The sequence below is a fragment of the Dipodomys merriami genome, unplaced genomic scaffold, assembly GCF_024711535.1.
Source record: "Dipodomys merriami isolate MVZ:Mamm:240054 unplaced genomic scaffold, mDipMer1.0.p SCAF_2220, whole genome shotgun sequence".
Lineage (NCBI taxonomy): Eukaryota > Metazoa > Chordata > Mammalia > Rodentia > Heteromyidae > Dipodomys > Dipodomys merriami.
In genome coordinates, this window is record NW_027203628.1 from 3,181 (window position 1) to 64,789 (window position 61,609).

Sequence of the window (61,609 nt, forward strand, 5' to 3'; positions counted from 1 at the left end):
CCACTTACATTCCCTACACTTGGGAGGTTGAGGCAGGGGATTGTGAGTTTCAAGTTAGTGTGGGTTACCCAGGGAGGCCCAGCTTCAAAAATAACAATGGAATGAAAACAGTCACCATGGCCAAGGTATTAGTACAGATTTGCCATGGCAGCTTGACTGCCTGATATGAAGCACCTTCCCCAATAAGTGGTCCCGTGTGGGAGCAAAGGCAGATTTGAAATGACAGGATGAAAAGGCAAGTCAAAAGGCATTTCTACACTCACGTTCTCTGCTGCCCTCCTTCAACGATGCTTGGTCAATGGGGGTCCTGCATCCCTGCTTCTTTTCTTGGGAATTTCGGATGGTGATTCAGGGCTAGTGGATGGGGCAGCACACATTACCAGGTGCCTCCACTGGTCAGGTCAAAGATGGCAGGGGTAGTATCTTAGTCCCTTACTTTAGGGACAGAGTGCAACTCTATAGAGTTAAAAGACTGCTTTAAATTCAGTCCTGTGGCCAGTGATGTAATTCCTAGAGACATTTTATTAGGCGGATTAAATTACCATACAGGAAATGGTATTTCACATTTCATTGTGGAGGAAAGTCAAGTCTTGTGAAGGTCTTTACTGGAACCGGAGGCTGCTGCATGGCTTCTTGGACTTCATTTTCTCATCATCGCAGGCTCCAGAGTTCTTTGCTTCCAGAGTTCTTTGCTTCCAGAGCGCTAGCCTCGAGCTGAAGAGCTGAGGGACAGCGCCCAGGCCCAGAGTTCAGGCCCCACGACCGGACCAAAAAAAAAAAAAAAGATTCTCTGCGTTTTTCTGCCCAGACTGTCTTCCAACCTGATCCTCAGATCTCAGCTTCCTGCATACCTATGATTATAGACATGAGCCACCAATTACAGGCATGAGCCACCAGTGCCCACCAGCACTTTTTCTTTTAATTATGTGAGGGGGACAGTGGCTAAAGATCAAACTCAGTGCCTTGTGCATGATAGGCATGCATTCTACAGCTAATCTATGTGGAGGACTCTGCCTTATCAAGTGTGAGGTAATTATATGCGTACTTAGAACCTGCTTGGTTAGCTTTGATGTCAAACTGAAGATAACCATTTCCTTCTCTGTATCTTTCCACTAAATGGGTAGGCATTAAGTAGTTGACTTGAGTTCTGTATTGTTAATCATGTTTCTACCTACTTACTACAAGCCAGCCTTTGGCTCTAATTCCCATCAAAGCTAATATTACCTCACAGCATAGCTTCTCCTTTTGTATCAGTCTGATTTGAAATGCTTCCTCTTCTTTGGTTCACTGATGAAGTTTCCCCAAGGATGGGGAGAATAATATCATCAGCTGGTTTTGATGGTGTAGCGTTTTGTATGGAGTTCAGGGAAGGAAGTGAATTGTGAAATGTTTTTCAGAGAATATTTCCTTTCATCCCCTTCTCTCCCCTCCGCTTCTCCTCTTCTTGTGTGTGTGTGTGTGTGTGTGTGTTTGTGTGTGTGTGTGTGTGTGTCTGTGTGTGTGTCTGTGTCTGTGTGTCTGTGTCTGTGTGTCTGTGTCTGTGTCTGTGTGTTTCTGTGTCTGTGTCTATGTGTGTCAGTCCTGGGTCTTGATCTCAGGGCCTGGGGTTTATCCCTGAGATTTTTCACTCAAGGTTTCACTCAAGGAGTCATAGCTCCACTTCCTAGTGGTTAATTGGAGATAGGAGCCTCAGGCACTGAGGCTCAGCCAGCTCTGGCTGGCTCTGAACGGACATCCTCAGATCTTCAGCTCCTTGAGTAGCTATTATTATAGATGTGAGCCACCAGCACCAAGTTTTTCCTTCATCTTTCTTAAGTTAAAAAGAATTATCTAGAGAACATTTCCTAGATATTCCTACTACATTTCTATTCTGAAATGTCTTAAGTAGTTCAGAAGGGGACTTCATTTTGGAGTGAGTTTATTTTTCAAACCAAAGCACAGCCGTCAATCATTACAGACTTTCGTGGAATGGTGAGTTTCAGAGGAGGGTGGGAACAGAGAGGAAGCAGACAAGGTAAGCCAAGTCAATTAAAACTTCCCTAGGGAATTGACTTTCCTGCTGATAATGCCTGCCATCTGAGTCCTAGGAACTTGGCCAGCTGAGATTTTCTTTTTTTTTTTTTTAAAGAATTTATTTCATTGTAAAGATGCTGTACAGAGGGGTGACATTTACATGAGCAAGGTACATTTCTTGTTGAACATGGTTGTTCTCCCACTATCCCTTTCCTCTCCCCTCCCCCCAAAGTTGTAAAGTTCATTTCCAACATAGTGACCTGTGACTATCATTGTTGCAATAGGTCATCTCTTGTATTTCTTTCAGCATTTTGTTATTTCCCTTTCTTTCCCACAATCAGATAAATGCGTGTACAAGATGGAGGGTACCAGAACCAAAGACAGAGATTGCCAGGGACAAACCAATGGAAAAAGATAAATGAAGTAAAATAAGAAGAAAGAGCTAGCTATAGTACATTGTCGACATCAAGGTTGACAACTTATAAAAAAGACCCGTTGTTTCCATGTCATTTCAATAGCATTTTGTATGATCATATGTACATAGCTCTTGAGCTAATATGATTCCCTGTCAGGATTAACCTAGGCACATACTACTTATTACAGATGAGAGAAACCATAGAGCCTATGTTTCTTTGGGTATGGCTTACTTCACTTAATAGGATTTTTTCCCCTAGTCTTTCCATTTCCTTATGAAAGGGGTAATGTCATTCTTTCTGATAGAAGCATAAAATTCCATGTGGTAAATATACCACATTTTCTTGATCCATTAATCTATTGAGGGGCATCTGGGTTGGTTCCATATCTTAGCTAATGTAAATAAGGCTGCAATGGACATAGTTGTTCTGGTAGCTTTAGTGTGGCCTAGTTTGAGATCATTTGGATAAATGCCCAGGAGTGGGATTGCTGGATCACAAGGGAATTCTATGTTTAGTCTTTTGAGGAACCTCCATACTGCCTTCCGGAGTGGCAAACCAACTTATATTCCTACAAACAGTGTAGTAGTGTTCCCTTTTGGCCACATCCCCACCAGCATCTGTTATTATTTGTTTTCTTGATAATGGCTATTCTAACTGGGTTGAGGAGGAATCCCAATGTGGTTTTGATTTGCATGAGAACTTTAAAAACTTAAAAAAGGAAATTACAGATATTTAAAGAAGTGGAAAATCTCCCACATTCCTGGATTGGGAGAATTAACATAGTGAAAATGGCAGTACTGCCCAAAACTATCTACAGATTTAATGCAGTACCTATCAATATCCGAACAACATTCTTTAATGAAATAGAAGAAGCAATCCAAAAACTCATATGGAACAATAAAAGACCCTGAATAGCAAAAATAATCCTTAGCAGGAAGAATAGTGCTGGAGGAATATCATGAGGATCAATGGAATAAAATTGAAGACTCAGACATGATCCCACGGACTTGTGGCCACCTAATCCTTGATAAAATTGTCAGATGGAAGAAAGGTAGTCTCTTCAACAAATGGTGCTGACAGAATTGGCTACACACATGTAGAAAATTTTAGCTAGATCCTTACATATCACCCTGAACCCAAATCAACTCCAAATGGATCAAAGACATTAAGTTTGTAAAAGCAGAGATCCTGAAAATATTACAGGAAGGGATAGGGGATTTGCTAGGGCTTCTTGGCACAGGATGAAACTTCCTAAATAAAAATCCAGAAACACAACAAATCAAAGAAAGTCTGGATAAATGGGATTACATTAAACTGCAGAGTTTCTGCATGGCAAAGAACATAACTAGCAAGATAAATAGAAAGCCCACAAATTGGGAGGAGATCTTCACTAACTATACAAAAGCCAAAGGTCTCATATCAAAAATACACAAAAATTAACTCCCCCCATAACTAATCCCCAAAGAAACAACTACCCTATTAAAAAGAGACTTCTCTGGAGAGGAAATAAGAATAGCCAATAGACATATGAAGAAATGCGCAGCGTCATTGGCCATAAAACAAATGCAAATGGAAACCACATTGAGATTTTCTTATAGGACAGATAGTGAAGGCTAGTTTGCTATTGTTGTCTTTTGCTTTTTATCATCTCCATAGTGAAAATGTATCCACCCAAATGACATATTTTTACTTTACAGGTATGTTTCCTGGTTTTATTTACACATTAGACAGATAATGTTTTGTTCCCAAGGAACAAAACGGTGAAAAGGCTGAGCACAGTAGCTCATGCCTATAATAGCTACTCAGGAGACAGAGATTGGAAGGATCATGGTTTGAGGCCAGCCAAGGCAAAAAAGTTGTTGACTTTCGGTCCTTAATTTGAATCTGCTTGAGTTCAGGAAGCGATGGGGCATAAGTACTTTCATCAAGTACTATGTCTAAAATGTGTTTGAAGAGAAAGTAAGGCTTGGTTATAGGAAGAAACTAATGGATTTTTTTTTATATAGCTGTTAAGTTTACCTAGAAATCGTCCAGGGAAATCTTACTGCTGCATCTACATTGGTATAGCCATAATTTTATTGTTCAAGGCTACTGGTTGGCAGATGTACATTTTATGTATATCAATGAAAGGAAGGGAAGGAGAGAGAGAGGAGGGAAGGAGGAAGAGAAGGAAGGAAGAAAGGAAAGAGGAAGGAAGAAGGGAAGAGACAAAGCAAAGAAAGAAGGGAGTCCAACTAGTTAAGCAATTATCAAAGGCCTCCATTTTTAGGTATTTAACAATAGATTGTAGTATATGCCAGGTGCTGGGGGCTCATGCCTATAATCCTAGCTACTTGAAGGTAGCCTTGGCAGGAAGATCCATGAGACTCTTTTATCTCCAATAAAAACCCACTCATAAAAAGCCAGAGGTGGTGTTGAAGCTCAAGGGTAGACTACTAGCCTTGAGCAAAAGAAACTCAGGGACAGTGTACGGGCCCTGAATTCAAGTTTTTTTTTGGAAAAATATAAAAAAAGATATGTTGAAAGAGTACTACTGGACTTAATGAAATGTAAATACATACACGCTTATGCATGTACACACGCACACATACACATACACACACACAGAAATACAAGGGGAATGCATGTACAAGGGTCATTCCTGAAACATCTACCTATGGAGCCAAGCTATCTTGATAAGCTTCTGACTTGGCCACATATTTTGCCACTTGTGTTGTCGATAGTGTTGGTGACTCAGGTAAAAAGAAGCTAAGAAAGAGGGAAACTTCCCAGTGCTTAAGCTACTGGTCATGTGCTATGTTATTGTTGGGGCTTTGGTGGCTGCTGGCTGGGGGATTCCACTCCTTTATAGCTGTACAGTCATGTCCAGTTTGCGGTTAAAATATGCCCTGGCATCTCCTAAGGCTTTCTCCAGAGCTTGCAACTTATTCTTCTCATTTAATGGTGCCAATGTTAATACTCACACATTCTGCAGTGAAAGTTACTCCATGACAGCCATGCAAAGATATGATCCATTGAAATTCTTCACAGACTTACAACCATTAAAATTTGGAGCCAACAAAAAAATATCTTCCTAGATTGAGTCAATGAAAGATGCTAATGTTAATTCCAAGGCCTGTTAATTAAAAATAGAATTTACAGAACATGAGAATTCCCTAAATTGTCAATTTTCATATAGTCATAAATCAAAGTCCTAAGCCCAGAGCCTTGGGAATTTGGAATTCTTCATTTTCTGTGACACCTCCCTCCTGAAATGTTCATAAATATTAACAATACATTTCTCTTTCAAAACACATCTAAAGTGACTCAATTTGACTATGAATGGCAAGTTACAAATCTTCTTTCCTCATGAATCATCTGCTTTAGTATAAGAAATCTGACTTTAGAAGATAAAAAAAGGATATCCTTCTAATTATAAGAAAAAGCAACCGAAAAGTGCCTGCATTTGCAGCCCAGCATGACACGTCAGAGCTGTCTTTCCCTATCTTTGAAAATGTTTAGCATCATAGCCATAGGTGAAGAAAAATTATTCAGAAATGGAAATAGAGCAGAAATAGTAGGGTGACATATTCTCTCAACGTCATGTGGAGACATTTTTGAAAACAAAGCTGACCAAGGAGTATTGACTTTTCCCAGAAAACATCTTTGTGCTCAACTTCATTGTAAACTATTCCCTGAAGTCAGACAGCTGAGAGTTAGATGCTAAGGTGCAGATTTTTTTTTCTTTTTGTCAGTTGTGGGGCTTGAACTCTGGGCCTGGGTGCTGTCCCTCAGCTCTTCAGCTCAAGATGAGAGGTCTACCACCTGTGCCACAGCACCATTTCCGATTTTCTGGTAGTTAATTGGAGATAAGAGTCTCATGGACTTTTCTGCCCAATCTGGCCTCAAATGTTAGCCTCCTGAATAGGTAGGATTATAGGCGTGAACTAGCTGAGTGCCTAGCTGAGTCTTGTATTTCTTTATTGATATATTTAGTCAATATTTTTATGAGTCCCTTTAGGAAAATATTGCTTTCTTGGAATTTAAACCTCTCAAGTCAAATAGTTATTTCCAGTCCTAATGGTCCATGTTTGTAGGTTGACAGGCATAGTTAGTTGGTGTGTATTCTAATTCAAAGGAACCTGCACCCCCAAGAATGTATGTTCAAAAGTAGAGGCTGAGAGTGAGTTCAACTTCTTTCAGGAATTCCAAATGGTCATCAGCTGGTGATTCTTTGAGGAGTTGGAAAGTATAAGGACTTGATTTGAAATTATAAGACTCCCTTCAGGAAAGCAGCTTGGGGGAGTGGGGTGGGGGATACAGGGCTGGCCCTGGAGCCAGCTATTTGTGTTTGCTTCTTAGTGCCTGCTATGAGTAGAAGTCTGCTCTCTTCACCATGTGTGTAGGGGTATCCTGAAGTTACCACTCATCTGCCAGGAACTTGGAACAATTCCTCAGTTCTCTGAGACTTCAGAAACCCTTAGTCAGAACTACAGAATTGTGTGTGAGAGACATTAACTCTTAGTTAAAAGACTGAATACAGTAGCTCACATCTATAATCCTAGCTACTCAAGTGGCAGAGATTGGGAAGAAATTTGATACTTCATCTCAAACACTAAAGCGAAGTGTGGTGGTTCTTGCCTATCCCACCTAACTGAAATCTTGAGTCAGAGGAACATGGGCTAGGCCAGCACTGGGCAAAAGCATGATAATGTATTTTAAAAAATAACAGTAACTATAGCCCAAAGTGATGGGGACTTGGTTCAAGTGGTAGAATGCCTGCATAGCAAGTACAAGACTCCTGAACTACCACAAAATAAGCCAACTTAGCTAGACTTCCCCATAACCTCCTGCTAACTGTCTTCTTATCCCTCTTTTCCTGTTAATCCCATTACTCTTTCTCCTTTTATTCTCTCTCTCTCTCTCTTTCTCTCTCTCTCTCTCTCTCTCCTTCCTTCCCTCCTACCCTCCCTCCCTCCCTAGTTTGCCATGCTGGGTGTTTAAGTGACACAGTTATTTGATTGCCTGGAGGTTTTCCATAGTGCCTTTATGAAATCTTTTACAGCACGTGTTGAGCAAGGTAACAGAAATCAGTGAAAAGACCTTCTTTCTGCTCTTTTTGCTGTTTTCCTAAGGTGCTGTGGCCTGAGCATCCCTTACCTGAAAAGCTCCTGACTGGAAGTTTCCAGAGCTCAGAGGTTTTTAGACTTGGAGAATAGTTGCATAGACTTGATTATTGAGCATCCTTTGATCTGAAACCCTAACTGCCTCAAAAGGGCTCCAAACGTTCCACATGTTGGAGCATTTTCTGAGTTTGGCTTTTCAAACTGGGAACGTTCAACTTGTAATTCTGCATAGGGTCAAGTGCTGTGTGGTCCCCGAATAACCAAAGCACAGTGATGTCACACCTTATGTAACTCCGCACCTGGAAGTCAGGTACCTGCTGTAGAATGTCTGAGTTCCTCCATTTTGGTAGAAATGCTACCGAATCTCTTTGCCAGAAATCCTTATAAATAGAACAGATGATCATCCTGGTAGCACACTGGAAATGTCCATGCTTGCATGCAGGGAAATAAAGGTTGGATATCCCTACTCTCTTTGGGGACTTTGGATTCTTTAGTTTTGCCTGGTCTGTTGTGCAGAGTGCTGGGGTTGGGGGCCTGGTGGCAGCATTAGGAAGAAGTCTCCTGAGCTCAGTATATGTGAGGTGGGCAGGAAGACTGACTTCCTGCTGACACCTGGAGGTGCAGAGGGCTGTGTGGGTCCCCAGGGCTCTGGCCTAGAACAAGAGGGAGGCTTTTCACAGGAGAGTGCTGTGGAGGCACTGGGGTTGAACCTTCCTTTGTCATGGGCCATTGACAGCTGCCATTGATCCAGGGTCCACCTGGTGCTCAGAGCACTTTCTGGGTAACATCTCCGTGTACCTTCCCGCCAGGCCAGTAAGAGTGGTAATTCCTCCACAGTGGGGCAGGAGGAGCTGTGACTACAAAGGTAAAATTAACGTTGCCAAGAGCAGCATCTCATGTGGAAGATTGTGTTGGAATGGGTTGGAATGTGTCAGGCTGCCTTCTGCACTGCTCCTTTGTTCCTGAATTTATTCCTTCCCACCCTCCACACCAGGCTGCCCAGGAAGGGGGCACCTGTACCCACTTGGAGATAACAACTGCCTTTGGGTGCTGTCCTGACAACGTAGGATCCCCACAGAAGTTTCCACAGTGAGAGCATGGGGTCGGAGTGGGGGGGTGATCCTTGACTAGAAAAAGAGGAAGAGAAGAAAGCATGCTCTTTGCAGATGAGAGGGGATTTTTATATAAATGTGTTAAGAATGGTTTTACAAGGACTGGACACGTATTCCAATCTGCTCAGGAAAGATTTGTGTGTGGAGGATTATGATGTTCATGTTAGTGTTCCTTATCTGAGAGAAACAGAGGCATCTGCTGGAAGCCATGAAATGTAATATGAAAGCTGATCGCCAAGGATCTGGACTGTTTGGCTTCCTCTTGTGCTGTTGAGGATGGATTCCAGCTGTCCCTTACTTAGTGTGGCCTTAGCCACAGGGACCCCTGCAGAGTCAGTAGGAGAGGTGTCAAATGGAAGCAGCCATGTTCCCAGCCCAACAACCACCTCGAATGATCTTAGGTTTAATAATAATCTTACTTATATTATTTGATAATACTTAGAATGTGAAGTCCAGAGGTAATTAAACTTCCTTGCATTTGCTCCTGTCAGATCCTCATTTAATTATGCATTAAGTAAAGTATAGATTTTCTAAATTAAAGATTTCTTTATGAAGTATTTTTACTGCAGAAAGAAATTGGCAATCAAGTCTGTATCACCACTCAGATTTTGTTTTTCTTTTCCCTTTCCTCCTCCTCCAGCTCCCTCCCTCCCTCCCTTCCTTCCTCCCTCCTTCCATCCCTCCCTCCCTCCCTCCCTCCTTCCATCCCTCCCTCCCTTCCTCCCTCCCTCCCTCCCTCCCTCCCTCCCTCCTTCCTTCCTTCCTTCCCTTTTTCTCTGTCTTTCTTTCTTCCTCTTTCTCTTTTTCTCTTTTATATTTTTCCACTAATAATGGTGCTTGAACTCAGGGCCTCATGCTCTCCCTTAGTGAAAAACTCAAGGCTGGTGCTCTATGACTTGAGCTATGCCTCCATTTCCAGCTTTTGCTGGTTAATTGGAGATAAGAGTCTCACAGACTTTTCTGCCCAGGCTAGCTTCAACCACAGTCCTCAGATCTTAGCCTCCTGAATAGCTAGGATTATAGGTGTGAGCTGCTAACACCCAGCCCACCTCTCAAATTTAAGAGAGACTAGCAGTGTGCTGTACTTTCTTCAAATGTAACTGTTCTGTGACAGTTAAAGAAAATGGGCCAGGCAGATACAGGCAACATCTAACCCCTCCTGGTTTGCTTTCTTCTTTTTTAACATTACATTTTTATTTAAGTAGTTGTACAAAGGTGTTACCATTGAACACATCAGTTTATCAGCACAATGCGTCTTGATCATGTCACCTCTTTCATCATCCATCCCTCCACCCCTCCCAACCCCACTCCTTCCCTCAGTTTTCTGAGTTTCACTGTCTCTCCCTGTGTTCATTCCCTTCCCTTCTCTCTCCTGTCATAATGCTGAGTTATATTACTCTCCTGCATCTTTTTTTTTTTACTTTGGAAAGTGATTGTGGAAATATTAAGCTGTGTGCTAGCTAGTTATTATGGTTGAGGTTTAAAAAATATTTAAGAATGATTTGACAAAGAGAGACAGAGACAGAGACAGAAAGAGCCTGGCTCAGCGTGCAACAGTAAATGTGGCATAAAACCTCCAAACCTGCCCCTCAGCTTCCACTAAAAATGTCTCCTGTCCAGCCACCAGGTAGGGTCCACAGGAGCTCAGGGATGAGCATTTGTGATTCTTCAGACCTCCTTTTTCCCCTCTGGCTTGAAGGAGCATGCCCACTAGGTTCTATGCCATCTGAGGTTACCTTAGATTCTTCCTGAAGAAGGAGGACCCCAGATACCACTGTAGCTCAGCTAATAGGTCACCCTTGAGTCTCCCTAAAGGGGAATGCCCACTGTGTACCTCTTCATTACAGACCACCCCTGAGACCGTGCTCATCAGTGGTTTATCAGGACAGCATCTGTCTGTCTGTCTGTCTGTTTATCTATCTATCTGTATACATACATCTATTTGTGTATATATATTCCTTTGTGTGTGTGTTAGGGGCCCTAATCTTATGTTGCTTATGTAACATTACCAGTCCTTTTCATCTTCTGGCATTTTATTGCTTTTTGTTGTTGTTGTTTTTGTTGTTGGTTGTGGGGATTGAACTCTGGGCCTGGGTGGTGTCTTTGAGCTCTTCAGCTCAAAGCTAATGCTCTACCACTTGAGCCACAGTGCCACTTCCTTTATTGCTTTTCTTATTGGTAGTTTTTTCAGAGTCTTATTATCGTGGCTTAGAAAAGCACAAGACACTGTACACAGGGCAAATTGTGTGGGCTAAAATAAAACTAGTGATCTTGAACAGGTAAGGGAAAAAGAGCTAATTTGATACCCATATTTGCCAGTTCTGCAGAGGGGGTGTCACAAGATGCAATTTAAAAAGTTAAAAGTCAAGTTCAGCTCTGAATTTCAGTCCAGCAGTGTAGCAGTCTTGCTGGTCATTTATCCTCAGCTTTGACTGATTGTTTCTACCCTTCCTGCCATTTCTTCAGAAAGCTACTGCCCCTGAGCGTTCAAGACCACATAGAGGGATGGTGGCATGCATTTAGCTAAGCTTAGGTTGAATTGGGAAAAATTCCACTTCTGTAGGTAAAAATTGGCTGCCTATCAGCAGCTTGGTGGTTTAACTCTGTTTATGGAACAGAGTTATTTGTAGGTTGGAGGGTTTTGGAACTGGATCCCATCAGAACCAAATCATCTACTACTTCTTAACAAAGGCAGGAAACTACCCAGGGCTGGGCTGTAATAGCCCTGCTGGTGACAGAGATAGCACCAGGGTGATATCCTGATCTCATGGTCCCTTGACAATCCGTGGAGCTTGTGTGGAGCTTTTTCTCTGGGCTGTGAGTTGAGCTAACACCCTGTCATGTCCCAAGACCAAGAGGCTTCAAATGCTGAGATTTGTAATTCTGAAGATGTGATTCCAACAGATCCTTTTCCTGCCACTGTCTTTGGTACTGTAGGGTGTGGCCCATGGTTCCTCCCTGCAAATGGGCTTACTTACCAGGTGGCTGAGTCTTTATGACAGGCACAGTTGGAAGCTGACCTTCAAGGAAAAGCCCAGTAAATACTGGAGCAGGGTTATGGATTAAAGTCCGGACTGTTTCTCATGTTCTCCTATAAAATGATTTTTTTTCTTGTTTCATGGCTGTGACATACACCTAATCAAATGCAAGTACAGAAAAAAATAACAACAATGTGTCTTCATTAGGAAAATAGAGGCAGAAAAATAATTGCTTATCTTTTCACCTCTACAGATTATTATTATTAATCCTCTGGTTGAATTTCTTTCCAGTTTTAATGCATCTTTGAAGTGCATAATGATGATGAGTCTATGTCTTGATTTATGTAATGAAGAGAATATTTTGTGAAATTATACATAGACTGGAATATATACTAATAAGGAAATTATATACAGTATATAGTTAACATAAATTTTATATTTCTATCTTTTTACACTAGATAACTTCTCTATGTTCATAATTTTAAGATAGTAGGGTATTTCCTTGAGTAGATTGTCTAACGTGTCATTAATTTTTCTTTTAAAGAGGTAGTTTAGAGCACTGATTCTGGACTATTGAGCCTAGTTATAGGAAGAAACTAACAGATTATTTTTACCTAGTAAGGTTACCTAGAAGTCACCCAGGTAAATCTTGCTTTATCTACAGCCATATTTCATTGTTCAAGGACACTGCTTGGTACTGATTGATTGGTACTATTTTTGTGCCAGTTCTGGAGATTGAACTCAGGTCCTATGCACAGTCCCTGAGCTTTTTTGCTCAAAGTTAGTGTTCTACCACTTGAGCCATAGCTCCATTTATGGCTATTGAGTAGTTATTTGGAGCTAGGAGTCTTACAGACTTTCTTGACTGGGCTGGGTTTGAACCATGATCCTCAGATCTCAACCTCTTGTGTAGCTTTGAGCCACTGGTGCCAGCATGATTGGTACATTTTATGTACAACCAATGAAGGAAGGGAAAGGAAGGGAGAGGGAAGGAGGAAGGAAGGGATCAGAGTAAAGGAGGGGGGAAGGAGGGAAAGAAGAAGAGCAAGAGGGAGGGAAGAAAGAAGGAATGAAGGAAAGAAGGCAAGCCAACTGTTAAGCAATTACCAAATGCCTCCATTTTTAGGTATTTAAAATATATTTATTGAAAGAGCTCTACTGGACTTAATGAAACATAGATGTTTATATTTACATAACATTGATGTCAACATAACCTTTTTACACCTCAGTTAATTAATATTTAAGTGTACCCAAGAATGTCACTTACCTTGTTTGAGAAAAGCTATTTTTTGCTGTTGTCTGAGGTCTCTGTGACAGGTGACAGTTGCCATTGGGGAAGGGCCTGGGATCTTGCAGTGATCAGTGCAGATGATGGGAAACAAAGACTAAGATTTGCAGGACTCAGGGTTGGCCCAATAAACCATCTGAGGATCTATGAGATTCTTACAATATCTATTGATTAGAATAAGACCAACCAACATTTACAAAGAGGTCAGGTCATGATGGTGTCCAGGAAGCAAAATACTAGGATTTCTTTGCTAGTTCAGAGTTTTAGCATTTGCTTACCATGGACTTGCTTTCTAACCAGCTTGTAGGATGGGAAGGGAGGGGAAGGAGAAAGAAAGGAGGAGGCAGCAATGCTTGATAAGAAATGTACTCATCACCTTGCCCATGTAATTGTATCCCTCTGTATGGTATTTTCACAATAAAAAACAAAAGTGATAAAGAGGTGGGAAGGAAGGAGTCCTAAAAGGGCAGAGCAAATGGGCTGGGAAGGAAGGAGAGAGGAAGGATGCTGCAGCCGGGGGCATCTCACCATCTTTGCGCTGTTCAGAATCCCATATGTGCTGGGCTGAGGAAGAAAATCACAGGAACCTTTATAAATGCCGACAGCACTATTTCATTATTCATAAAGACGGGTTCCAAAACCATAACTAGCTTTTGTTTTCAAGGAAGTTTATCCTCCAAGACATTTTTTGTTAATTGAGTTTTTATGATAATTCTATGTATTATAGACAATTGAGCCAAACAAATTGCTCACATTTATCCTTTTGCTCAGTGAGTTTTAACTCTACTTTTCCCACCTAATGAAGTCATAATCAACCTAGATTTCCAGAAAGATTGTGGGGTAGGGCATGACCTTTCCCGACTTCTCAAGAATAAATTGTAAGGGGAAAAAAAACCCTCAGAATATTCTTTTGTACCTAAGAAAGTTTAGTTTAAATCTGAAATTTGGGGTGTGAGAGTTTTTTTTATTTCTGTAGAACGTAGCTCTATTAAATATGTTATTTATTGTGAAAATACTGTACAGTACATTTCTTATCAAGCATTGTTGCGTCCTCCTTTGTTATTCCCCTACATCCCTTCCCTCCCTCCTCCATAACTACACTCCCCCTTTCCCCCGTCCACCCCCAGGCCTCCCCCCCCCCGCCTAAATTGTAAAGTTTATTTTTCGACATAGCATTTTGTACATCTCTTGTTGCAGTTGGTCAACCTGTATCCCTATTTAAACAATTTGTTTTTCCCCTTCCCCTCCCCAGATTATACCAATATCAAATACAGTGCAAACAGGGGTTATACTGTGGGGGAGGGACATTTAAAAAATCATGTGGTATCTTATAAATCCATTAGAAACAATAGCAATCTTGGGGTTCATTTCACTTAACATAAACTTATCTGACCTTTTCTGCTTGTATCAGACATATACATATAAGGGAAGCCTTGGGACCTATGTTTCTTTGGGTCTGGCTTACTTCACTTAATATAATTTTTTCCAAGTCTTTCCATTTCCTAACAAATGGGGCAATGCCATGCTCTTGTGAGGTTATCTGAGTGTGTGTGCATGGGTCTGTGCATATGCATGTATGTACGTGTGTGCATGTGTGTATCCTGGTACACAAACATTAAGGTTTTCGTAACTCACTTCTGACGCTTGAAGGCAGGTGGTCTGTTCTTTACTATCTGGCTCAAAATTTCCAAAGTTACAGAGCAAGAGGAATGAAACGGGCTGGGGCCTAAGTATCATTGGCTGTACCTGCAGCCCCTCTTTCCATGCTGAGCCTGCTAGCTGCAGGATCACAGAATTAGCTCAGCTTTCCTTCATATGTCTAGAGTTAGTAGATGGTCTACCCACACTCACCATACCCACCCCGACTACCTCATGTCTTTCCTCTGTCCAGCTTTCCTGGACAGCTTCTCTGTTCTGACTTTTCTATGTACTGGCTGTGACTCTCCCAGTGGCCTTTATAAAAACTCTGTGTTGTGTCCTGAGAAGGCCTGCACCAGGCCAGGCACTGTGGATGTTGTGCACCAGCCTTGGCACAATGGACCTTCCTTAGTCCTCATCACTGTGCTCCTATTCATGCAGCCGGACATCTCAAGCCCTCTGGATGCCATATGATGGTGACTTCTCTGGGCTTCCTGAACTTCTTAACTTTTAGCCATGTTGATGGTTCCACAGTGTGCTTGGCTGTGGACTGTTTCCAGGGAAAGCCCCCCTCAGCAACTTGGAAACCCAGAGCTTTGTGCAGTGGGGGGCTATTGTCTGACAGCATGGGCTTGACATGACCATGTCGGGAAATGTAGGGCCAGGCTACAAGGTTGGGGGGTGGCAGGTGGGGAGAGGGAATGAGAGAGAGAAGGCCAGTCAGTCCACTGGTTTGGAATCTTACCAGCTGGCGTGTTTCTTTCATGAGTCTCCTTTGTGCTTTTTACCTGAAAGAATCAAATTTTAATGATGGGCTGTTGGGTTCTCATGAATTATTTGTAATCCAGATTTCCCTCAGTCTGTAGATGTGGGCTTACGTTTCTAAAACCTTCATGTGTGTGTGTGTGTGTGTGTGTGTGTGTGTGTGTGTGTGTGTGTGTACACTAATGAGGCCTATATTGTGAGCGAGTCTCTGAAGACTTTTTGCACCTAAGGAAAAAGAGCTGTGTCAGTGTAGAGGCGCCCCTGCACCCAAGAGCTGTGACCTTGTTGTTAATGCTGGCTGTCACCTGGCTAGGAATGGAGTTCAACCCCACCGGGGAGCCAGGCGCTTGGCCTTCCTGTATGATGGTATCACTGTCAAGGCCTGGCCCCAGTAGGCTCTTGCTCCCCACCACTTCCCACCTCCCTGTCTTAGGTTGGATTTGATCATCCATCTTGTCTGTTTTCATCTAGACTATAGAGATTTTTATTGAGTCGAATGGAGAGACCAGGGCTGGAACCAGAAGACACCTTAAGGTTACTTGGTGGGATCTTTGGGGTCCGGGTCTGTGTGGGGTCACAGTCAGAAGCATTCAGAGCCTCACGGTATAAATGTGAGAGGCAGCTGGGGTTAGAGAGGCCTGAGTTGGGTCCACTGAGAGAACACAGGAGCTCCATAAAACCTGGCTCCCAGCCCAGGTCTTCAATGGACACAGGTTCTTAACATCACTTGTACTGGGCTGCTATAGGTTCAAAGCTGTGGCTTCCCTCATGCAGCACTGGGGACCCTGTGCCAAACCCCAAATGCTATGGAAGAAATTACTCTCTCCAATAGTTGTTCAAGCTGGAGAACCACCGGTGTAGGAAAGCAGAGATCCACTGCAGCTGAGCTTAGACAATCATCTCTGGGAAGGTTTTTCAGAATTTTCCCCTTTGAAGTTGCTTAGCTCCCAGCTGCAGAGTTTCACATGGGACTTCTTTGGGGTCCAGCCTGCAATTGAGGATTTGGAAGAGCTCACCAGAGATTGTTCAGTGTGGAAAGCATGTGCAAGCACCAGCATGCTCCTGGGGTGTGTGTGTGTGTGTGTGTGTGTGTGTGTGTGTGTGTGTGTGTGTGTGTGTGTGTGTGTGTGTGTGTGTGTGTGTGTGTGTGTGTGTGTGTGTGTGTGTGTGTGTGTGTGTGTGTTTCTGTGTCGGTGTTTTGGACCTCATATGTAACTCTCCTGCCTCTTGGAGATGGTGGCTTCAAACTGCCAGACTCTAGAGATAAAGGCTTTTTCCTAGTCAAAATGTGTATTCACTCTGCGATTTGTACTAAAGATTGCTTTAATACCCTATTTGTTGAGCCAAATGTAGGCACTCACATAGCACAAATACGAACTCCTAAATCCTAGAAGGCTTTCCTGCCATATGCCACCTGGCAGGCATTATCGTAATCATCTCTTTGTTACCCACATGAACGAAGGACTAGTGTGGCCTTGGTAATTGAGCACCAGCCCCTTAAACATCCTGTGAGCTACTGCCAGCTCTGCTTCCCCAACCAAGAACCAAGAAGCCCTCTAAAGCACCAAGTACCAGCAGATTTCAGCTTCCTGTGGAGGTGCTACTGTGGATAACCATAGCTAGAAATGTGAACCACAGAGCAAGGGAGAGGATGCTGAATTGTATTTCCCATTTCTGAACGAAGAAGTCGGTTTCATCCATGAGAGGTCTGAACCCAAAGCAGATGAAGGACAAGGGATTCAGTTGTTGAACCTGAGAGTCAGTTATGTTGTAACGGACACTATATGAGATCCAGGAAGTGGTAAATCCAGGTTCTAGAGGATCTTCTGTCATGACCTGCGTTAATGGACATGAGTCAGGCTTTCTCCCTTCCAGTGAGTCTCAACCTGTGGCCCCACCATTACCATTTACTCCACCTGAAAAATGGTTAGACATTCAGATTCTCTTTGCTTTTCTCTTCCCTTCTTTTTCTTTCTTTTCTTTTCTTCTCCCCATCCCCCGTTCTTCGCTCCCTCCTTCTGTCCCTTCCTCCCTCCTTCCCTCCCTCTTCTTTCGTTGGCAATACTTAAGTTTGAATTCAGGGCCTTAAACTTGCTAGGCAGGTGCTCTATCATTTGAGCCCTTTTTGCTTTTAATCATGTTTCAAATAAGTTTTTGCCTGGGCCTTCTATACCACTCTTGTAGCTGTGATGACAAGTGCATACCATGGTACCCGACTTGTTAGTTGAGATCGATTCTTCTAACTTTTTGCCCTGGCTGTTCCTGAACCATGCGTGACCCTCTCATCATTCTGTGCAGAGTATCTGGGGTTAGAGACATATACCACCACTCCCATCCAGAGCAGCTAAGATGACAGGCGCCATTCATGGCCTTTAAAGATACAAATTCTTGATCTCACTTCAGGCTTAAATAAACTAGACATTCTGGAAGCAGTTATAACTTTCCCTTGGATGGATGGTTGGAGTAAGTCAGTCTTGGATGATGGTTGGAATAAGTCAGCCAGAAAACTGGCATGTAGGTGACAGAAGAGATCCCGATGCATAGGACTCACACACCAAACGACTTCAGATGCTGGCTGGAACACAATCCATGGCCTCCCATCTTCCACTCCCACAGCCTCCCTCCGGTGCCCTGGAATGGGACATAGCTATTCCCCTTCCCCAGTGAGCTGTCCATTCTGATTCACAGAGCCTGACATCCACAGGACCCAAGAATGGTGTCTTAGAAGGATGTACACAGGCTTTGCAGTAAAAGTAGGGGGACATTTTAAGCCATTTATCTAAGCTCTTGCAACTTCCATTCCAAGACAGGTGGAAAAAATAGCATGGATACAGAAAGGAAAATAAATCTGTACCCAAAGCAGCTCATAAATAAGGAAGGAGTGGCAGAGCCTTGGCTGGGTCTCAGAGTATTTTTGTCACTGTACAGAAGCTTCCAGATATTTCAGCCTGTAATCCTTTTTTCTTAACTACAATTGTAAATAACGACAAAAGACCCACAAACAACAACAACAACAACAGCCAAGAAAAGTAACCAAAACACTCATTTGAAGGAGAGAGGAGGGGCTGGAAGAATGAGAGCCAGAATCAGAAAGAGATGAAACATAGCTCATTCCCAACTAGAAAAGGTTAGTTTAGTTTTATATAAAAATGCACTGATGTTTCATAATCTACATCAAAAGCAATTTTCAAATTGGCTTTTGTGTGGCAAGAGCCTGTTTGCTGGAGACAGTTAGGACATGGTTCATTGCAAATATGAAGGACTTTGGTCTGGTGTCTGGTGTTTGTGGCGGGGGGGGGGGGAGGGTTGGGAGGGCAGCAGAGAAATTACAGCTTTGATTAGAAAGGACAGATCTAGGCTTACTCTGCATGACACAATGCTGTTGACTGAGCAGCTCAAACTGAGCTAGAACTTGAGTCTGATGTTTGTTTGAAATTTGCTGGGAATTCCAACTGGTCAATCAGATGCTACAAAATTCTGCTTCAAAATCTGCACTCTGAGTTTACCCTCTGATTATGATTCCTGCTGGTTTTATATACATTAAGCAGCTTTGAAATTTTGAATGAGCTACAGGAACTCCAAAATGGCTCAGTTTTCTATCTTTCTTCTTTCTTTCTTCTTTTCTTTTCTTTCTTTCTTTCTTTCTTTCTTTCTTTCTTTCTTTCTTTCTTTCTTTCTTTCTCTTTCTTTCTTCCTTCCTTCCTTTCTTTCTTCCTTTCTTCCTTTCTTTCCTTTTTTGGTCAGTCGTGGGACTTGAACTCTGGGCTTGGGCGCTGTCCCTCAGCTCTTCAGCTCAAGGCGAGCACTCTATCACTTGAGCCACAGCACAACTTCCGGTTTTCTAGTGGTTTTATGGAGATAAGAGTCTCATGGACTTTCATGCCTGGGCTGGCTTTGTCAGATCTCAGCCTCCTCAGTAGCTAGGATTATAGGCGTGAGCCACCGGTGCCTGGCTGGCTCAGTTTTCTTGTTGGGAAAGGAAGAGAAAGTTCATGTTGACCCTGGAAGCATTTGATGAGGCCTAAGGGTTCGAATATGCAAGACACTTTACATAATACCTGCCACATCATAGACACAATTTTAGTAGCTCCACTTACTAACTTGAGGATGAGGACCTTACACATCAATTAAAGGGGGCCTTCTGCATCTGTGGGTTTCTCACCCACAGATTCAACCAGCTAGGGATTGAAAAGTATTTGAAAGGAATTCCATCTGGACTGAAGGTGTACAGGTTCTTTGCTTGCCATCATTCATTCCTTCAACTGTACAGTATAACAGCTACCTACACAGCACTCATGTTATATTGGACATCCATTGGGAATCTAGCAAAGGTGTAGAGAACATGGTGGAATTGAAACCCCTTGCTACAACTTCTTAAAGATAATTAAGAATAAAAAGTAAAGTATGTGGAGGATGTGTGCAGATGCTTTGCTATTATAGAGAAGGCACTTGAGCATCATGAGATTTTGATAATGGATGCAGGATCCTGGATCCATTTCTCCACAGATCCTAGGGCACTGCACTATGGTTTTCTTTTTCCTCCTTTTCGAAATTGTTACCACAAAGGTGATAGACAGATGAGTTACGGTTACATGGGTCAAGTGATAAGTACATTTCTTTTGGGACATTGTCACCCCTTCCTTTGCTCTTTCCCGTTTTTCCCTTCCATCCCCATCCACAGGTTGGAAGAATGAGAGCCAGAATCAGAAAGAGACGGAACATAGCTCATTCCCAACTAGAAAAGGTTAGTTTAGTTTTATATAAAAATGCACTGATGTTTCATAATCCACATCAAAAGCAATTTTCAAATTGGCTTTTGTGTGGCAAGAGCCTATTTGCTGGAGACAGTTAGGACATGGTTCGTTGCAAATGTGAAGGACTTTGGTCTGGTGTCTGGTGTTTGTGGCGGGGGGGGAGGTTTGGGGGGGCATAGTGTCTAGTGAGTACCACTGCCCCATTTGTTCACCTTTTGTCCCTCTATTTCTGTGCTCTCCACTTACCCTCCCAAATAAAGAAACAAGACAAAAAGGAAAGAAAACAAAAAAGCAACAAAATACCTCTTGTTTCCATTTTCTAGGGGTCACATCGATAAATATGATTTTATATGATCAGATATACATAGGCATTGTGCCTTTGAGTTCCTCTCCCCTAAGAATATCCTCCTTTGGTCTTGCTGTATTTTAATGTTTACAGTCCTGTAGCTATGTTGGTTTTTAACTGGAAGGATCTTTGGAGAACAGTTGTAACTTCTTTGATCACCCAGGTGCCCAAGGATGGGTGTGATTGATGCAAAGTGTCTTCACTGGGGATTGTAGATGCTAAACTCAAACAAGTTTGATGATGGCTGAGCCATGGGGATTTTACATGGTCATCTTCATCTACCTAGTGTTTTAGAGAGTTGTTGGAATTAGATTCAGAGAAATGTATTTTTCTCCCCTCATTTCCATGTGTATTTATTTTGGGATTACATTGATAAATCTGAAATAAATGTCACGGTTTTCTCTTTTATGTCTGACGCCCTTTCCTTTACTGGCTGGCCTGTGCTTCGGGATGGCTCGTATTGATTAGCTGATGTCAAATAAACTTTTGTCCGTCTATGAAAGTCCAATGTTGGCAGTGCCAAAATAAAATAAATGCATCTGGCTTGTCATACTGGTAGGAAGGGGAAAAGTAGGGACAGGAGATGGATGGTTGAAATGCATTGTCTACAGAAGTCCTGTGTACTTGTTCACAGACAAGTAGGGAGGGCCGGGAGCTGGTGAACTTGGTTTCCTCGTCAGTCATGTGGATACCACAAGAGGACCAGGTGGCTGCGTTATTCTGAGTCTTCACACATGTCAGGTTCTCTGCAGTGGAAGCCCTCAGAAAGGCAACTTTTCTATGTCACTTAGGTTCATGAAAATCTCATGCCTCCAAGTACCAGTGTGTATACAATGGGAGAAATTCCACTAAACTCTACTAAATCACTCTGCCTAGGAGATCATTTAAGTACAAATGGCTCTTGTGGTGAATTCTCTGGTTGTCCATTTCCAATAATGGATATTGTTTCCCCTGTTACCGCTATAGTATAGGAGTTGGTCCTTCACCACAGTGAATGAGGCATGTCAAACCCAGCTGAACCACAGTGTGACACACTGTATGAGACACACCGTATGATTTATGCCTCTCTCTCTCTCTCTCTCTCTCTCTCTCTCTCTCTCTCTCTCTCTCTCTCTCTCTCTCTCTCTCTCTCTCTCGTCATGGTATTTGAGTATTCTAAAAACTTTCCAACATTTTAATAAATGAATGAGGAGGAAATGTTAAAATGTAACACATTGTACTCAGTACTTTGGTACTGTTTGGATGTGGTGAACTTGTGTGGTTTTGAAGCAGGAGCTGTAGCCTGGAGCTGTCATTTATCAGCTCATAAGCAAGTTTTCAAATCAGCTTTAGGAAAATAGTTTAGGTGTACACTTTAATAATATAGCAAAGTGTGGGTGGTTTGAACCTTACATAAGAAGGCCTTCCTGTACACAAATAAGAAAAAAAAATGCTGTTAGACTAGAATTTATCCCAGCATAAAAGAAAAGGAGGTGGGGAGGGAGGAAAGGAGGGAAAAGAACTCAAAGTGATTATTAAAAATGTAACCAAGAGTCAAAATGAAAATATGCAAGTTTTCCAGATTGTGAGGTGAAAGCAGTTGTCATTAATAATCGTTGAACAGTTTAAAAATATTTTTACACTGACAAATGTCATGTGTGATTTTCTCATGTATAGTATATGTTGAAATAAATAAACATTGTGGAATAGTTAAATCTACTTAATTAACACATGCTTAATCTCACATGGCTGTTATTTTTGTAGTGAAATTCGATACCTCCCCACCCCCAGCTCCTATTCAGCATAGAGCTAGAATTACAAGTCAGAGCAATTAGACAAAAGAAAGAAATGACAGTCATGTATACAGGAAAGAAGGAAATCAAGTTATTTGTAGATGATGCACTTTTATGTACAGAAAAATCCTAATGATGTCACCAAATACATGGTGAGAACTACTAGATAAATTCAGCAAACTTAGATACAAGTCCAATATGATAAAACACTGAAACAAGGACACAGGATGACCCATTGCAACCTTGATAACCACAATACAGTATATTGGAAATGAACTTTACAACTTTGGGGGGAGGAGAGGAGTGAGGGAGTTGGGAGAGGGAAGGGATAGTGGGAGAACAACAAGGGAGGGGGTAACAATGCTCAACAAGAAATGTACTCATTACCTTACTCATATAACTGTAACCCCTCTGTACAACATCTGTACAAGAAAATAAAATTGAAAAACATGTGTAGCATTTCTACCTACAGTCCTCAACAACAAATTGCCTTTGACTCTGTGCAACACTGAGAATTGAACCAGTGCCTTGGGCATGCTAGGCACACTGTTCTACCACTAAGCTACATCCTCAGCCTTTGTTCTGCTGGCACAGGTTGTCATGATATGGAGCTCCCCATCCGTCTGCCTCAGTCTCCCACACGCTGGGCTTACAGGAATATACCACAGCACCCCACTTGGATGTTCTTTTCATGTGTTCAACAGGAAAAAAAATGGAAAACATCACTTCCTCTCAATCATTCACTGTTCAGATCTGCTTTTTAGTGCAGTGTTTGGTGTGACTGAGCTGTTTGTTGCCCGAAGAGCTGTCATAGTGTTCATTGATCAATTAATGTCATGCATACACAAATATTTGTCTGAGCCAGGCCTGCTCTTTGGTTAGGCACATTGGTAACATTGGGCCATATGTGGAGTCCATCATGCCAGACACAATCCTCAGAAACATGCTAGTGTCAGCAGACTACACAGGTCAGACATGAGCGCAGTGCCTGTAGAGGCCTGGGGACTGTGTCTCCAAGACAGTTTACAAAGCCGATGGATAGGCGTGGCCAGACCGGCCTTCATGCATAAGCTTGAGGATGGGTCAGATCCGGGAGTAATGGCTCCCTTCAGTCAGCTCCTGAAATGGATGCAGAGTCACTCCAGCCCAGATATTTCTCGCCCTGTGCCACTGGCTTCACTTCAATGCAGCTGCCAGAGATTGAACTTGCGTGTTATTTTCTTTTCCTTGAAATGTGACGTGACTAAGGATGATCCTGTGTTTCGATCTTTAACTGGGTTTCCAGCCCTGGGTTATAAAAAGTGATTTAGCTGAGCCCACAGAGCTTGAAGAAGTTCCTCTGCCAATCCCAATAGGTTGACATAGTTGGTCATTGGGAACTTAACCTTCAGTCTTGAGGTGGGCAAGGTGCACCTCCACTGTCTTCCCCCCTGCTGTGATTGGCAAAGACTGCTGAAGAATTAACTTCACTTAGTACTTGATTTTTTATTGCAGAATCATGTCAACCCTGCCATGGACTTCACCCAGACTCCTCCTGGGATGCTGGCTCTTGACAACATGCTGTACTTCGCCAAACATCACCAAGATGCGTATATTCGGGTAAGCAAGCCCTGCTTCCTGCTAGAGTTCTAATCTCACACCTACAGGTACAGAGGTATTTGCTTTAGATGTGCAACTCCAGAGTTTTTGTCCCCATCCAACTAAAAAAAAATTTAAATTTACCATAGTTGATCTGGTAGTATATAACAGGGATTTTTTTAAGCTTTTGGATTTCTCCCTTCAGTGATGTTTAGAAAATTTTGTTGATATCAGGAAAATCTTTTAGATAGATTGCTATTGAGTTATGAAGAAAAAAAGACATTTTAAATAACCAGGAAAAGAAACGAAGTGTTTACCAAAAATGTGCACAACCTTGGATTTCATGGAGAGCTCTTTAGACATATTAAAGTTAGAAAGAAGGCTCCAGTTCTTTCTAGCATGAGGTATTCTTCTATGTCTCGTGCTAAAAATGCAACCAAGTAAATAAAAAGCAAGAGGAAAATGGGAGAGGTGGGACGAGAGAAACTTCCCATATTTCCTAGCAGAGTAGTCACACTCCACTGACCAAGTTGTCTTACTGGTGTGGGGCAGGAGAAAGGGGAGGCCATTGCTGCTCCTGTGAAATAGCAGATCCTTCCTATGGACTGGGTGGCCCCCTGCGGGGAGGGCAAAGCGTGAGTGTGGAGCCTCGGGTGCCAGTGACATAGAAGGCTTGTCCAGCAGGTGGCACAGCTGGGAGCCTGAGATTCATGATGCTGCCTCTTCTCTGCCTTCTGGGAGAAGAGCCAGGATGCAGAATGGATCCGAGTGAGATCCGGAAGGAGGAGACACAGATGGAACAAGGGCACTGCCTCATGGACGAGCTACCCTCATAATTCTGTAGAAATGTAGGAAGCATTTGATGAATGCATTGCCCCCAAATTAGAATCTGAGCTCAAAATCAGATTTGCTCATTCCAGCATGAACTCTGACATTGTCTCCTGCTCGGTTCTTTGTGGTACTGGCTTCCTAGAGATCAAAGTTTAAGACTTGAACTGTCCCTGACTCATTGCCTCAACCTGGGCAATTCCTCTTGTCTGGAATATTGGGAGACTTGAAGGCTTGAAGCTAGGACCACATTTCCCCAGTGGCATGTTTGAAACTTGGTGGGCATTATTTTTTGGGGGGGGGGCTACCATATCTAGCAGGGAATTAATGGTTACAATCTGTAATACAGGGGATCACCATGCAATGTCTGTGTGTGTGTGTGTGTGTGTGTGTGTGTGTGTGTATCTACCTAAGTAGACAGGTAAACTGACTATATTTTCTCTCTCCCTCCCAGCTTATCCCATTCTACAAGTTATCATTGTGTGTAGCTGAATTGTGTGCTATTGCCAGTAGCATGTCTAATTTTACTAGCAAAATTGAAGTTCAAACCTACAAGGGACTTGCTGTTGTGAGGCTACAGTTAGCCGCATGGTAAGGCAAGGTCCCCCTGTCCATGTGTTCTCCCATGCACCTGGGTCCTGCCTGTTCTCAGATATTCTCTTCATCCTAGTCCTCACAGCACCTGTGATTGCCCACAGCTGGCCCAATGGAAGAAGGGCAGTTTGGCTTTCCTGCATTTAGTGGCATCTCTCGCCTGACCTGGCTGGTATCCCTGTTGGGTGAGCTTTCTCTGGTGTCTGCCACTTTGGAAGAGCAAGAAGAGGAGCAGTATATGCAAATGACTGTGCACCTAGAGACCAAGGACAGATGGTAACTCCTGAGAAACCTGACGAAAAGGAGACTTCGGGCTGTGTCCATTGTATGCAAGGGTGACAACAGAGAAAACCCCAAGGGACACAGCCAGTTGTCCCACCACAGCAGAGCTGACAGCTTGCAAAGACTAGAAATTAGTCCCACTTGTGTTGGCTCCATTGTCCAGTAAGTGAATAGGTGCTTACAGAATTGAAGCATGTTGATGAAGTCAAGTACTAGAATTTTTACTGTATACTTCTTTATTTGCATACTCAATTTAGAGATTGGCCTCTCACTGCATTTCCCAGGAGGATCCTGATGTAGTTGGCTCAAGTGATCCTCATGCCTCAGCCTCCCCAGTAACTGGGACTCGGGGCCTGCACCCCTGCTCCCAGCTCCCTTCATGTAGCTTTACGGATGAGGAAATGGAGGTGTGAGAAACATCTTGCCATTCTGCAATGCCTCATATCTGAAGACATGATAAACATTCTGAGATAGATCAGACTGTTTATATTACCTAAAGTTTATTTACATCCAATGACTCTTAGCTATCCTAGCCTGTGAATGCAGTCCTGGCTTCTGATGGTGCCGTGGAAGTGAGTGTTATGCCTAGGTTGCAGGACCCCCACCAAGAAGACCACCGAGAGTCAACTTTACAGCTGTTTTGAGGTTGTATTTAGGCGGGCTGCAGCTCGGACCTCATCCTACACTCTGACACAGCGGAGCCTAGGAGAGCCCCAAGTTAAGGATTTGCAGGTCTTATAAAGGCATACAACCAGGTGGTTTAGCACCACGTGTTGCTCTGCTCTGAAACGAGCAACAAATGGTCACTGCCTCAAGGACTTTAACCCTTCAGTGAGCATTCGCATGTTTCCAGTTATTTTCTCCCTCCCTCCCAGCTTATCCCATTCTACAAGTTAGAATGAGACACTTCAGCTCAAACATGGCATCTGTCTGGAGCTTATCATCATACAATTAGAGGTACCGATAACTGTTGTCTTAGGACAGAATTCCTTAAGGTACCTTCAGACAGTGTAGTTGAGTGAATGAGAACACAGGGTGATCATGAAAGTTGCCCATCAAATGCCTAGAAAAGCTGGGGTCATCCTCCAATCCCTGCTGTACAAATGCAGTAGAAGGCAATGTCACAGGAGCACCATGGCCTGACCTTTAAAAAACAAGTAATTGATTTTATTGTATTGTACAGATGCTGTACAGAGGGGTTACAGTTACATGAGTAAGGTAATGAGTACATTTCTTGTTGAGCATTGTTACCCCCTCCCTTGTTGTTCTCCCACTATCCTTTTCCTCCTCCACCTCCCTCACTCCTCCTCCCACCCTGAAGTTTTAACATTCATTTCCAATATACTGTCTTGTGGGGATCATTGTTGCAATGGGTCCTCTGATGTCCTTGCTTCAATGTTTTGTTATTCCCCTTACCCTCCCCAAAGTAGAGAAATGTATATACAAGATTCAGGGTACCAAAATCAAATGCAGTGACAACAGGGGAAGAACATAGAAAGGAAACCAAAAGATCACATAGTACTTTAAAATTACAACAAAGAAACATCACTTTTGCCCATATCTTGGGGTTCATTTCACTTAACACCATTTTATATGGTCATATGTTCATAGCTTTTGAGGTTTTCAGCTCACCTGATAAAATTATCCTAGATGTATAGTAATTATTTCAAATAAGGGAAACCATGAGACTTATATTTCTTTGGGTCTGGCTTACTCCACTTAATATGATTTTTCCAAGTCTTTCCATTTCCTAATAAATGGGGTTGTGCCATTCTTATTGATGGAATAAAATTCCATTTTATATGTATATATGATTACATATATGTGTGTTTATACATACATATATGTGTGTGTGTATATATATATATATATACCACATTTTCTTAATCCACTCATCTACTGAGGGGCACCTGGGTTGGTTCCATATCTCAGCTTTGGTGACTAATGCTGCAATAAACATATTTGTGCTGGTAGCTTTACTATGGCCTTGTTTGTGATCATTTAGGTAAATGCCCAGAAGTGGGATCCTCATATATTACCCTGCCACGGAATGGCCTGGCCTTTTCCTGTATTTTCTGACTCAGTCTTTGTACTGATTCACTGAAGGGGCAACTGAGACTCAGAAGGTAAGAGACTTCACAAGGAAGTGGTTGGACTTTCCTTGTCTATAACAAGTGACTGAGAGAAACTGTTTCAAGGAGGAAAGGTGTGTTTTGGCTGGCTTCCAGCCTCTTCAGTCCAGGCTCGGTTGTGATAGGCTTGTGGTGAGTCAGACATCATAGCATCAGGAGTGAGCAATGGCAGAGGCTGCTTTCCTCATGCAGCCAAAGCAGGCTGCCAGTACAGGGAGGGTGGGCAGACATGCCCCTAGTGACCTATTGTACTAGGACAGAACTGCTTCTTAGGTTTCAGTACCTCCCCAGCCAGGTCCACAAGCAAAGGACCAAGTCTGCATTTCCTACTCAATCACAAACTGATAGAAGCTCTGCAATTCACCTCAGTTGCCTTTCTTCAGCCCTCACGCTGTGTGCATTCTCCCCGGCCATGCTGGAAGCACACAGAAACAAGTACAGACCACCAGTGGTACTGTCGGCACCTTGTCACAGTCCTCACATGCCGTAGGGAAGATGTGTTGCCTGCACTTACTCCCAAACCCTAGTCCCTCCTAATTCAGTGGCTGTGTTTAAATTTTGTAAAAGTGTGCATTCAGAGTTTGTTCAAGACCAACTCATGTGAATATCCAGTATAGAAGTAGTGACAAAAACACCTGTATCTAGGTCCTCAGGATGCTGTGGAAGGACGATCTCAGGCCTGTGCTCTGCCTGGTTCTTCAGGACTTGCGAAAATGGCCACCTCAGCCATGCCTACAGACAGGTGCTGACATGCTGACACAGGTGTGGATGTGGTTGGGCAGCTTCCTGCAAAGAGAAGAATGACCTGTCAGTGCCCTGGTTGGGGAATATTTGCATCTGTAAATATTCCTGAGTGATGCCACAGAGGAGCCCCTTCAGTGAGCCCAGGCCTGGCTCTGTGGGACTGGATGGCATCAGTTGCCATACACACTCAGATCATGAATGGACCAGATCCTTCCTTTAGGACAGAATTTACCTAGGAAAATGTTCTCGCTATTGCACAGGCACACATCACAGCTCTTCCCTACTATCCGGAGAGAAACAACCCACAGAAAGGGGTCACAATTTGGAGAATTGACGTTTTTCCTACTTGGATTGTAGGTTTTCAGGAGCTCTCATGTGAGTTTCAGTGGGAAACAGAATGGAAACAAAGGGGTCTGCTTTGGACCCAAGAGTTGGTATTTTCTGGCATGATTGGGTTGAGAGAGTCATGAGAATGTGAGTAGAAGAACACTAAGAATTCTTCCTCACCAACTGTTCACACTGCGATGAAGAAGTTTGCACCAATTGCAGGTGGTACTTGGATTGCCTGTCTTCCCTGTGTGAACCCCTGGAAGGATCAGTAAAATGCCAGGTAAAAAGTCCTGACCAGCCTGGTACTGGTGGCTTTGCTTCCTTCTGAAGTTCTCGCTATCCAGGTGGTTGAGCTCTCAAGACTCCATTTGAACCCTGTGCCTACAGGAAAGTCCAGGAGACTGTTATTTCCAAATCAACACCAAAAGAGCCATATGTGGAGCTGTATTGAAGTGATAGAGAGCACTAACCTAACCTTCAGTACATAGGCTTAGAGACAGTGCCCAGACCCTGAGATCAAGGCCCAGAATGATCACAGAAGAAAAGGCCTGAATGACTAACTTGTTTCCACAAAAGTTATTGAGTCCATTCTGCTATCCGGGGCCAAATATGTCAAGAGCAGATGGCAGCAAAGTTGGAAACACAGTTCACAATGGCCTGCAGTGTGATGGACATTTGGATGTCACTGAATGACCTCATTGATCCACCGCTGCAAGGAAGGAAGCTGGGTGCACAGTGAGGCCATGTCTGTAGAAGGTGGGCCAGCCTCCCCACCTGCTCCCCACCATGCGCTGTCTAAAATGAGGCTTACTCTAGTCATTTTGCAATCTACTAACCTGGCTTGAGGAGAAAGGGCCTGGTTTCCAGAAAACAGACATTTAAGCTTCCATTTCAAATCTTGATCCCTGGAGAATGTACCAAATAGAGGTGTCACGGAGGTCATTTTCCAGAAAGAGCAAGATCTGTTTGTGCAGAAGTTCTCGGGGCAGGTCTCTGAGAAGGGACTGGCTGCAGAAAGGAAGCATGTCCTGCACTGCCTGGTGCTGGCAGAGGGGGTCGAGAGCTGCTGCTGTTTGGAGAAGTAGGAGAGGAAGCGGTGGGCACCGCCAGCACTGCATCACAGTTGGATGTTCTCAGCTGCTTGCCTCCATTCTTACCATTAAACATGTTGGAGAAAGAGGATGAGGATCTTGTTTTTTTTAATCCAGCTAGACAGTCTATGTCACTTAATTGAAGAGTTAAGTCCGTTAATGTTGAGAGATAGGACTGAGAGGTATTTGGGAGTTCCTGCCATGTCATCCACCTTCTTGGGGGCTGCAGCTACTGGGTTCCTCCTATGGTTCTTGGATTCTCAGTTTGGGTGCGGTTTCTTGGCCTTTATTGTGGTCTTGTTGGTTTTCTATGTGTAGGACATCTTTAAGAATCTTTTGTAGGGGTGGTTTGGTGGAGATATATTGTTTCAATTTTTCTTTGCTATGGAAGGAGAGTTATGAAGGAGAGTTTAGCTGCGTACAGTATTCTTGGTTGATAGTTGTTTGTCTTTAGGGCATGGCATACATCATTCCAGGCTCTTCTTGCTTTGATTGTCTCTGCTGAGAAGTCTGAGGTGATTCTAATTGGTTTCCCTTTATAGGTGATTAATCTTTTTTCCTTGACAGCTTTAAGGATCTTTTCCTTGGTCTGAATTGATCCTGTGTGGATTATACTATGACCGTGGGATGTCCTATTCTGGTCTGGTCTATTTGGGGTTCGAAAAGCTTCTTGTATCTGAATAGGCCTATCTTTTTGCATGTTTGGGAAGTTCTCTGCTAGGATCCTGTTAAACAAATTTCCTAGACCATTAACTTCTGTTTCTAGATGCTCCTCTACACCCATTATCCTCAATTAGGCCTTCTGATGGTGTCTTCCAAGTGTTGGATAGATCTATCATATTTCTTGGACTTGTCTTGGATGGTTGTATGTTCTTTCTCTATAATATCTAGGCTGTCTTCAATCCCAGAGATTCGATCTTCTGCATGGTCTAACCTGCTGTCAAGACTTTCTACTTTGTTTTTTATTTCTTTTCCTTCTAATTGGTCAGCTTTGATGGCTTCAAATTCTTTGTTGAAGCTTTGTTTTAGATCTTGTATGAGCTTCTTTACTTCCTTAATTTGGTGTTCAGTGTTTATTCTCAAATCACTTAGTTGATTGGTTATGGTTTCCTTGGACTCCCATTCCTTCTGTTGGGTTCCATTCAGCATTCCCTTTGTGGTCTCCCTGACTTCCTTCAGCTCTTTGTTAATGGATTCCATGAATGCCTTTAGTGATCTTTGTGTATTCTCATCCTGTTTTCTCAATTCCTGTATTACTCTTTGCTTAGCTTCCTCACGTTCAGGCCATTCCTGTAGTTCCTTTGAGTGTTCTCAGCCTGCTCACACCATTCCTGCCTTTCTCTTTGAGTGTTCTCAAGCTGCTCTCGCAAATCCTCACGCTCATGATATTCCTGTATAAACCTTTGGTTTGCCTCCTCTCTCTCCCTATCACGTTCATACAGAGTCCTTTGTATGTTTTCAATCTTTTCATTTACATGTTTGCCAGCAGTGTTTATAGAGCTATTTGGGAACTCTCCTCTGGATCATTCATTTTCTGTTCTGTCCCCTGATTATCATGAGTGGGAGTTGAGATACCCGGACTTGCCATTTTTCTTGTGTTTTTCCGGCTTACTCTGCCCATTTGGGATGAAAATAACACCAGTTTTGCGCTAGAATAGTATCTTAAGGTAAGCATCAACCAAAGTCTGTATTTGCACAGTCAATAGTCTGCAGATACAATCTAGTTCGACAGATAAATCTATTCAACATCAAACAACTATATATTAATGGGATACAAAGAATGGGCAAAGAAGAATTTGGCAAACCAGAAATTATTAGGTTTAGGGAGAGATGTGGGTAAAAATAGGAATAGAGAGATGTGGGAAGGCACAGGGAGAGTTAACTAAGTCCTACTCTCAAAGCTTAAAAATTGTACATGTTTGAAAATGAAATATTCAGAGAAGAACGTGGATATAATGAGAAAAGGGGAGGGATATAAAGGAGATGTGAAAAACTTAAAAATAAAACTACTTAAAATATTATATAGGTATAAAGAGGTAGTACTGCTATTAAGAAATTTAAGTCTAAGGTTTTGAATTGAGTAATAAATTTCTGGATTAAGTGTGTACCTCCCCCACAGCATAACCCGTGCTTTCACTGTATTTGATGTCGGTATAATTTGTGGAGGGGAAGGGGAAAACCAAGTCATTTAAATAGGGATATAGGTGGACCCATGGCAACAATGAGAAGTACAAGTCGTTATGTCGAAAACGAATGTTACAACTTTGGTGGGGAGGCAGGGAGGATTGGGTGGGGCAGGCGGGGGGGAGGATGGGAAAGGATGGGAAGGGGAAACAAAGGAGGAGGCTACAATGCTTGATAAGAAATGTACTCATTATCTTGCCCATGTAATTGTAACCCCTCTGTACAGTATTTTCACAACTAAAAAAAAGAGAGAGAGGATGAGTATGCTGCTGCCAGCTGTGGGAGTGAGATTCGGGAATGGGGCCCTGGAGGTGGGGCAAGGCAAGTACTTCCCATGGTGGAGCTGAATTGATTGTGCCATACTCCTGGTTCCCTTAGTTCTTCCCCACCGGCCTGGGAGGTGGAGTATTGTCATTGGTATACTAGCTTTGGGAAATTTAAAAAGATTGAGTCTATAGTAGTACAAAATAATAAGAACAAGTGCATCACATCATTTGTCATGGGCCGGGATTCTACCTGCAGCCCTTACACAGTGGTCACTTCCTCAGAGCAGGCAGGAAGAGCCAGGCATTGAGTCATCAGGATAGAGGGCAGGATCGGCGCCATGGTCAGCAGGATCAGTAGCATGGTCCTGGTGGTGGTGGCAGACACCGTGTTGGAGGGTTTCCTCAGGTGCTTCTGCTGGGTAGCAGAAAACTCTGGCAGGAAACTCTGGCCTCCATTTCCTGTGAAAAAGCCTGCACGTGACTCTAAGTTGGGCTGAAGCCAGTCTTCTTGGCCTACATGCGTGAACAATACCAATGAGTATAAATTACCATCCTCAGAGCCTTGGGCACTGACTGTGACATCTTGAGCTAGGTAGACAATAGCACCAAGGAGAGGTAGCAGACTGGGAAGGGCGCACCTAGGACTCTATAGGTAGAAGGACGCCAAGGGTTTCCCTCCCCTGCCAAGATTTCCCTTGGTGGAGGCGCTTCCTGTCCGCTTCCCTGTGGCTTGAAAAGTGAAGGCCTCCCATCTCCATATGTCTCCACACCAACAAACTCCACATCCAAGCTTTAGCCCCTCTCTAACTACTCTCCACATGCTCCATGGCCCCAGAATAATCTGAGCCCTAGGAGCTCAGTAGCACTCATTTCCTTCCAGTAGCCTGATCCTGAGTGCCCTTTCCACTTCTTCCTCAGTGAACATGGTGCAGAAATCACTACCTCTCCATGCCCTCACCCCTCAACGAATGAGCCCAGAGATTGGCCTCAAATCCTGTTGGACATTGGACAAACAGCCCATTCTTTTCAACGTCCCACCTTTCACCCATCCTCTCATTAGCACACAAACATTGTGGCAGGCAGCAGAGTTGAATTCACCATCTCGCTCCAATGCATGCATTTGAGGACATACATGGATGAACATAGTGGTGTGCCACTGTGTCTTTGTGGATGAATGTGTATCCGTGTTGTGTCCATGAATGTATGTGAGGTCATGTGTATACCTCTCTCAATAGGTGTGTTGAACATTGGAGTCTCATGTGTAGGCTTCCAAATAGAGAAGACCTCGTCTGTGTCTACACTTGTGAAATTCCCACCCCCATGTGAAGCTCAGATCTTGCATTTCCTTTTTGTTTCTTTTGTTCATTGTTGGCTTGCATGGATTTGAGACAGAATCTCTTGCCTAGGTCAGACTAGCCTTGAACTTGGTATCCTCCTCCAGGAGGCTCCCACTGCAGGAATAAGTGGCCTAGACAAGGACAACTGGTTGGCAGTTTATTCTCTGTCTAGACACAATGTGCAGGGGCTGAATGTCTACAAGAGTGCAGTGAAAATGATGGACACCAGCTGTAGGGTTCCCAAGCCTTGGATGGGCAGAGTCCTTTCAGTGTATGACATCCTCAAGCAGGTGCTGGGTGGAAGCCCTAGGAGTGAGTGGGTGACTGGAGGAGGCAGGCAAGCACAGGCACTTGTACATGGGGAGACAATTAAACTGGAAGGAGGGATCGGGTGTGAGCCCAGTAAGTGGTCCTCATTACCACGACATTAACTGGACAGAGGACAGAGGTTGGAGTGTGTCTAGTTTTGCTCCTGACCTGTCACAGGGCCCAGCCAGCACCCAGAGGCCATTTGCAGAGGTCTGGTCTGAGGCTGAGGCTCAGCAGAGGGGCCCTCTATTGATGCTGTCATCTCCAGAGGTGTCACAAAGCACCAGGCAGTATTTAGGGATGCTGTGCGGCTGAGCCAGCTGAGTTGTATGGAAAGCTGAGGGGCAGCAGGATGTTCTCCTGCTGCCCACTATTCCGCAGAACAACTCCACTGGGAGAAATTGAGATCATTAGGAGGCGATGGGTCATCCCCTGTCCCGGTCGCCTGAGCAGAACTGCATCTTGCACTCCACAGGTGAATCAAGGAGGAGGGAGGGTGTGGAGGAAGAGTGAGTCCCCTCACCTACTACCTTCTGGCAGCCTCAGATCCCATGTGTATTTGACATTCTTGAGTTCGGTGTGTATACGTGTGTGTGTGTGTGTGTGTGTGTGTGTGTGTGTGTGTGCGCGCGCGCCCCAGACTATTTTCGTTGTATGGCCCAGAGACATTTGCTGTTTTGCTGCTGTTTCCATGTTTGAACTGTGTCTCATTTCTTCACAGCAATTACAGTGGGTGTTAGCCCCCACCCTTCCTAATCCCTGCAAGGCAGGATACCTGCAGGGAGGCAAAGTGAAGAAGCTAGTAGACCACTTAGTGCCTGCCCTGCTCTTCGGAGCTGCCTTGTTTATCCCTGTATTTCTGGGGACATATAGTACTTTCAGGACTGCCCATCACGTATTGAAGCTGCTGTATAAAAGGTAAGCGCCAGCTCTGATCCTCGGGACGGGCCCACGGGCTAGGCCTTGGCATGTGCTGCACTAATGCGGATCTGCTTGGATCCTGGCTACTGGCATGCTAGGACCAACATCCTCACTGCCTGAGGCTGGAGCGGTGCGATGGGCCCTGAACAGGCCTGTCCACATTATGACCTTACACCCCGGGGAGCGCAGGGCTGTGGGCAGAGCTGGGAGAAGCCCCTTCCCTCATGAAGGCCCCCTTCTCTACATTGAGGCCTCACATGGCTGAGACCGCAAGCAAACTCTTTTCCAACTTCACAATGGTGGTATATGTTCCATCTAGGGGTCCTGAACTACCTGAACCTCACTAGGAAGCCCAAGGGAAACGCTGCCTCCCCCGTTGCCCGTTCAGGTGTATGGGAGGAAGCTAGTGGGCTCATCAGCTTGTGTGGGGATGCATTTCCAGACGCTTGACACCACTCAGTGAAAGAACAGGGAAATCCTTGTCATCCTGAGCTCCATCCTGTGCTCAGGAAAACCACTGGGACTGTAGACATCATGTGCAGACACAGTATGTTTGACATTCTCATGGTGTCCCCTAGATACAGCCATTCCCGTGACAATGAGAAGAAGGAAGGCGCGCAGGAGCACCTGCAGCAGTGAGTGTGCCTGGGGGAGGAGGGAAGGCATGTGTCTTCAGAGTGGGTGCAGTGGAGAGCTGGCCTTGGAGAGGCCTGGGCAAAGGAAATGGCAGCCACTCCTGAAGGAAGACTCAAATCCAGGTAGAAATGTGTCCATGTAGGGAGTTAGTCTGGCTTGTTCTGTGCCTGAGGAGGGTGGAAGAAGCTTCTGGCACCATGACCAGGCAGTCCCACGTGCCTGCCCTGGGAAACCTCAGGACCACACAGAACGGGGAGGCCTACAGTGTGTCATCATGGACAATCCTCTAGGATTCCAGGGGCCTCCGTGAGTGCACAAGGGCCAGGATGTGCCCTGGTTGAGAGTCAGGCGAAGACCATTCACACATGGCTCTAGGTCATAGAGGTCACTAGATGCTACCTGAGTGACGACATTCTGGGTTCTCGAGACACTATGCATGAGGACAAAGCACCCCAGGGATGACTGTTTGGGGGCATGCCCAGGGACACTAGGAGGTGGTGTGGGTGGGGTGGGTCTCACTGTGATGTAGGTGGAGTAGCATCCCTTGTGTAGACAATGTCTGCAGTGCAGCCAGGTTACCAGGTCTGCCATGGGGTATAGGCAGGAGTAGGCCCAGGAGCCCAGCTCCCACACCTGTGCTTGAGGGGGTTCTGAGAGGAGGAGAGGCCCAACCTCTGACTCTGCTGCTTCTCCCACTACATCTAGAGCCTTTTTTATATTGGACTCGTGGATGAGAGTATACCCAGCGTGTTGGACTGAAGCACCAGACACGTCCTGCCTGCAACACCTGGGAACCTATTCACACTATGGCTCTGTGGAGGAGCAGCAGGCCCATCTTCTGCTCAGCCAGCTGGAGCACATGCATCTGAAGGAGCCAGAGCTGGAGGGTGAGTAGCATGGGCTGGCAAAGGAGAGAACAGGTGTGGGATTCCAAGCTTTGTCCACCTGAAGGCAGCTCCCATGCTACCATGGGGCCATCAACAGGACAGCCAGGGAACCTGGATGCCGTGGCATGAAACCTGTCCTGGCAGGGCTTCCTGGGGTGGAGTCCAGGGACTAGGGCTTCTCAGCAGGCAGGGGTCTCGTGGCCGTAGGAATGACTGAGGGGAAGGCAGTGCTGTAGGGGATCTTTTCTTGCAGCTGTTCCACCAACTGCCAGGCTTTATGAGAAAATCACTGTCCAACCACTGGCTCCAACACCCTGCGTAGAAGCAGTACTACCATGTCAGTCAGAGCTGGAGCTAGCTGTAGCCTCAGAGGCCCCCTCAGCTCCAGGAGCTGCAGTGGAGCGCCAACAAGAACCCCATGCAGACGGATGTTCTGACTCACCTCGATCAACTGTGACCGAAGAGATCAATCCACCTGCAGGTCAGCCAATGGCCCACAGCCTTGCACCATCTCCAGCACCAAGTCTGGATCTTGACCTGCAATACTCAAGTCTTATTCTATCAAATGAAGGAAGAATGGCTGATCCCTCAGTGCCAGGGGCACTTAGCCCAGTGGTAGCAATGGCTCTAGAGCCAGCCATTGATGCACCAATACATGCCAGTGATGAGGGTATGCCAGTGCCCACTCCAGAAGCCCAGCTGCCTGAAGGCCAGTGTGACCCAATTCTGCAACCCGCCCAAGAAGGAGACGCATCTGCAGTTCAACCAGAGCCCTCCAAACCTATTGTAGTGAGCAGCTCAGGGCCAGAGCTAGACGCTCCAGGAGATGAAAGCCTGGAGTCTGTTCTCAGTCCATCTGGGGAGCAAGTGGAGGCTCTGGGTCCATCTGGGGAGCAAGTGGAGTCTCTGGGTTCATCTGGGGAGCAAGTGGAGTCTCTTGGTCCATCTGGGGAGCAAGTGGAGTCTCTGGGTCCATCTGGGGAGCAAGTGGAGTCTCTCGGTCCATCTGGGGAGCAAGTGGAGTCTCTCGGTCCATCTGGGGAGCAAGTGGAGTCTCTCGGTCCATCTGGGGAGCAAGTGGAGTCTCTCGGTCCATCTGGGGAGCAAGTGGAGTCTCTCGGTCCATCTGGGGAGCAAGTGGAGTCTCTCGGTCCATCTGGGGAGCAAGTGGAGTCTCTCGGTCCATCTGGGGAGCAAGGGGAGTCTCTCGGTCCATCTGGGAAGCAAGTGCAGTCTTGCCCCCTTGCTGGAGAGGCTGACTGCCTTGAGTCTGGTGCTGAGCAGCCAGAGCCACCCGTACAGGAGCCTCTGCCGCCCAGCCGGGATGTAGCACCCGTCCCATCTGTGCAGCTGGAAGCTGACACAGGCTTAGGAGGGGACATTCATCCAGTTACTTATTTTGAGCCGCCAGTGGCTGAAGACGCCGATGGTGTTCTGCCCTGTGCTGCTGAGGAAGAGCCTGCTCGCCCACCAGCTAGTGCGGCAGACAGGCCTGCGGAAACAGACCCAGCTCCCTGGGAGTGTGTGGAGATGGAGGATGTGCAGATTTCCTCCAGGGGGCCATCCCGGATGGAATTAGACATGATGGAATTAGACAGTGATGAGGAGACAGGTCGAGTGCTAGATTGGCTGCCCGAAGAGAAGGCAGATCAGTTCTCCATCATGGCCATCGTAAGTAGCTTGGCAGGGCTGGGCGTGTGGGCTTTCCTTTGCACCTCTACTGCCACACCTGCCTCAGGGCAGAGTCATGCTGACCATTCATTTCATCTTTTCAGAAACTGTTCAAAAAACTCCTCCCTTACCACCTTTTGACCTTTGTGTATGTCCATGCTGACCAAAAGGAGTGTCTGGAGCGCCTGGCACCCACTCTGCTTCCCATACTGGAGCACTGTGAGCAGGTCTCCAGTTGTGTGATCACCACGTGCCTCGGGGACCACAGCATGGAGGCAGCAGAGAGAGCCCAAGTGGTGCAGCACTGGATAGAGGTGGCTCTGGTAAGAGCAGGAGGGGCCCGGGGGCTCTTCTTCCCTTTCCCACTCCCACCAGGGGGCTGCCTGCTCCCTCACAGCCTCTGCCTAACCTACAGCCCTCCTCCTACTCTGCCCTCACTTGGGCTGTGTGCATTCCTGCCCTGCTTCCACTGTCATTCCCCTCCCCCAAGCTGTCCCAGTTCAGCCTAGTAACAAAGGCCCAGCCCCAGGCCAAGCAGGAGCCCAGGAGTTTCCTCCACAGCTCTCCTCACCCATTCTTCACTCCTAGGAGTGCCACCTTCTGAGGAACAGCTGCACCCTCGTTCCCATCATGTGTGCTCTGCAGAGCAGCCAGCTCCAAGGCCTGAAGAAGACGTGGAGATTGATTGGCAGGTGGGTGCACCTTTCTCCTGGGCAACCCTTGCTTCCTCAGCCTAGCGTCCCTCATCTGGGAGCCCAGTGGCAATTCCCCATGGCAGGGACTGCGGCTCTGCCCAACTCAGACACCTATGACCTTGCTTAGGATTTGCCTGTGTGGTTGGGATTCCTTTTGTGCCATACTTTTTCCTTCGGACACAACATGCCCACACCCGTCTGTGCAGTGCTCTTCCAAACAAAACCACACTGGAAATTGGGTGAAACTGGAGGTTTCCCCTCAAGACTTGGCTCCAAACCATGTGACCTTAGGATCACAGTGGATCTCCTTGCACAGCTCTGTTCCCATTAGGATGAAGTCCTGCCCCAAAATGGGCAATGCATTCACACTCCTCCCCTCTCTCGCCCTCTCCCATCTGTCACCTTGTCTCTGTCCCTCCTCCAGGGAGAGTCGGAAGACGTTCCAGGAGCTGAAGAAGATGTATTGCCACGAGCAGGTGTACAAGGTGGTATGAGCCCCAGAATAACTTTTGGTCCAGGGAGGGCGGGCGAGGATTTGCTTTCTGATGGAATTCTAGGAGAGTATCCAACATAGCTTGTCTAGAAGCATCCATCATGGGCTTGGGGCTAGGATAGATTGTATGGGAACAGGAGGCCCCTGGGGACCCAATGGAGTCAGTGGAAGAGGAGGCAAGCTGGGTGCCTGAGGAGGTTGGAGGAAGTGATAGGATTGGGGATGTCCACTTTCCTGTCCAGCTTCCTCCTGAGTGTGGCCTGTGATGAGGCTGCCTCTCTACAACCTGCCTGCCTGGCACCGCCAAGCCAGGCCCTGGCTTGGTTTCTGGGTGGCCTTCCCATCCCAGGAGGGAAGCCTTGCCAGTCACGTGGGTCAGCGGGTTCCTCCAGACCAGGCAGCCACAGAAACATCTTTTAGGGCACGCAAATGTCCACATCCACCCTGGAGACAGGCCCTGCCAGGCTCTCTAGCCTGCCCAGGGCTACAGTGCTGATGGTCACAAGGAGCCTGAGATCTAAAGGCCCAAGCCAAAGCTGTCACACCCCATGGAAAGAAGGGACTCTGGAAGATTGAATGGTTAGAGAATGAAAGCTTTTTACTCCCATGCCCAATGCTGCCAGAGGCAAGAGCCCAAACACAGGACCCTCTGGAAGAAACTCAAGAGAGGCCTCAGGAAGCCTCAGCAACTGGTGAGTAGTGTGCGAGCCTGAGACCAGGGGCTTCCTAGAAGGAGGAGTTGAGGGGCTTCCCCCAACACAACCGACCAGTTGGCCCACTCCCTTATTGCCCCATTACACCCTGCCTCTGCTCAGATGGCATGTTGCAGGAATGCATTGCAGCCACCACAGTAAGGAATGCAAGAGCACAGGAGCAGGTGAAGGGCAGGGCCACAGACCTTGCATGGGTGTCAAGTGTCAGCCCTGGAGGGGACCAGGCCAGATGGATTTCCCCATGCAGGGCTGTGTCTTTGGTATGGGGTAGAGGGTGGATCATTGAGGAATGAGCCTGTCTTGCCCCAAGTTCTGCTAGATAGATGGCTCCATGGGACTGGGGTAAGTCGGGTTCTTGCGAGGAGCTTAACAGGACCCTTCTGATCTTTCTGCACCCAATGCCACAGGAGTATCCCGAGGGCACAGTCCCTTACCTGGGCACCATCCTCAGTCACCTGGCCTCACTGCACAAAGACCAAGATTCCAAGGATGTGAGTGAACAGGGCCCCAGCCCTGGGAAAGCAGATTGGGGACAAAGAGCCTCTCCCTGCCCCTTGGCCTCCAGCAAGAGCCCACGTCTTCCCCAGCCCCAGAGTGCCAAGCACCACAGCAATCCTACTTATGATGCCCTATGCCCTCAGACCTCAGTGCTGCTGATGGCATTTGGCCATGTCTCAGAGGGAGGTCAGTGAGGGTGGCAGTGTGACAGCAGGTGCTCAAGCTGACATAGCATGTGGGAATAGCATGGCCTTGTCCCTGAAGCCTCAGTCTCTGCCATGTCCACAGAGAATTGAGCAGTGAGCAACCTGTCCTCAGGCCCCTGGCATCCCTGCCCTAGACTGAGAGCAATCCTAGTCCAGCTGTGCACCCAGCCTGCCCTCTGCTGGAAGGACTTGGTAGGGCGCCAAGTGGAAACAGCATTTTCTTAGCACATATTCTTTGCTCTGCAGGGCTCTTGGCTGAACATAAAAAGACGACGAGAGGTGAGAAAATGACACCTTCCTCTGCAGGCAGCCAGCTGTGCGGGTCCCTTAGGTCCTTCCTTCCCTCTGATGTGGATGGTCACATCACTTGTCCTCCAGAGGTCAGGAGATGGGGCCTTGAGCTGGGGATCTAGGACAGCTTGCTGGGGTTGGGCACTGGATCTCAGTAGAGAAAGGCGAGTGTGTTGGGGAGAGACAAGAGTGAAGCCAAGTGAAGACCTGAAGTCAGCTGCCTGGCCTACCTTGCCCTGGTCCAGGTCCATCACCACTGTGTCCTTTCTCTCAACCAGGAATTCAAGGTGATGGCCCTGGTCAAGGAACTACAGGGCTCATGTAAGGAGCTCGAGGTAGTTCCTGACATGAAGTTCGTATCTTGGTTTAATAATATGAACCACCTGAATCAATTGGAAAGGTGAGCTGGGGTAGGCAGTGGGGGCAACAAACATGGGAATCCCCAGCACCAGTCCATGAGAGCCTGTTGCCTGAGTCAGCCTCCCACCAGACCTGTTGAAGGAAGGGTGTATGAGCTCCTGAGTCCCCAGGGCCCCTGGGAGGGAACCCCCAGGGTGGAGCCTGCTGTCCAACCAGCTACTTCTTGTCTTAGCTCCAAGCTATCCAGGGAGCTGGAGCCTCCCCGCCGGGTACTTGTCCTGAGCAGGAACAACAAGAGGAGCCCTCCCCTGCGGAAGCGCTCAGGAAAGTAAGTACATTGGCCCAGGGGCCAGGGACTCCCCAGGGTCTGGGTGGTGGGACAGGCAGCCTGATGAGCTGGGGCTGCCCTCCCACCAACTGCCACACAAGCCTTTGTCTGGGTGGTGTGGCCTGACCTCTGCCCACCTCACTTCCTTCATTGGGGTCCCACGGTGGTCCTCAGAGGATTGGGCACATGGCTACTTGCAAATGAACATTAATGAAGGCTGCCTCAAGCCCAGAGGGCAGTGGGTGTGGGACAGCCCTGTGGGCTCAGGGAAGCCCTGGAATTAAGGCAATCTCTCCATTCAGTTGCCAGGCTTCAACAAGAAAGCTCAGTGACAATGGCAGCTCCCAGTGGGAGACAAATGAACAGCTCAGCGGTGGAAGGGGCAGCCATGTACCCAGCGTGCACTTGAGCTGCTCACCCAAGCCTTCTTCACACTGCAACATGGCAAAGATGACAGAATATGAGGGAATCTTGCCGTTCCTGAGCCCCCAGCCCACCAAGAGAGCTGGGCATGGGGCTCTATCCTAGGCTGCCCTTTCATCAGCCACAATTTTGCCTGATTTCCAGTAAAAGATTAAATTGAAACACTAATAGTCTGTTTATATAATTTCTCAGCAATAACATGGTTTTTGTGGGTGCTTTTCTTTCTTTGCCTTAGTTAATGGCAGAGACTTCCACATATCCTACTTGAAGATGAAATCTTTTCAGGCTTGGAGGTCATTTTTTGCAGAATGAGGAAGAACAGGTCCCGCTCGGGGCTAGGTTTGGAAGTGTTCTCACGGACCATTCCACAAGCCTTGAAATCTGAGTGTTGAAACGTCTCCTGTGCAACAGCCTTGATCTATATGGGAATCCACCCTCAATCTGCTGGGAGGGACTGGAGTCACGATGCACAACTGCAGGACCCTGGGGGAAAATCAAAGAGAGGCCACCAGACCCAGGGCAGTGCTCTAGGGAGGGAGACACTGAGCTGCAAAAAGAGCTAAAGACAGTCACACCAAAATCACAGTTCTTCCAAAGCAAGTACCTGCCTAAATCCCTAAGTACACTGATGAAGGGAAACACAGGGAAACATGGAAATGACCTGACATCACGGAACATAATCAGTCAAATGCCAGAGCCCTAGGTAATATAAATCCTCTTCACCCATCATTTCACTGAGATCAAATAATTCTTCTATAGTTGCCCTCCTGGGCACTTATTCAGGTTACTGGAAGACTTGTCATCTTTGTTCCATTAGACAGTTGAAGATAGCAGCCATGGCAAGAGCATTTCACCTTTATTTTTCCTTCACTATCCCCAAGTTTCAGTGGACAAAATGCCCAGCAGGCCAAGCAGACAAACATGACCAGCAAGGAACTTAGGGGCTGTGCACCTAGAATCCTTCATAGAACATGTCCTATAGAGGTCACGAGATTGTTACCCAGGTATTTGTGGTTTTAATTGTTACAGAAATGTTTGTGGTTTATGCACTTGCAAAATAACTGCTAAGGTTCACTTCTCTACACCAGCTTGCTTGCACCTACTCTAACAGAATGCATGTTTAGCCTTTATAAACATGGAGCTACCTGAGTTTGGGGCTGCTCACTCCCAAGTTGAGTTAGCACCAGTCTGTCCATCCAGTAAACTCCAGCTTTTAAAGATAGTGTTCAGCATCACTGAGTTTGCCCAGCGGGTCAGTCCACCTCCACCTGACCCCATTTGTGTTTAAAACTGTGTGAAAACAAGAGCCCCAGAATTGATTCCCCAGGCTGGAGTCAAAACTGCAATTCTCTCAATCTCTGACATCTTAGTGAAGTAGGGATGCTGGGTCTAACCAGTGCCATCATGGCCACATAGTGGATAGCATACTGGGTTTAACTGGGGCCATCTTGACTTCCAGGTGAAGGAAGAGGAATTCCCATTCCCCCCCCCCCCAGGTGCTGGGCATGCCTGAATTGGGAGAGGCAGGGGTGGGGACTTGGATAATGTGTTACTGGACCGTGCTCTGAACTTTCCTGTGCCCTGTCCCCTGACGTGACACTATTTTAGGGCAGACAGCTCAGAAGCCTTTAAGCCAGGCCTCATGTGCTGTGTCCATATCCTGACTCTCCTCTGATCAACATGGCCTCCATTGTGGTTCATATGGGTTGTTGGTATGGTTTTTCTGCTCTTTATTTCTTCTCTGGTCTCCCGACTCAGTTTTCTAACAGTGTGAAGTGTCTTCACAGGACTGCAAGTCTTTGCGACAGGAGTCTGCCTGCAGATGCCAACTTTTTAATGAAGACTCCCAATTTGGCCTCTCAAAAGGTGGCTTCTCTGGATCTTCCAAGTGGTTTTACTTTACAACATTAGTCCCTCCTCTTGCCTGATCAAGGAACACATCCTGCCTCTGTCATTTCTTCCCAAAAAGATACTGGTAGGAAAGAAACTCATGTGATTAAGTCCTGTCTTGTTATGAGTGTCGATGTATGCAAATTGTCCACAAGAGATAAAATGACCTCCTAGTGTTTAAAGGGGAAAGCAATCAAATCACAAGAAAGACAAATTCTGACCAGTCTTTGATTCTGAAAATAATGGCTTTGTCCTGACACTATTACACTCACCACTGCAATTATGTTTATTAAGACAGTGCCATCTAGACCCTTACCTACCAATGAACCATCCTTGAGTTACAGATATTCAGGTCATACTTCATTTTTGATTGAGAGTCTAGGTGTAGGAGAAAAGAGTTCCTCAACTCCACGTATTAGTTTGCTCATGAGAGGACTTGATTTGACTTAAGACCCTTTTCCTCTTGCAAAAGTATGTGAAAATACATAGCATATAAAGCCACCGGCTTTTGGTTTGAATTGTTTGCTGTGGGAGATAAGAAGTAGCATTCCCTTCATAGTCTTATCTGTAGAAATTAAAGATCCAGGAGATATTGGCAAATAAAAGGGGAAAACATGTAGCAAAGCCTTCTGATTAAGGAGACCACAACCAGGCCAGGATGCCAACATGGCTGTATCTTCATCTAGGTATCTGTTGAGAAGCTACTGTGGGCCATGATCTCTACCAAGTCCTTTATACCTTCCCTAAAGTCTTCCCTACAGTCTGGTGAGGTGGACATTGGTATTCCATCTTGCTAAGGAGAAAGTTGTGCCTGTGCCAGCTCACACAGCTTGCCATGAGCTGAAGTGTTTTGGCAGGAGATGGCACAGTTTTCAGGCCCAGGAGGCCAGTGTTGCAAAGGCTGAGGGTCTTACTGCAAACTCTTTCTCATTCACACTGTGGCCATGCATCCTGGCACATAGCATCCTGAAGCCCTGAGGAGCTCAGCTCCACACAGTATCCTTGTTCTCACATTATGAGTAAATCATTATAAGATGCATGCACAATGAACCAGATTAACGTAACAGAAACTCAAGCATCTAGTGAAACATTTTGTTTGTTTCAGGGGTTTTTTTGTGTGTGTATGCTGGTCCTGAGGCTTGAACTCAGGGCCTATGTGCTTTTAGGCCTTAGCTTTTAGGCTCAAGGCTAGTGCTCTACCACGTGAAATGCTGCTCAAGTTCCAGCTTCCTTGGTGGCTAACTGGCGGCAAGTCTCACCTCATCCTGCTCAGGCTGGCTGGAAACCAAGATCCCCAGAACTCAGCCTCCTGAGATGCTAGTGTTACAGGTGTGAGCCACTGGCTCCAGGCTCAAACTAAATTTGAGTAGCACCGTCTCCTATTTCATTGGAAGATTCCAAACTAAATGGGACTGATCTGAAGGAAAGTTAGTGACATGAAATCTCATCCTGTTCAAGCATAGCATCTAATGTAATCTTGCTAAATAGTAAGCCATCACTGGAGAATCGATGAACACATGAAGCCATCCATCTGACATACAAATTAATCAAATTAGGATATGAAATGGAAATTGAACACATTCATGTAATCCCATGTACCCAGGTCAAGGCCCAGCTGTGTGGCCACATACCTGATGAAGGAGTTCATCTAAGAGGGGCTTCCAGCAACACAAACTACAACCAGAGAACAAGGATGCCCTCAGCACACTGCTGCCAGCACAGGTCTTTAGAGCCAAGACTTCTCACCAGGAACTTCAGTGGTATTCAGTAAACAGACTTTCAGTATAAGTCTCTTGGCCTGATTCAGGAAGTTTCCTATCTGTATATCTGTATCCATTATATACTAAAGTTGTAAAAGATCATTCGGGGTCAATGCAGCTTATTCAAGTAATTTCCTGTATTGCTAGTTCATATACTTGACATTTGTAAAAATATAATAAACTCATAATGGCATGTACCTGTCACCTCTCTACTATCTGTGAGCAGACCTGGCAGTATCACAGAGAAGATTAGTGTAAAGCAAATTGCTAGAATGAAAGCCTGGGCTTTTACCTTGACATCGCCAAACCTAGCTGGGAAGTTGTGTGTGCTGGTGCTGAGGCTGAAGTGGTAGAGAACATTTTCCTTCATGGTTGCTAGGTTTGGATTGGAAAGCTGAGTGAGGCAGTCCCTGTTAGAAACAAGAAAATGAGTTGATATTGTTCAACCATGTTGGAAAGCAGTATGGAGGTTCCACAAAAGACTGCACATAGAGCCCCCTTATGACCCAGCAATCCCACTTTTAGGCATTTACCCAAATGATCACAAACAAGACCACACTAAAGCTACCAGCACAACTATGTTTATTACAGCATTATTTACCATAGCTAAGATATGGAACTAACCCAGATACCTCTCAGTAGATGAATGAATGAAGAAAATGTGGTATATACACAAAATTGAATTCTATACTTCCATCAGAAAGAATGACATTGCCCCATTTGTTAGAAAATGGAAAGACTTGGAAAAAATTATATTAATTGAAGTAAGCCAGGCGCAAAGAAACAAAGGTCCTATGGTTTCTCTTATTTGCAATAATGAGTATATGTCTGGAACAATCAGAAAAGGTCAAAAAGCTATGTACATATGACCAGATAAGATGATGTTAAGCGAAATGAACTCCAAGATAGGGACACAAGTCGTTTTTTCTTGCTATTGTTTCTAACATATTCATAAGGCACCATGTGATTTTTTGTTGTTGTTTTGTATGTTCCTCTGCCTATTTTCACTGTATTTGATATTGGTATAATTTGAGGAGGGGAAGGGAAAAAACAAAAAGTTTTAATAGGGATACAGGTTGACCCATTGCAACAATGATATGTAGAAGACACTGTTGAAAAACAAACTTTACAATTTAGGCAGGGGTGGGGGGTAGAGGGGAGTGTAGTTGTGGAGGTGGGAAGGAAGAGATGGAAAAAAACAAAGGAGAGGCAACAATCCTTGAAAAGAAATGTACTTACTACCTTGCTCATGTGACTGTAACCCCTCTGTACAGTATTTTCACAATAAAAACTTACTTTAAAAAAAAGAAGAAAAGGGAAGAGAAAAGACAAGACTACTCATTCCAAGTCTGTAGGCTGTAGCCTTTTTCCTGGATCTCAGTTAATAGTCCCACAACCCACTTCACCCTTTGTATCTCACCACGATCTTGACACCAAAAAGTCCTTTTTGATTAGCTGGATTTTTCATAGTTATTAATCATAATATGCTGGCTATTTTCAGTAAATTCTGAAAACCAGAGAAATGATAGTGGTTGGATCTAGAGGAAAATTTCCCCAGCAACCACTGCTTGCTTATCTTCATCTAACTTTGATTCCCCCGGCATTTGTAAAACACTTCTTTGAAAATGCCAGCCATTAAGACCCTGCCAGGGGAGCTTTGAAAAGGAGAGTTTGTTGTTGTTTTTGCAGTGCTGAGGGTTGAACTCTGGACCTCACTCCTGCTAGGGAAGTGCTCTACCACCAGGCTACATGCCCAGCCTGGGAATGACTTCTAGAAGTACAGTCCTTCGTCCTGTAACACCAGGAAACAAAAGCCAAGCACAGTGCAGACAAAGAGTATTTATGATCAGTCAGATGAGCAAAAGAAGAGGTTTTCCTAGTGTTGGGTGGTACTGTGGGCAATGGGGTTAGAGGCCCTGTGCTGGCCTCAAGGAAGGATCCTGGGTTGTACACCTCTGGCAATGCCTTCAGGCTTTCTGCAGTACCCACTGACCAGATGCTCCCAACTTTTATGTTATTCTGGATCCTGGGAACCATCAGGAGCAGCACTGTCCACAATGGTCAGATGGACTGGCCTTCTCTGTGTTCTGCCTCTCCTATGGTCATCACACAGGGTATATAATCTGGTGAGTGGCCCAGGTGTCCTTATCAATAGATCACAGACCAGTGCCTTGACTTCCAACCACTCCTGCCCTACCCTCTCTCCACCTCCCATGCAGCTGGCACCAGACCAAAATTTACTGGCACTTTAAGAGGTGAGGGCCAGGCTGGTCTCCTCCCTAACTCTAAGCTGTGACCCATTTTGCATATTACCTATGTCCCAGGATCAGATACTTTCCTACCAATCTGCACCAGGCAAAACCAGCATTCTCATGGACCATTACACACGTCCTAACAGGGGAGTGACACAGCTCCAGCTTTGGCCAGACGCTCCCCCGGTATATGTTTTCCCCAGTCTGACTTGTGCTGGTGTTGAGCCATCTCTGTCTATTTCTATTCACTGAGAGAAGAAGGGATTGGGAGATCCTGGAGAGTCACAGTCCCCAGGGATCCTTAAGACAGACAGGTGGTCAGAGAAGCCAATTTCCTGGTCCTGGCCTCACCTCTGCTGGCACCTTCCTGAGTCTACTTCCTCCTTCCCCTGGTATTCATTGGACTTTGAGGCTTCCACCTCCTGACCTTCCTCCCTTCATCTCAGCCCTCTGCTTAGCCAGGACTATTTAACAACTTCATGGGCAATGGCAGTTGAAAGCTCGGTTGAGAAAGGGCTAAGGGTGACCATGTACACTGGAGGAGGTAGGGGTGATGGTCTGAGGTTATCCACAGGGGCCTTGAATCAATATAAACACCAGAGGAGAGCTGGGCGCTGGTGGCTCACGCCTGTAATCCTAGCTACTCAGGAGGCTGAGATCTGAGGATCGCGGTTCAAAGCCAGCCTGGGCAGGAGAGACCGTGAGACTCCTATCTCCAATAAACCACCAGAAAACCAGAAGTGGCGCTGTAGCTCAAGTGGTAGAGCGCTCGCCTTGAGCTGAAGAGCTGAGGGACAGCGCCCAGGCCCAGAGTTCAAGCCCCACGACCGACAAAAAAAAAAAGACCAGAGGAGAGAGAAGAAAGATGTCACCTCCTGTGCCAACTGGAGCCTCATGGAATGACAATGATGAACCAATTAACACACCCTGTGAACTCACCTGTCCCCAGAGGCTACCTGGTGAAACGTGAGCTAATAGTCCAGGTGGAATATGGGCACTAGTACAGGAACCCTCTTATGCACAGTGAGAGCGAGGTAGTGACAAGAGCCCTCCCACCTGCCTGTTGCAAGCTGAGAATATGCTGCCCAGGAGACTCAAATATTTGCAAACCTCTCCCCTTAAAATCTTGATTTTTCTGGGTGCTGGTATCTCATGCCTATCATCTTAGCTACTGAGATCTGAGGCAGACAAATCAGTTCAAAGGCAGACAAATCAGAAAGATTCTTATCTCCAAGTAACCAGCAAAAAGTTGAAAGTGGAGCTATGGCCCAAGTGGTAGAGAGCTAACTTGAGGAGAAAAAGCACCCTGGCTGTTGGGTCTTCGTCCGTCCTTGGACAGATGGGGTCCAAGGAAAGGTAAGTGCGAAGTGCAGCTGCTCGCCTGCCCGTTCCCCAGCCTCCCTTAGCCCCAGAGACAATCAGATGCCGCGGGAAGTCAAACCAAGCAGGAACTCGTTTATTAACAGGGAGCATCCCCTTTTTAAAGCAAAAGACTGCGTGGGAAGGGAGGAAATGAACCAACCAATCACTGAAAGGCCATACCTTATCATGCACCTAAGTTTCCATGAGTTGTTTACACACTGAGCCTAAACAAATCCGGCTCTGCCCACTCAACTTCCTCTCAGGGCCATCTTTGCTGCCTGCGTTCCCCACAGATTTCCCCACACCAGGCCTTTAAATTCAGTATTGCCGTGTGTGTGTGTGTGTGTGTGTGTGTGTGTGTGTGTGTGTGTGTGTGTGTGTGTGTGTGTGCTCACATCTGTGTGTGTGTGCATGGGGCATGCACTGGTGTGCACGCACACACACACAAATCAATGTATCAGTGTGAACCTAGCATGTTCTGTGAAGGAGTAATGGTCCCTTCATGATTCCTGACTAGAAACCAGACTGGAGAAGCTATGGTGGGGAATGACAGAGCTAAGGTCTAGTACAAGGAGACAAAATGCACATAAACTCTAGGTGCTAATAAATATCCATTAAAATTATACTTTTAGCCACGTGCTGGTGGCTCATACCTGCAATCCTCACAAGTCAGTAGGCTAAGGTCTGAGGATCACAGTTTAAGCCAACCCAGACTAGAAAGTCCATGAGTCTCTATGTCTAATTATCTACCAGAAAATTGGAAGTGGAGCTGTGGCTCAAAGTGGTAGAAGGCTGGCTTTGAGAAAAACAAATTCAGGGCAGCACCAAGGCTGAATTCAAGCCTCAAGACTGACCAAAAATAAATGAATGAATGAATGAAGAAATGAAGAAATAGGTAAATAAAGAAGATTCTTAATTACTTTGTCAAAAACCCCAAGCTTGAAACCCCTTATGACAAAATGAAGCTAAAACTAGTGAGGTTTGACATGACTATACAAACGATAAACCACGAACTGTCACCATGGAAAGATCTCATTCCACAAGGAGCCCTTGGTACCTCCCTAGAATCTACCCAGATGTCAAATCATGTGTCCCACCAGAACAATAGCATCTTCTCTTGGTTTATCTGTTCCAAGTTATCACCTTTGGAAGTCACACACCTGAGCAACATTATTAGCGTCCTACTGGCTTAGTGAAGACAACAACCCTGATGTGTAGATTGTGATCACAGTTGCCTGGCTTTCTTCAGAAAACTTCTGAGGGCCACTTTAGCTGAAAATACTGAGTGTTTACTAGAAGCTATGGCTATCTGATGGATGGTTAAAGTGAGAGAAAGCCTTGAAATGTCCATCTTCATCTCATTCTGACCCTTTGCTACACTGACCTGTGAGGCAGATCCTACTCAGTAGTGCATGTAGCCACGTCGATCATTTTTTTCAACATCTGTATACAAAACTATTGTCTGTTAGAGCTGGTCTGTGTTTCTTCTACCACACCCAGGCCATACCAGGAGGTCAGGGTATTACAACTATGAGTAATTTGGCTGTTCCCGGGTTCAAGCATTGCTCTTCTGAAAACCTCAAGGCAGGATGCTTGCACACAAGAAGAAAAACATCTTTGACACATCCACGACCAATGGAAATTCACCAAACTCATTAGCCATGCTAATTATTGAACAATGAGCTGCAGACTAGCTCACCATGGTACACTGCTTTATTCCTACAGTGCAAGCTCAAATCCCAGTAAAGAGCTGGGCACTAATGGCTAGCACCCCATAAACTTAGCTACTCAGGAGGCTGAGATATGAGAAACTTGGTTAGAGCCAGCCTAGACAGAAAACTCTTTTCTCCAATTAGCCACCCAAAAGCCAGAAGTGGAGCTGTGACTGAAGTAAATCTGTGAAAGAGAGGAAGAGAGGGTGGAGGATAGGAAGGAGGAAGAGTAAATATTTAGTGTTTCTTTTTAGAGCCTAGAAAAACTTGGAAGTTTCACTTTCTGTTTTCTATTTGGTTTGCATTTTAAGTTATAAAGCTCAGTAGATGTAATCAAAACACACTTAGACAAAAAAGCCAAGATAGTCAAGTGTCAGAGGCTCACACCTGTCATCCTTGCTATCCAGGAGCCTGAGATCTGAGGAACATAGTTCAAAGCCAGCCTGGGCAGGAAAGTCTGTGAGACTCTTATCTCCAGTTCATCATCAAGAAGTCAGAAGTTGATCTGTGCCTCAAGTGGTAGAGCACTAACCATGAGTAAAAAAAGCCTAGGTCCTGAATTCAGGCCTCTGTATGTGTGTGCATGCACACCTACACATACACACGGGTGTGCACCAGATAAAGAAATACGGATCTCTCTTTTCCTTTCTTCTGGTCTTAAGGCTTAGTACAGCCACTTCTGCTTTTCAGGAGGGAGTTGATTGGAGATGAATCTTACAGGCTTGGATGCGTGGGCTAGCTTCAAACCGCTATCCTAAGATCTCAGCCTCCGGAGTGACCAGTTTTACAGGCATGAGCCACTTAATCTATCTTTTCTAGCTAACCTATTAATAATGGCCAGCAGTGCTGTGAATACCTGAACCAATATCTGAGCCTAATGAACCTGCGCTGGATGTCTGCAGACATGGAGGGAGACCCTGAAGGTCAAATTAGCCTCCAAAGAATGGAAAGAAAGAATGGTGGATCCGCTGAGAAGTGAGCGACTTTATTTAGCCCAAAATGTAGGAGCACAAGTTACACAAACGGAAAGGTGAACAGACAATGGCTGGCCCTGAGCATAACCAGAGAAAGCCTGCGAAGAGTGAGTTTTGGATATTCCTTCTAGTAAGAACTGGGGTTTGAAGCCAGACCAGGCAGAATAGTCCATGAAACTCTTCTCTCCAATTAAGCACCAAAAAACTGGAAGTGGAGCTGTGGCTCAAGTGGTAGAGCACCAGCCTGGTCAAAAAGCCCAGCAAGAGCACGAGGCCCCGAGTTCAAGTCCCAATACCGGCGCGCACACATGCACACACACAGGTGCGCCCGCACACACCCGAATGCAGCAGTCGCGGCCCTGTGGGCAGGGGGCAATCCTGGACAGCCGCTATCCCTGCAAACTCTGGTCTCCTGGGAGCAAACCTCCCCGGGCGCGGTGGGCTGGCGGTTGGCGGGAGTTCGCGGCCTAGCCCGCGGTGCCCTTCGCGGTGCAGACCGAGCCTGGGCCAGCTGGCAGGGGGTGCGGACGCGAGAGCAGAGCGGCCACCTGACCCCGAGGGTGCGTGTCTGCGCGCTCAGCCGAGCGGCGGGGGACCGGCGGGGTGCGGCGCTCCGCCACCCGCGTGGCAGAGCCGCGGGGCCTCCACGCACCGCTCCGGAGGGTCGCGGGGGCTCCGGGTGCGGGAACCAGCCGCCGCCGCTGTCCCGAGAGCCCGGCTAGTCTGTAGTTTCCTGGCCCGCGCCGCGGGGTCACTCACCTCGGGCGGGCGGAGGGGGGAGAGGGCGCCCGGGGCCCGGGGAGGGGGCTGGGACCGCGGGTCGGCGGGGAGGAGCTCCGGGCCGGGAGGGGAGGGCCCCCTGTGGCCGGCGGGGAGGGGCCGTAGGGAGGGAGGCGACGGGGCTCCAGGGCGGACCAGGATGGTTCCAAGCCCGGACAGGTGCTGGGGGACCGACCGGGAGGGGGCCGGGGCCGCCGGGACCTCCTCCCTCCCCGCCGCCTCCCTGGACTAGGGGGACGATGACCGGGACGCGCCCGCCGAGCTCCGGACTGGGGCGAAGTCTGGGCGCGGAGTGCGGGAGTGGGGGTGCGGCGTCCCGGGCCGGGGCGCAGGGCCGGGGACCCAGACTCCGCTGGCGGGGACCTGGGCTGGAATCACTGCCCAAATGAATGACCTAACAGCTTCAGTGCTGGATGTGATGAGAGGGGAAACAAAGCTGAAGATAGAATGTTTTAACGAGAATTTTCCTTTTCTCCTGTGAGGAGATTTCAGGTAGTTTTCCTTTCCTTTCTCAATTTTTCTTCAAGGATGATTTAGAAATAAGTATGCTCTTTTCAAGTGGATATTTTGGTTCAGCTATTTATTGTTCTTTCTAGTTTTATTGGATTATAAGCAACAAATATGTACCAAAATTTACAATCTTTTTGTAGAGTTTTCTTTATAAACGGAAAATTTATTTGAGATCAATAAAGTTGTGTATTGATATTGCATCTGGTACAGATGACCTGTGATCCACTGTCTATAGCAGACGAATTTTCTATTCTTATTTTAATCTACTAACAGATATTTGTCATTTAAGGTAAAGTATTTTTGCCTAATAATTTAATTCTTGTCTACTTCAATGTGAGGTTAGTTGTGTCATAATGTGTGTGTGTGTGTTGATCCTGGGGCTTGAACCCAGGGCATGGGCACTGCCCCTAAACTTTGTGTTCAAGGCTACCACTTGTGGCTTTTTTGTGGTTCATTTTAGATAAGAGTCTCTTGGACTTTCCTCCACAAATGGACTTTGAACTGCAGTCCTCAGATCTCAGCCTCCTGAGGAGCTAGGATTACAGGCATGAGCCACCAGTGCCCTGCATGATGTCAGTTTTTATCATTGTTGGTGACACACCACACCGGTAATTTACTCCCTACTCTTCTCTCAGGCAAATCTATCATAGCCCCTGCTGGCTTGTCCTATTTCAAGTCCAACCACGGTCCTTTGAACCTGCAATCAACCATGGAGGTACACGCACAGGTGCATGCCACCACATCTAGCTTACTGTTTGAGATGCGGTCATGCTAACAGTTTTACTTGCCCTGGCCCTGAACTGTGATCCTCCCAATTGCTGCCTCCCCACTAGCTGGGAATACGTGCATGAGTCTTGTGTCCAACCTCATGTAATGTTTATCAGGCACAAGGAAGGTGGAAGGAGGATGTGAGGAGATGGATAAGAGACTGGGTTGGGAAGGATAATGCATGGCTCCAATCTATGCCTTAGGACCAAGGCCATGAGACTGAATAGCTGGGTCTCATGTTCACAATGAGAAGCAGAAAAAAAACTCTTCCCTTTCAAATATACTTGTGGCAAGCCCAGCTTTTCTGAAGACACAGCTTCAGGTGGACTGGAAGAAACACTTGGAGTTTCAACACAGAAAACTTGTGCTTCAGTTGTGAGATGGGTGTGGGCCACACACTTCATTAACTCCTTCCACACTGTACACAATACAGGAATTCCTGCTTGCAGCTACCTGTCCCGGTTTCATTCTAAGTGTGGGCTGAGCTTCACTCTCATTCTAAGAATCAGATGATTCTTTTGATTATAAAGGTGAAATACAGAGGGATTACAGTTACAGCAGTCAGGCTCTGAGTACATTTCTTTCAGCAGTGTCACCCCTTCCCTCAGGTTCTCTGAGTGTTTGCCCTCATGACTCCCCTTACCCCCCAAGTTATATAGTTAATTTCTTTTCTTTAGCTTGTATCACAGTCTGAGAAGTAATCTCCAAGGAATTTTTACCTTCTGTTCCCATTGAAATCACTAGAATATAGTGGAGGCCAGAGGTCATCAGGGACACAGTCTTCATAGTCCAGCTGCAAAAATAAAAGGACAAACTGCTCACTTCAGACTCCTGATTTCAGTGCACTACAATGGCAGCTACAGTGAAAGGCCTGTGAGATCCCTGCCTCACCATCAGGGGCAAGAGGATGTTATCCTTAAACCGTGTCCTGCTTTGCAAAGACCTTGAAGGCTCCAGGGCTCACAGCTCACAGGCAATGTGAGTCACAGGACTCCAGGCAGTCTTTCAATCCCTTTTCTAGCATTGGGAGGCTTACATCTGCAGGGAATGTTACCATGCAACCTCCTGAGCTCCATCCAGTATCTATGAATATCTGAAACTGAAATGTGCTTCAGAGCTGATGTGCTCAAGGCTGGCCACTAGCCTCTGGTGTTACCTAGGAGGCAGAAGGAAGTGAGGTCATGGGGACCCACCCTGGAAGGGCGGTTGGGACCTTGGCTTCTCCACTGTGCCATTCCTTCTGCTTATTGACCATCACAAGCTCAACAGCCTCCACACAGGCTCAGAGGGGGCCAAGTCACCATGGATGGAAATCCATAAAACCTTGAGCCAAAAGGATCCTTTAGTCCTTTTAGCAGGCTTTGGTCAGGTGTTTTGTCACAGCCACAGAAGATGACAAAACTGGTCGTTTTGGCCTGGAGTCTGTGAGCTGCTTTTTCTCTAGAGATCACAGCTGTTGCTGTGCAATGGGTCTACTTTTTTGTGTGCTACATGTGGAAATAGGTGGCAGAAACAATAGGTTTCTCTGGGAAAGGAAATGGTGCAGTTCCAGAAAGTGAAATCGTGTTTCTAGGGCTAAGATTCCCTTTTATCGCACCTAGCATCGTCCTATGCACAGAGTGGGTGATTGAGTTTGTTGTGGGTTTTTGTTTTTGTCTTTTTTTAAATGTGTAAACTGGTAAATTTTGTGCTTATCTTCAGGGCTGGCTTAAGTGTAACATTGTTTTATAAAACATTTTAAAAATTAAAGGATTTGTTTTATAGTAAAAAACAAAACAAAACAAAAAACACTTAACTCACAAACTCAAGGAAATGAACCAACCTCTCAGTTCCACAACTGATAGCTAAAGCAGCAATGGAAATAAAAAGAGCAGGCCCCAGGTAAAAGTAATTATACTACGATTCCAAAAAGAGTAGATGAAAACAGGACATAAGATAATATTTCATGAAATAAGATACTAATTATGAATTATAGGAATGAAATTAATTGGAAAAAAATAATACTTGAGAATAAAACTAGGCAAAAGAGAAAAACAGGAGTAGGGGCAGGAATAACATAGAAAAGCAGGATGAGAAAGAAGAGAAGCAATAGAGAAGATCCAGATAATGTGAAATAGCAAAAACAATATGACATACAGCATAACAAAATGAAGAATTTTAGGTTGAAAGAGGAAGAAGCAGCAATGTAGTCACAAGCCTCTCAGTTCAAATTCCAAATCAGACAAAGAGAAAGGAAGGAATGAATGAAGGAAGGAAAGAAGGAAGGAAGGAAGGAAGGAAGGAAAGAAGGACAAGAGGGAGGGATGGAGGGACGGAGAAAGCAAGAAAGAGAAAAAGGGAGGGAGGAAGAAAGGAAGGAATGGGGAAGAGAAAGGAAAGAAAAACATAGGAACAAAGCAGGAGAGACAGGAAGTAAGAAAGTAAGTTAGTTAGTTTGGAGGAAAGAAGGAAAGGAAGGAAGTAAAGGTAGAAGAAAGGAATGATGGAACAAAGGAGGAAGGAAAGATGAAGGAGGGCCAGAAAGAATGAAAGACACAAAAATCATGTTTTATAGTCACAGACTTAGGGCACAAAGAATCAAGCAAGCTGATGTGAGCTTACAATTAGATCCAATTTCTGATTATTAAACAGAAATGGTATTTGTTACATTCCAATATATGGAATACAATTTTTGTAAGTGATGTAGGTTGTTGGTTCAAGCAGTTTTATGTAGTAAGAGTGGCTAGAGTGTGAAGAGAATGCTTAAAGCATTTAGAGGTACCTAGTACATCACTATATTTGTTTTGTTTTGTTACAAACAATAGTTTGTCTCCCAATTATCTGTAAGATTATTGTAATTTCTCAAATAATTGAAAGTATTGTAAGCAAATGTGACTTCCTTTTTTGTTTCTTTAAATTTGCAGAGCTTTTCTGCTATTCACATCATCAGGTTTGATCACAGTAATATTGTACATGTTCCTAGAGGGGGGCTGGAGAAGAGGGACAATAGAATGTCACTGTCTTGGCTCAAAATCATGATAATGAGAGTTATGGTGTTTAGAAATGCCTAGTTTCTTAAGTCTGATGAAATTTGATTGCTGATATCTTTGTGTCTTCTATGGTATTTGCACTCCCAAAAGTTCTATTTAGAAACAAAGCATGCTTCTTGTATGTACCCAAAGGGGAAGCATCACCAAGTTTTTAGGAAGAAAGCAAAAATACTCCATACTTCAGCCTGGGTGATCCTGACAAAATTCATGTGTATTGCAATTGCCATTCATGGTTCATGTAGATCAGAATGACCAGGGAGAGAAATTTCAACCACATCCTCTACAAGATTCAACCGACAAAGTTACCATCTGTGACTTCTCTATCCCTAAGACACACTTCATGGCAAGTAGCTCACTGAGGGTGGCTATTTGTCTCTGATGTCATTGCAAATGAACACACATCCACAGGCAAACAAACAGAAACCCAGACATGCAAACAGGCACAGGGAATCCAGTCAGGGCTAAAATTGTTCACTGTCATCAGAGAAGAAATGATTTTCGGCTTTGGAAATGGATGGTGGATGAACTGGAAGTCTACTGTTCCAGTTAGTTGTAAGAGTCATTAGATCATGGTTTGGGATAACCTTTAATATTTTGGTGCCAGTCCTGGGGCTTCAACTCAGAGCCTGATTGCTCAAGGTTAGTGCTCTACCACTTGAGTCACAGCTCTAGTTCTGGCTTCTGGGTGGTTAATCGGAGATAAAAGTCTCAGAGACCTTCCTGCCAAGGGTGGCTCTGAACCTCCATTCTCAGATCTCAGCTCCTAAGTGGCTAGGATTACAGACTTGAGCACTAGTGCCTGGCTAAGCTTCACTTTTGGTAAGGGCTTTGGCTCTTTGCTGATTGTCTTCCAGAGGCTCCAGACACCAACTTAATGGGGTCAGGGTTTTCATGTGTGTACTCCTTTCTAAGCTTAGCTCTAGAAAAATTTCTGGAAACTAGGATTTCTCATTCTTTCAAAAGAACAAAGAAAGGGGTTGGAAGGACCTAGTCTACAATTCCAAAGTACAAAAGGTAATATTATATTAACAGGTGGTCTGTGCATCATCATTACGATGCTTGTATTATAATCAATGGAGCATTAGGAGTTGAGCAATATAGTAAGTGTGATAAGGTTTATATACTGATTTTTTTGCATATACCCCTCATGCTATGCCATATATATAGCCAGTTAATATATTTATATATTTATGTTCACATATACAGATCACATATAAAGGGAGGCTTCCCTATTCCCTGGATCCACAGGTTCAGCTCAATGAAGAATAGAAAATACTAGAGAAAGGTTTTCTCCTATTCTGAATGTGTATAGTTTTTCTTTGACATTCTTCTCTTAAAAATGCAATGTGCCAACTATTCACTGCATTTGCATTTTATTAGACATTACCATGATTCACACACATAGGCTATTTGCAAGCCTTATCTCGTTTTACACTATATATTCAGCCTTCAATCCACCCAGGACTGCAAGGAGCCACTGAAGCTGTCTTTATGGTTTGATGCTATTCTGTCCAAATGGAGCATAGCAGAAAAATTTATAATGATCGTTTTCAACTCAGGGTGGCTTTTATGCAGGTTTGCATTTAAATATTTTCAGAAAGGGCCCCCAATTGTTTGACTAACTGCAGAAAAATAAACATACAGCAGAGGGAGCTCCACGGTTGCTCATAGTAAAGGTGTACAGATTTTAGGGCAATTGGTTGGTTGTGGATGCATTATTGTTTGAATGCAAACACTATGTAAGATAAATGATTCAGGAACACTGCATACGTGATAGTCAACACATAGTAAGTGCAGTATATAAGACAGGTTTAGGGAATAATGAGCTTGAACTCAGGGTTTTGCGCTCATTAGGTTTCTTCTTCATGATCTTGTGCCATTTGAGCCAGGCCTTCAGCCGACTTTCTGCTGCTCATTTTGAAGATGGAGTCTCATGGACTTTCTATTTGGACTGGCCTCCAAATTGCACTCTTCCAGATCTCAACCTCCAAAGTAGCTAGGATTGCAGGCCTGAGTCCCAACACATGGTGCCTTTTAGCCTTGAATAAATGCACCTGGTGAAATAAATGTTTTGCATGTCTGAAAATATCTGTATTAAAACTGGCCTTAATTCGACTATGTACATGAATTCTAGGGTTACATCTATTTTCCTTAAGAATTTTGAAGGCAGTGCTTGCTCTGCTCATTTTCAGGTTGCTACAGAGAAATCCAAAGCTGATTCCTGATCCTTCATATGGGACCTGGCTGTCTTTTTGAGCGTCCTCACTCTGTCACCCTTTGTCCTGAATTTTTGTAATCAAGTGGGTTAATATGGACATATTTATTACACTGAGCATTTATCGAACACATTCAGTTTACAAACTCCAACTTTGAGTTATGAGTCGTTCTTTCCCCCTCCCTTGGGAGGGAGGGTGCTTGATCTCCTTCCCCTTGGCTGTTTACAGCTGGCACTCTATTATAAGACATGTCTCCAGCCCAGCTTTTTGCTAGTCATTTGGACCTGAGTCTTGAGAATATTTCATTGCTGCTCTGGTACAAAATCCTCCAAACTCAGCCTCCTTAGAAGCTAGGTGTATAGGCATGAGCCACCAAGGAAGTGAGTTCTCTTTCTTGCATTCTTTTTGTTCTACTTTCTGAGAGATTACCTTGGTGATTGTCTTAAGGTTTTCATTTCTAGCACCATGTTTTTAACTCAATTTTTCCTGTGTACTGTTTCATATAGTATTCCATTTTCATTGGAGTCCATCTTCTACCTCTCTCAATATATTAAAACTCAGGGCAGAAAATGGTTGATGCACATATATGACATATGCATAGATACCATGTACGTGTCATTAAATGACATAGGTGAATTTCACATACATATACCACCACTCTTACTCTGAGAAGCCTTCTCTGCAGTCACCGGCTGTGGGAGGCCACACTCCTCATATTGCACCAGGGCAGGATATGAAGACCCTTGAACCAGAAACTTCATTCCTTCTGAAAGAGGATGGGACACATCCATCCCAGGGGACCACACAGAGGCAGGCAGGCACAGGGCAAAGAGGCTTATTAGGGCAGCCATATTTCCCCCAAGAGGGAGCACCTGGCCTGGGTCCCCATCCAGGTAGCAAGGGGGGTCTGGGGATGGGAAGTGAGGCAGGTGGGAGTTCAGCTGGGTCTGGGCCGAGGGAGGGAGGGGCCAGCGGTATGGGCGGGGCCCAGGCGTGGGTGGAGCTGAGCCCAGGTGAGCAGCGCACTAACACCTTGGTTGCTCTGGCAGAGGCCTCTCAGGGGTTGGTCCCCTGACCACAGCTGCAGTTCCAGCCCCAGGACCCGGCCGCCGTGCGCCCAGCCTGCCATCCATGAACGCCAGGACGCTCAGCACAATCGGGCCGCGCTCAGCTCTCAGGGGAAGTGCCACGGTGCACCCGAACGAGGCCTGCAGAGGAGCAGCGAAGGAGAGGCTGTGCACCGAACGAACGAGGCCCGCAGAGGAGCAGCGAAGGAGAGGCGTGGATGGCTCCCGAGGGCCCGAAGAGGACTCCACCCGCTCGGCCTCTGCAGAGCCGCGGAGCTGGGAGCTCTATTTGTGGGCTCCTCAGCGGAAGAGGAGGGGCGATCCCGGGAGGAGGAGGCGAGACTTCCGGTGTGGGGCCTCCGCGGGCTAGAGCTGCTCTTCAGTCTCTGCGACCAGCGGCCTTGGTTAGGACCCAGCGGACGGGCCTCTGGGCCTGGGCGCCGAGGCTTCTCCCTCTCTGGAGGAAAAGGTTGGCCTCCTCCCACCCTCTTCCTGTTCCGCTTCCTGCTTCTCTCCCTTCTCTCCTCTCTGTCTTCCTCCTCTCCCCTCCCCTCCCCTCCTCCCCTCCTCCCCCACCCTCCCCTGCCCCTTCCTTTCCTGCCCCCCTTTCCTCTGCTTTCCCCCTCCTCTACTGCCCTCCCTCTTTGCCTCTTCTCCCCCTCCGCCCCACCCCTGCCCTTCATCCATGCCCCTCTCCCCTTCACCCTTTTCTCCTCCCCCTCCTTTCCTTCTTCCCTTCCTCCCTCACCTTCCTCTCCTCCCTGCCCTCTTCTTCCCTCTCTGCCCTCTTTCTTCCTCTCCCCCTATTAAAATAGCCTGCCATTAAATTCTGAGGCCCCCAAATGGTGCTTTTACAAAGAATTAATAGACACTAATCATATTTTAAGATACTTGAACTATAGACTATATGAATAGTTTTGAGAGCAAGTGGACAAGTAAAATTAGCATGCAAAACACAAGAAATAAACACACACACACACGAAATGGCATCTGTTCATAGCTGTTCATTGATCCACTATCGATCTTTTACTAGTTCAGTTTTCAAAGACAAATTAATGTGGTTATGCCTTACATCAAGTTTGTTGTCTTTTTGTAGATAATACTTTATTAGTGGATTGCAGTGGTAGGTCATAAAGGACAAGTATGTCGTGACAGAGTTATACATCAAAAAAGTACTCCTTTACATTTTAATAACCTGTACATTTTTCTTGAACATATTTAGCCAGTATTTTTTTTTCTTCTGAGAGGAACATATTGATATCTCTAAATCATGCTTTAATGTCTGACAGAGGTGGGGGGGGAACC

General features: G+C 45.6%; 1 protein-coding gene and 1 long non-coding RNA gene across 3 annotated transcripts; one reads left to right on the top strand and one right to left on the bottom strand.

Moving 5' to 3' along the window:
- The first annotated feature begins 32,085 nt into the window (after positions 1–32,085).
- On the top strand, positions 32,086–42,152 carry LOC138835022 (uncharacterized). 2 transcript variants are annotated; one of them, XM_070033740.1, is made up of 14 exons: positions 32,090–34,337; positions 34,584–34,780; positions 35,362–35,418; positions 36,125–36,306; positions 36,560–37,977; positions 38,082–38,300; positions 38,566–38,669; positions 39,097–39,157; positions 39,789–39,857; positions 40,286–40,369; positions 40,829–40,861; positions 41,152–41,273; positions 41,466–41,561; positions 41,864–42,152. In XM_070033740.1, the coding sequence occupies exons 1-14, from the start codon at positions 34,215–34,217 to the stop codon at positions 42,087–42,089; spliced, it is 2,991 nt and encodes a 996-aa protein (XP_069889841.1). In that variant the 5' UTR covers positions 32,090–34,214; the 3' UTR covers positions 42,090–42,152. The 2 variants fall into 2 exon arrangements, with proteins under 2 accessions (XP_069889842.1, XP_069889841.1); XM_070033741.1 differs by lacking the exon at positions 41,152–41,273 and having other exon boundaries at positions 32,086–34,337; positions 41,864–41,995.
- On the bottom strand, positions 42,106–60,451 carry LOC138835024 (uncharacterized). Its single transcript, XR_011374358.1, has 4 exons — positions 59,902–60,451; positions 54,712–54,785; positions 45,927–46,044; positions 42,106–42,467 (listed from the first exon to the last, which is right to left on the bottom strand). It is a non-coding gene; the product is annotated as an uncharacterized lncRNA (long non-coding RNA).
- Positions 60,452–61,609: the final 1,158 nt, after the last annotated feature.

Excerpts from the sequence above, each read along its gene's own strand:
- LOC138835022 (XM_070033740.1), top strand. The coding sequence starts at position 34,215 with ATGTTCTCCTGCTGCCCACTATTCCGCAGAACAACTCCACTGGGAGAA. Across the intron at positions 38,301-38,565 it reads ACTGGATAGAGGTGGCTCTG|GAGTGCCACCTTCTGAGGAA; the intron begins GTAAGAGCAGGA and ends CTTCACTCCTAG. Across the intron at positions 40,862-41,151 it reads ACATAAAAAGACGACGAGAG|GAATTCAAGGTGATGGCCCT; the intron begins GTGAGAAAATGA and ends TCTCTCAACCAG.